The sequence below is a fragment of the Trachurus japonicus genome, chromosome 20 (assembly GCF_045865225.1).
Source record: "Trachurus japonicus isolate A0001 chromosome 20, Traja_1.0".
Lineage (NCBI taxonomy): Eukaryota > Metazoa > Chordata > Actinopteri > Carangiformes > Carangidae > Trachurus > Trachurus japonicus.
The window spans coordinates 13,172,985-13,245,073 of NC_140926.1; the positions used below are offsets into that span (position 1 = coordinate 13,172,985).

General features: G+C 44.1%; 2 protein-coding genes across 3 annotated transcripts in view; one reads left to right on the top strand and one right to left on the bottom strand.

Annotated features, from left to right (window-relative positions):
• The first annotated feature begins 644 nt into the window (after nt 1-644).
• slco5a1 (solute carrier organic anion transporter family member 5A1) lies at nt 645-38,867 on the top strand. The gene is made up of 10 exons (XM_085763664.1): nt 645-766; nt 1,433-2,930; nt 20,776-20,908; nt 21,008-21,225; nt 26,448-26,612; nt 30,603-30,801; nt 34,131-34,290; nt 34,772-35,013; nt 35,154-35,218; nt 36,864-38,867. Exons 2-10 carry the CDS (start codon nt 1,970-1,972, stop codon nt 37,319-37,321), a joined length of 2,601 nt encoding a protein of 866 aa, XP_085619790.1. The 5' UTR covers nt 645-766; nt 1,433-1,969; the 3' UTR covers nt 37,322-38,867.
• Nucleotides 38,868-40,614: 1,747 nt separating this feature from the next.
• sulf1 (sulfatase 1) overlaps nt 40,615-72,089 on the bottom strand; it is a 38,261-nt gene continuing 6,786 nt past the window's right edge. Inside the window, exons 2-19 of one of the 2 annotated variants that reach the window (XM_085763661.1) lie at nt 64,822-65,120; nt 64,169-64,408; nt 62,641-62,792; nt 59,853-60,022; nt 56,674-56,824; nt 56,399-56,574; nt 56,085-56,213; nt 55,421-55,477; nt 52,645-52,771; nt 50,152-50,365; nt 49,329-49,575; nt 49,113-49,209; nt 48,883-48,977; nt 48,658-48,729; nt 47,595-47,767; nt 47,246-47,388; nt 46,882-47,005; nt 40,615-43,118 (exon numbers count right to left, since the gene is read on the bottom strand). In XM_085763661.1, the coding sequence (XP_085619787.1) occupies nt 42,112-43,118; nt 46,882-47,005; nt 47,246-47,388; nt 47,595-47,767; nt 48,658-48,729; nt 48,883-48,977; nt 49,113-49,209; nt 49,329-49,575; nt 50,152-50,365; nt 52,645-52,771; nt 55,421-55,477; nt 56,085-56,213; nt 56,399-56,574; nt 56,674-56,824; nt 59,853-60,022; nt 62,641-62,792; nt 64,169-64,408; nt 64,822-64,996 (3,549 nt within the window). In that variant the 5' untranslated portion in view covers nt 64,997-65,120 and the 3' untranslated portion in view covers nt 40,615-42,111. The remainder of the gene's footprint in view (nt 43,119-46,881; nt 47,006-47,245; nt 47,389-47,594; nt 47,768-48,657; nt 48,730-48,882; nt 48,978-49,112; nt 49,210-49,328; nt 49,576-50,151; nt 50,366-52,644; nt 52,772-55,420; nt 55,478-56,084; nt 56,214-56,398; nt 56,575-56,673; nt 56,825-59,852; nt 60,023-62,640; nt 62,793-64,168; nt 64,409-64,821; nt 65,121-72,089) is intronic. The other variant, XM_085763663.1, reaches the window with a different exon arrangement.

The following is a 72,089-nucleotide window of genomic DNA, read 5'->3' on the forward strand; positions in this document are numbered from 1 at the left end:
TAGATGAAGTCCTGCAGTCATTGTAATGGTAGAATTAGCTGAATGAAGAAACAGGGCAGGTAGGGTTTGCAGAACTGCTCAATGTGCCTCAAGTCTGGTTGAATCGTAGTTACTCAAGCACCGTTTTCCTCATAATTTAACAGGGACGTGAATGCACGCTCGGCTCACGCAAGAAACTACAAGTCCCACTATGGCTGATGAGAAAAACAATTCACCCCCACTATTTGATGCGTTCAAGTTACCTCCTAGAAATATGTTTCACCTCGTAGTCATATAGGCCTATTATAAACAATACTTGTATATTTGGTACTTGTCTGGTAAAGAATAAAATAAAAATAAAAATAAAAAATCAACAAATATGAACAAAAGATTTTTTTCTCTCTTTACAATACACAGCAAATGTTGAAGTTCTTTATCGAGTTGTGGATATAGTAGTAAAAATTAGTGATAGCCTACATGTTCACAGATAGCTAATATCGTCAGAATTGCCGATATTGTCGACAAAATTCATTTGAGTAGGCTAATCACCACTTTTCAATTTTTTTGTCTAATCTCGAGAGATGACGTGATCCAAATAAAACGATTTAATTTATTTTGCCCTTTTCCCACTTTGTTGATGCATTGGACTCTAAATATTACAAAATCCGACCGTCCCTGAATGCACCACTTGCCCACAAGCACCAGCAGCCAGCCATACTCATCCAACAGATTTCATTCAGTGAGTGGCCGCTCCGCGAGAACAACAGGCTACCTCCCTCTGTCCTGTGTGAGTATTACAGCCTCCTACACCTCCAGCCTTTCCTAGAAGTTATGTCAAATAAAATTAGTCGGCATTTTATTCGAGGCCGAGACTTGTTGTTCGCTTAATTTCAGAAATGTCTCGTGTCGAACCGGGGTTTCATGTCTTTTCAAAGTAATAACTGAGACGTTTGTGGACAGCGTGGTCTTTTGTTCTCTTGGTATATTTCTCGTTTTGACAAAGGAAAGCTGCCTGTTATTTCGCCTTAAGCGCTGCGACAGTGTGTCACCCGTACAGTTGTTTTTCATTCAGTCAGTCAGTCTTTATTAGGGAGACGGCTCGCGTGGAGTTATATTGGAAGAAGAAACAAAAATGTAAATCCACATAAAAGCAATTCAAAACAAAAGACATCCCCACAATACTCAGACACTGACACACAGGCTGCAACATCAGTGGTTCCGCAACCAAGACCAGAACCCGACCAGAACCGGACCTAGCTGAGTTCAGGTTTTTTTTTTTGTGTGTTGGTTAGATATTTGTGTCAAGCAATTTAGCGATATGAAGACATCAGTTTAAACCAGAGTGGACATATTTACCACAAAAGTCTGTATGTAGAAATACATATTTATTTGAAATAAACCTCTTTTTTTTTTTTGCTAATGTTTTTTTTTCATGTTTTTGTCTTCTTTGTAGGATGCTGCACAGCTATGGGACAAAGGAAACAAAATACCCCTGTGAATCAAGGTTGCTATCTAACAAAGAGCCATAAAATCAACATGGGATCCTGAATTAAGGTGGACACTGTAAAGACACCTCCTTTTGTTATTAACATTTAGATGTTTTTTTTAACCTTATACACTATTAACTGTAAGCAAATCACTCCATAGCCAGTATTTAAAGTGATAGAGGAGGGTGATGTTCTTCTGTATTCAGACAAGCTACCACTGTCGTTGTTTAGTGGCTTTCAAGGATATTTCAGCCCTGATGTTGTGCTGTGATACAGGCTTTTTGTGACAGAGCAGCGCTGCTGTAAATAGAAATGTGGAATAAAACATGCACATAACTAGAGGGGTTCAGTCCGCCCCGGTCCTCTCTGGCAGGGCAGCGTCTTTACTTCAGCATCCAGCCCTGCAGCAGCTCCGCCGTGTCCTCATGTGGCACTAGTTACCGACCGACTTGTCAGCACAGCCAGGAGCCGACTGAAGCTGAGAGTCCAGCTGCGCCGCCGCCATGACTTCGTCGGACAACGATGAAACGGGGAGTGACCTGTCTGAGTCTCTGGAGATCCGCGAGCTCCAGGACCAGTACATGGACTCAGAGAACTGCTTCAAGTCCAAAAGCTTACCCATCCTGAATGGACCCTGTCAGCCGGACCGTAAGGCCGCGGAGTCCCGGCTGGTCAACACCAACCACACCTGTGTGGCCGTGGATGAGAGCAGCGAGCTCCGGCCTAAAACCCCAGACTCGAGCCAAGCAGAATCCCCCTCCTCCAGGACGGACTTCTCCCCCTCCGTGTCCAGCATGGTGGGGCTCAGCAGCTCTCTGCCCGTGGACGGCCACAGGGGCGCCGGCTCTGGAGGCAAAAAACTCGGTTTCTCCCTCTCCCGCTTTATCCGCATCCCGGCCAGGAAGTACGTGCGGGTCATCCTGAGGGATTCTCGCTGCTTCCTGTTCTGCATGTGCTACCTGACCTTCATCCAGTCCCTGATGGTCTCGGGCTACCTGAGCAGCGTCATCACCACCATCGAGAAGCGCTACAGCCTCCGCAGCTCCGAGTCCGGCCTGCTGGTCAGCTGCTTCGACATCGGCAGCTTGCTGGTGGTGGTCTTCATCTCCTACTTCGGCGGCAGAGGTCAGAGGCCGCGCTGGCTGGCTGTGGGCGGCGTGGTCATCGCCATCGGGGCGGCGTTGTTTTCCCTCCCCCACTTCATCTCACCGCCCTACCAGATCCAGGAGATGAACTCGTCAACGGGTCGCGAAGGCCTCTGTCAGACCGGCAACGGCAGCGGGCGCGACCTGCTGGACGTTTCATCGTGCCCTCGCGACCAAGAGGGCAACGAGCACAACCTGTACGTGGCTCTGTTCATTGTCGCCCAGATCCTCGTGGGCATGGGGTCGACGCCGATCTACACCCTGGGGCCCACCTACCTGGACGACAATGTGAAGAAAGAAAACGCATCTCTCTACCTGGGTAAGCCAACCGGAACGTACCAGTAGCTGAACAGGAGGCTAGATTAAAGCTACGTGTAAGCACTTCAGTCAGAGAGAATACATCACCTCCATCCTGTAATTCATTTCACTTCACATGCTGATGACTGACATTTACATAAAACAAAAAAATACTTTAGAGTACTACTAATAAGGTGTTTTTTTACATAAACCAAACCTGCAGAATTTATTTGAATAAATCCAATTTGCTTTTTAGACTTCAACCCTGCTCTGCAGTGCACTGCAAACTGTTAAGTCTGGTGTGTGGCTGGAAGGACGCAGAGCTGAGTTAAAGAGTCAGTGATCACTAACACAGTTGGTGTGAAGTATCCAACTAGACATTTATCAATGAGCTGATTTTATTTCCGCTATAAATGGACTGTATTTTTGGGGATTTTGATGAATTCAGAGGACAGCTTTCGTCTGGTATGGTGCTGCAGACGTTTACTAGGAAATGAATGTACATGTAGGCTACATGTAAACCCTGCAGGGCTCAACCACACACTCACCCACCCCCAGCCCTCTGTCCTTTTTGATTTAATCTCTCTAGCATGCAACCTCTGCACCACACTGAGGTAAATACAGAGACTGCAAAGTCAACCTTGGGCCATGAGCACATGAGAGAGGAGTGCGGGGCGAGAAGCAGAACTGGGTTGCTTATGATTAATGGTCCAGTATTGTGTGCGTGTGTGTGTGCATGCGCAAGATACTGCTGTGTCCTCAGGCTTGTGTGTGTGGCTAGCAGCAGTAAAGCAACATGCTCTAATCTATAGCCAGAGAAGACAAGGATCTGGTGTGTTTGAATGTTAGCAGATTGTTTTCATCACCGATGTAACGCTGCATTCCTCCTTAAATCATTCGGACAGCTCCTTTAACATTTCAGATATCAGCTAATATATCTGGCTTTACCTGCCTTAATGGCTGAGCTCTGAATTATTAGCTGTATATAAATATCACATACTGTACATAGCTCGCGGAGCAGATCATGACTGCAGAAGTAATCCCTCTCTGTCTGCATGTACACTTTAGATAGGTTATTGGGCCATGGGGCACCCCTCAGTCTGCTGCAGAACCTCACACAGATGGTCCCTGTCCTACTGACCTTAAGTGTAGGGGCCCCACCAAATCTTTATCAATATGATCTATTAAAGATTAATCCATAACATGTCCAATCTGAGACCACAAAAAGTAGTTCATGCCAGAGCCTGGATTTATATTCAGATCAATCCTTTTTGTCTGACAAATAAGGCAAAATCCCCAAATACTCAGTAATTGTCTCATTTAAGATGCTACGCCCATTGAATGTTTGTATTTCTGTTGATAAATGACTTATAGATTATTCATTATCAGTTTTAATAGCCTACTTATTTCATTGTGTACCCATCTGCCAGCCTGTGTGCACCTATGTGAGGAGGAGAGGAGGAATGCTTGCACTCCTTTTATACAGAAAAAACAAAACAACCAAAACAACAACAACAGACGAGATGGTTGCACAGCATTAGGCAGTGCTGACACTAGCCCTTCATCACAACATTGCACAGCCTATGGAGCATATTTGCTGTCGAGTCCTCTCGCTGGCTGCCCCGCTGCCCTCGAGACCCAGTATTGATCAGATCCCTGCGTCACGGGGAGCCAATGCAGCATAGCTATTGAACCAGCCAGGAAAACAAGGAGAAAACAGCCTCAAACAGCAACTCGCTCTGCACCTCACCTCGGCCAGGTACTCCGGGGCAAAATGGGCCGAGGTTTGCGGCGACGGGGCTCACCGAGCCGTCGATACTTCTGCGCGTCCACACGTCCATCATCGATAGCAGCACTTGCTCCAGTGACCTTGATGAGGGTTCACAGAGGGATAATCTGTTTTTGTTCCAGCAAAACATTGTTTGGGCAAACTGAGACATGTTCTGACATGTCAGAGTGAGTAGAACAATTGGTGAGGGAGGGAAAAAAAAAGTCCTTGATTTGAGTTTTTGATATTCGCTGTAAAATAACCATGGTAACTGCGCTCCAGTTTTTATTATTCAGGTGTTCAGGGTACATATCTGACATTCTGGTATGTGAACCTCAGGTGAAGGAGTCCAGGTGCTTGCCATTTGTCTTTTTGCTTTCATGTTAGTTTGAGTGGAAGCCCCAGGCTATGAGAATTAAAAGACACAGGAACTCCTCAGTTCACTCGTTGAAAAAATACACCTGCTCTGTGCCAAGCTTAAGAAATACACCAAAATATTAATGATTTTTTTCCCCTCTCTAACAATCAACCAACAAGAGGGAAGAGAGCCAGACCTGCTATGGCTATTCATCCAAAAGCCCTCAAGTCCATTTGCATGATTTCTCAACATAATTTCTTTTCAGATATAGGCTACCCATATCTTGAGGAGACTTCCCCCGACATTTACCTTAGGGTGGTTTCTCACCCCCCCTCAAACCCATTTATGTAAACCCCATCTCAATTTGCTCTGGCTCAGAGGGGAGGAGTTGCTCTCTTTTTGTAGGACAGTGCAGTCTACACTAAGGGGTACTTCTGGTGCCCTTGGAGAGGGAGGAAGAGTATGTGTATGTATGTGTGTGGGGGGGTGTTTTTTGTATAGGCATGCACTATACACAATAGGACATTCCCTTTGTCCCGTTACACAAATTCTCAGCTCTGGCCCCACATCACTATGGTAATGTAATGAGTGCGGCATCTGAACTGAACTTTACCTCTTGTGCTATAGTTTGTCAGTAAAATTGGTAGATTGCTTGCTTTTGCAGAAGTGGGTTTGGTAACACTTTATAATAAGTACACACTATTAAGCATTAGTTAAGCATTAAATACTGAATTCATCATTTATAACACATGAATACTCATTGTTATTTATATTATATACTATTTATAAACACAGTTAAAAATGTTTTACTCATAATTGATGAGCACTAACCTATTTATAAACTACATAGTATTACTATGAGTATTCATGCATGCATTATAAACAATTCAGTATTTATTAATGCTTAACTAATGCTTAATAGTGTGTACGTATTATGAAGTGTTACTGTGTTTGTTTTTTAGTTGTTTCTGTAAGACATGATCCTCTGGGTAAAAAGCGGTAGCTTCGGTAGTCTCGAAGTAGGAGCAGTGTGCACGTCCGCCTCCTTCCCTCTATTCTCCCTTTCTGCTCTGACAGATTTACAACATACATTTCTTTGCCGTTACTATGGTGAACATTTGCCTGCGCCCCTTTAGGAGAAGCCGCTCTATGTCGTGTGAAGCTGGCTCCTCGCATTAAATGAGATTTCAGTCCCATATGTGGTAAAAGATAAACTGAAGACAAACTTGTGCAAAACTCTCGTCATGATGAAAATCTTTTCATCTCTAACAATCTGTTGCCATCTCCATCTGATTTGGCAACACAATGACCCACAGATCTAAATGATCAATAATCTAGAATCTCTTCATCGATTTGTTGATTCATTCCAAACTTTAGACAGCGGCTGTGACCTCCATTATTTGGTGAGGCTGTTTTTTTTTTCTTCCACCGACCGCCTCTCTGATTTACAAGCTAATGATGCTGAGAAGCAGTTATTGATGTGGAATGAATGGAGCAGTAAGGTTTGATTAGATTGCTGTCTGCGTGTCCACATTACCTATCAGAGGAGGCATATAAACCCAGCTCGCACTGAAAAAAAAACACGCCTGAAATTCCCCCTGTTATCATACGCCTTTGTTTATGCACTGTTGTTCCTTTATAACCTTTTTATTGTCTAGACTTTGAAGGCTCTTTGCATGCAGAGATGCTGCCCTCTCTACATGCAGGATAAGGTTAATTAATTCCTCCCTGGCCAAACGCTGTCTCGCTGCTTCTGCATTAACTACTCTCCAACGCAGATGACTCCGAAACTAACAGACCAGTGTGTGTGTGTGTGTGTGTGTGTGTGTGTATGTTATTGGTGCTTGTGCATTATTAATGATTTATTAGCTCCTCACGAAAACCTGAGGCCTCCTGGTGTAGCCTCTGCTCGGCATGCTGGGACTGTAGAGCAGTTACTGAGGAGGAGGAGGAAAGGTGGTGCCCAGTTAAGGAAGAGCAGAGCTTTAACACCCGCAGGGAGACGGCCTGATCGCTGCTCTTCTCTGACACACACACTTGCACTCACGCTCGCATAAGCACGAGGGGTGTGTTCTCTCCTCCCTCTGACAAATTTAGAAAGAACAGTTGCTCCCGGTCTCTCTCCTGAGGTGTGTTTGCGTGCGTGCGTATTTGCGTAACGTGTGTTCCCCTCAAGATTAGAGAGAAAAATTAGCAGTGTATTTTAGTTTACAGTTGAACCTCAATTTTTTTCATTATTATTACCATTTTTGTAATTCATATCATCAGCCGAGGTCCTGGCACAACCCCTCCTGTGCTCACTCAGTCAATTTCATTAAACAGTGTGTCCTGTTCTGCTCAGCAGCAGCCAAAGCAAATGCAGATTGAGCACACACAGGAGCAAACACACAAGTCCCCAGAGAGCCTGCCCCCCCCACCACCACACACACACACACACACACACACACACACACACACACAACTCGCCCTACTCTCTCCCTCTTTCTCTCTGCCCCCTCACCCCCACCCCCCTCCAGGCTGCACGATCGCATTTCATGGGGTTGGTTAGGGTCCACGTTTGGCCCCGTCAGAGGCTGGCTGGCACTCGTATAGAAAGAGGGCCGGTCCTGTTTCATCACTGTCCCCTTGACTTCTTCTCACAGAGGTTTTAAATATCGCTGCACCCACCCCACCCCCTCCTCCCTCCCTCCACACGGTCCTGTTGGCCACACAGGCCCTCAGGGTTACTCAGCAGCAGACGACCTTTTTAGCTGCAGACTGCAGGGTTGCCAGCTCTGAATACTACAACCACTATGACTCCCCCTGCGAACTTCTCACCCCCCTGTGATGAAGCCTGCGCCGCCGATGACTCTCTTCTGTGCTCTTAACATCTTTCACCGTTCTCTACAGCGACCTATTCCTTACAGATGATAATCTCTTAGATTCGTCTGCAGGAGAGACGAGGTGTGGGAGTGTGTTTCCAGAGGCAGGGGGTCTTAAACCACACTCGATTGTTGTGTAGTCATTGCTCAACCTCTCCGGCCGATGCCTACTAGTGGCTATTATTCAATGTTGTGACCGGGTTGTTTTGACAGTGTGGGAATGTTCCTGGGGAAATGCCTCAAGAGTTTTTTTGTGTGTATGTGTGTGTGTGATGGCAGGAACAACGTGAAACCTTTTGTTTTCAGCTATGCGGGGAAATAAATGGACATTTTTTTCCCTTTGTTCTTGCTGGCTCTTTGCTCCATGCTGTTTCACCAAATCCTGCTTGATCCCTGCCTCTTTTGGGCTCAGGTTGAAATTTAATAATGGGCTCAGGTTGAAATTAAACAATGGCCTAAAAATAGCTTTGAAGGGGTTTATAATTGTGAGTGTTGCTATTTCTCCTACTTTTCATCTTGGAAAATAAACTGTAATTCAGAAATTCAGAGCGATTGATTCTGCAGCTGGGTTGTCTCTGTGTTTAACCAGATGGTACAGTACAGTAACCAGCTAAGAGCTCAGGGCCACAGACACATGAAACCATGAATCCTAATTATTGAACGTCTCCGGATTACATCATCAAAGCTTCTGCCAGCTACAGTGCTTCATTCACAAATGAATTCAATTCACATTTTACTGTGTCATCTTAACTTGCAAATAGCATCTGTTTTTTTCTAACCTTATTTTCTGTCTAGATATGCTAAAATATTGCTTTTATCTCCCTGACCTGCTACCTCCCACCTCCCATTCTTCTTTGAAAAGTCACATGAAAGTGAAGAGAAAAGAAGATCACGCTCTTGAGTTGTCCTTTTACCTTTTTTTTTTAAATTTTTTATCTCTGCTGGCTGAAAGTACTCAAAAACCTGCCGCCCCTCTGTTTACGTTGCTCTGATTAAGTTAATTGGCACAGAAACATCCCCTTCCTTTGCATGTTGTGTCCATTCAGGAAATGAGTTATTCTCAGTAATGAGTCGATGATTATCTGTTGCCAGAGTTGGAGCATGTCCTGTGGTAGATATCAGGGCAGAAAGGGCACTGTTGCTTTCAGGAACTCTATTCCCAAAAAAGACAGAAACTCTGCTTGAGATGCTTCAGGCTTCAATGTTTATGACCTGCGTCAACTCTCAGTGGATCAAATAGTTGCATATACTGGACAGAGACAGCCTGTACATCTACGTCAAGCTGAATTACATTCCCTTCTCTCCCTCTGGGGCTTTTTATCTGCTCTGCTCGGTCTGCCCACCATGTTGATTCAGCCCTGAGGAGTGTTGTTTTGCTTCAAAGATGAAAAAATCCTGGTGTTATGCCCTCGGAGTGCTGGAACGGCCATTGTTCTCCTTGACCCCCCTCTGCGGCAAAGATGGAAAATGAGGCGAGGAAGGGATGCTGGAGGGAGAAGTGTTAATGGCATTTACATAAGTGTTAGAACATGTGGAGTACAGAATAAAAAAGCTGTGGTATTGTTCACAAATATGAGGATAATGTCCGCAAATCTCTTCCCCATATGGGCATCCAAACACATGTGTGAGATTATAGCGGAACGTTACGAGACAGAGTTGTTTTGAGGTAAATTAATGCAAAACTGCTGATACGCGTTCCTGTCAAGGCCAGTTTTTCGGCAAGCAGTCTCTGCATTTAAAACAACTCTGCATTTAAAACAACTCTGTCTCGTAACGTTCCGTTATTATCTCATAGCTTGGTGAATGTGCAGGTCACAACTTGTCCATAAGAGCGTTTTGGAGTTGTTGGATTGTGTATTTGACGAGTTTGATGAGGGAAACCAAGAAATCCCATTAGCCTCCGTAGCGTAGCTCTGAGCAGCTCATGGCTCTGCTCCACCGTTCTAAAAATAGCTTGCAGCGACAAATAAAGGTAACGAACCTACTGGTATGACTATATGGATTACGGCAATGGGCCAATTTGCCAAAATGTTGAACTATCCCTTTACATTTTGAAATACAAAACACTGACTTTTTGTCAAATTGGTATGTGTCCCCTCCTGACCTTCAGCTGTTGTTCTACTGTGCCGGCTGAACATGGCAGACCCATCTGTGTTGAGGGTCCTGAAGGGACAGGAGCCCACTCTGAGGGAGATGGATGGCACTAAACGTTTCCTGACCTCACCCTGTGGGATTGCCGCTGCACGCAAACACACACAAACTCCCAGGCACATGCAGATGTGCCGAAAAATAATGCATTGGGACCAAAAAATGCAGCCTGACAGGCGTACAGAGTGGGGCGAATTTTTGCCATGCACATTCATCTGTCTGTCACAGCGGCTCTGCCAGGCTCTGTTACGCCACTAAATGTAGCATTAAGCTGGTTGCACATTATATAACGCGGGGCTAATAGGCTAACATGTAACTGCGATATAGCTCACTGGAGAGACAGTGTTTTGACAAGAGTCATCCACGGATGTGTGTGTGAATGTTGGCTCATACTGTAGTAGGAAGTTGGGGAGAAAGCGGTGTCTAATAGCTTCTGAAAATACACAGTAGGATTCTTAAAACAGCTGGATGCAGGTGTTTCTCAGTCTCAGTCCTTTCAGGCTTTTGTTCCTGTGCAATTTACATCTTGGGCGCCTAGTTGCTGGTAGAGAGGATCCAGGGTGTGGATGGGGAGAGCAGCTGTTGCAGCTTGCAGGGAGCTTGCTCAAGGGGTGTGTGTGTGCATATATCTGTGTGTGTGTGTGTGTGTGCACCTTGGCAGATGGGGGGTGGGGGAGTCTAGGCTTTTGGGGGTTGTGAGCACAAGTGTTTTACAGGAGGTGGAGCTTTGTGGTGCAGAATGGCACACTTGGTTTTCCTGCAAGCATGCTGTGGTATTTAAACATCTGTGCTTGTGTGTAGAGAATGCAGGGAAGTCTGACCCATCAACGTCAGGCATGACTGGCTTCATACACTCCTGTCACAGTGTGTAGGAGGAAACGCTGCTGCAGAACAGTGCGTCGAGTCCTTAACTTGCCTATTTCTTACCTGCATTAAGACCAAACAGTGAAATGAAAGCAGCACTGCTCCACTCCAACTGCTGCATGTTCAGCCATAGCCTTGTATTAAGGTGAACAGTAATCAGTGATCCACATCACATAATATCTGAAGAATATGTACTCCTTCAGTCAGTACAAGCAAATCCAATTTTCTTATTGATGTTACGGATATGAAATTCACAAAGGTCACTTATTTGCAAATACACATGCAGGCATGAAGAATAGAGGTAAATGTGATTAAAGATGCCTTGTGGTTATGCCCACGCTCCAAATACCTCATTCATGGCCACTAATCAGCTGACAGATCATCTGCCACACTCTCAAATGCCGCAACAATATGTATACATGGACGCATACAGAGTGCTAACAGACTTGTTTGGTGAAACATTTGGAAGCACACCGTGAGTGTATGTGTGTTTTAGAAGGCCATAGAGGTTCAGATTGGCAGGATGATGTGCATGTTCAATCAGAAAAACCATAAAAACTACATAAGATTTAGTCACTTTGTCACCTTTTGTCGGGTAAATGTCCGACCCATACTATTTGACAGAGGTGTTTTGCCACAACAATGTTGTTTTTGACCTAGAATGGCCTGTCTAAACCTTAACTTTGCCTTTAATCACATAAATCTGATGACTAATCCCAACCTAGAATAGCAATTTGTTGACTTCACAGCTCAGCCAGAAAGTGGGAAAAAAAAATCAAGCTTAACAGTGGACTCTCTGTCCCTTCCTGTTTCCCAGCCTGTACAACATGTTCTGCACACACCGACCTACGCTTTACTCTATATTACCTCTGCATTCAAAAGACGGCCCTTTTCAGTCATTCATCACAGGCTGTTAGTCCAGTATCAGATAAAACGGTGTATTTGTTCAAATTATGTAAAAAGAATCGGAGTAAAAGTCACAAAGGAAGATGGATTATGAGGAAAATCCCCCGAAGATGATGGATTGGACAATTCAGTCGGGAGAAAAAGGATTTACTAAATGCGGCAGTGTGTGAAAGACTTCTGAGAGATATTAGAAAGTGAAGTGATATAAAAAGGAGAAAGGAGAGAGATTTCCAGCTGTATAATAAATAACACTAACGATGTCATAGAGCGCCTCGCCTCCTCTGTAACTACCATAAAAATAGGACTGCTATGTGCAAAACAAAAATACCTCTCCCAACGGTGGGGAGAAGGAAATTAAACGTGACAATAAAATCAAGTGACTCATCGATCATTCATACCCACAGCTTCCAGTTGTTCATGTTTATTAAACAACATATCTATGTACAGTTTGCTATATGCTTTATCAGGTGTGCCTCAAAATAGTCTTATTGAAAACAATGAATAGCCTTGGATGAGTATATTACTGTATCAGTCAGTGACAGATGCATGTGGTCTGTGTTACAGTATTGAAGCCAAGTGGGGGGGAAACGGTTGCAATTGCATTTTATTCCTGTGCCAATCTCAACAACATAAAAGTCAGAAGACAAGCAACTGGAAGCAAGAAGATGAAATACAAAGTCAGATCACATAAGTTACCAAAAAAAACACACAATTTTGCTCAATGTAATTCACAGTAGTGTCTACATTAAATATATTTTTGCTGTTGGACTCTCTCATGCAGCCGTACTGTTCCCCAGCCTTTTTTCCCAGCCGCAGCAGATTGCTGTCGGTGCACGTCCAGATACCTTAGGTCTGCAATGGAATCAGCAGAAAATGGTCATTTGGTGTCAGAGTTAGGACCCTTGGCCCTTCTGGTGCACACTTAAAGTTATACTGCAAAAGATGTGGCTGAAAGCACTCACTGGCTTGATCACATCCTGCGGGGGAAAAGCCTTGCTGGAAACTAAAGTGGTAACTGATGAAGGGTCTCTGGCTGAGCTATGTCAGCTCAGAACAGTTAATGATATCCTTCAAATGTATCTTTTATGCTGTGTTGCTTTTGTTATGCTTCATGTCAATGATGGGATAAAAGGCTGACAGAAGAGCCGCCTCAGTGGCTGCATGACTTCTGTACAATAGCCTCCCCCCTGCAGCAGGGGAGCAACTAAAAATAGAGAAACTCCTTCCATTCTCTTTGTGCTCATTTTCTAAATATTTGATTTACCAAAGTGAGCTTGGGGAACCCCTGTGTGGAGAGCCCTGCAGTTTGCATGCAAAATGGATTATAGTGTGCTGTTTGGGGTGACAAATATCAGGGCTTTACTGTCGTGCAGTGAAGGGATTTAAAGTATTTAAGCATCAAAAATGACAGATAGCACAGTTTGTTTTAGTTTTCCCTTCAGAAAGAGCAACAGAGCTGCACAGAAGACGAAGACATGAGGGGCTTGGTGGTGGGAAAGGCAGACCTCGGATGCCGATCGAGCCCTTGTGACTAGTCATGTCTTTTCTTAAGGGGCTTAGAACCCATAGTCCTGTAAGAGCATGGGGGTGGGCAGAGTGTTGTTTTCTAAATCAGAAAGGCTTTGATGTTTCTGATCATTTAGTTCAGATAAAATCTAGATCACTGGCTGTACCAGACTGTACAACCGGATCAAAGCTCTTACTGTACTTAATCTGTTCAAATATTCACCACATCCTACATCTTACTGTACTTGAAGTTCAATACTTAGCCTTGTACCACCCACCACCTGCCTGGGAGATTCCGGCACTTTGAACAAAGTTCCAGACTGCTACTTCCCATAAATGTTACATGAGTGTGAAAGTGTCCTATATATATTGATCGATTAGATTCTCATCTTTTCTGCCAATGGTCATTTGAAGAAATGATGCCCTGTCGTCAGAATAATCTATAGTATGTCCCTACCTTTAGAGCAGTCTGCTGGTCCTGCAGTGAAATAAACGCCTCAAGATTTTATGTCCAAGCCCTCGCAAGGTTTTAGCGATCGAATATAATCAATTTTTATGTCCCGCCACCACAGTGTGCAGGACATTATGTTGAACTTGGTGACTCCTGAGACACATTCTTGAACGCAATAAGAAAGATGCATGGTAGAAACTTAATATCTGCAACACAGGTGATCTGATGATGATCCAGTTAGATTTTAGCATTGCTGCATACATTTGCATAGTGGTCTGTACCAGTATAACCAGTGGCTAATGTGGGTCACCAACATGTTATTGAATGGTTTTGGTAGTATTCTAACAAAGCAGAGCCGCGGAAACCAAGAAATCCCATTAGCCTCCGTAGCGTAGCTCTGAGCAGCTCGCGGCTCTACTCTGCCATTCTAAAAATAGCTTGCCTTGCACTGACAATTAAAGGTAACGAACCTACTGCTATGACTATAGGGATTATGGCAATGGGCCAATTTGCCAAAATGTTGAACTATCCCTTTAATATTTTTATAGAATAGGAAAAGAAAACTGCAATGCACTTTTCACTAAGTAAATCCATGAAGTCATGGGCACTCGTTTCAAAATGCAAAAGCAGTTTTAAATCACATCGCTGATGGTTGAGTCTGTGATCGCAGTGGCATGTTTCCAGAGCTGCTGAGGCCGGGTTGTGTTTGGGTGCCTGAGCAGAATGTAAGCAGCCAACCCACGAGCGCGAGACGCCACCATACTTAATCTGTATTTCATCACACAGTGTCTTCTGTCATTATACATGGCAGAACATGACTTCATGATTTGTTTCCAGCACAGTGGAGCTGTGCAACAGTGTCTGGTTTCCCTCAGTGTTTGTGCTTAGACCGTCTATTTTTGTATAGTGTGCGCTGGTGTGGTTGTTGGAATTGACTTTTATGTGTTTTTTTATGTGCCAGTGGCTTGTCAAAAGGATCTGGATTATAATGCTACATTAGTCCCCCCTAATCTTATCACCCCCAAAACAGGTCACCATACTGTTTGTGTGTCTCCATCTGTGACCAAACTACTTTTAGGGAGTGTAGTGGTTTATTTTATCAGTCTGTTCTCTTTCATCTCCACCACCAGCATTGCCACCTCATCCTTTCTTGATTTCCATCTCATTCTCTAGGAAGAATGTATACATGTACCCATTCCAACCTTTTTTTGTGATGTTCTCCTGATGCTTAGTGCAGGAACGTGTACAATCTTGCAAAAAACAACCCCTGACCTAAGGCTTGAATGAGAATTTGCACTTTTTGTGTACTTTGGAATTTATCTGCTGTAACATGATATCAATTTTGGGACTAACATGATGCACGATGAAAAGAGATCATCAACTCCTAACAAATGGATTTAGAGAAAACAAGCTTTTTCGATGCGCATTGTTGCCTTCTTGTTCTGTCTATGCATGCATATTAATACAGTTTGTCTCACTGTCCTTTCTCTGTGTGTGTCTGTATATGTGTGTGTGTGTGTGAGAGGCCATAGCCTATGTGCATGCCCTCTGGGTAAAACTGTAAGGTTAGGACTTGTAAGAAGACACTGCAGTGTCAGCAAGTTTCCATGACAATGCCGTCGTTCCCTATTTCATTGTCTTTTTCCTTCTCTTGTCTCTCGGAGTGAGTGGGGGGGGGTCACATGACTGAATTGATCCCCCGTAACACAGGGATACATGGAGCCGTGTCCCTCTCTGTTGTCCTCTCTTTAACAGCAGCAGCCACATAGATCACCTGTCACACAGCTGTCACCTGCACTCACACTTCCTCAGTGGCATTATTAGAGTACAGTGCAGCCAATCAGACCTCTGGAGTGTGTGCTGACATTTCATATAAAGAGGATGTTATTAAATAAAGCAGGATTATAGCTCATTTAGATTTTCTCTGTCATACCGCTGGTGGGGAAATCGATTATTATCCCAGGTTAGAGTGAATGGGTAATGTGTGACGCACAATGCAACATAAATCAACATGACACGGCTCTTGAGTGATGCTGAGAAGACGATGTGATCACATCTTTTAGAGATTAGATAGTTCCGGCGTAAGGCAGCGCAGTGAATACAAATCCAAGGTCGTCGCGTTGCTGCCCGCAATCCATTCCCAGACTTGTTTGGAGGCTGAGGGAGCTTTGTGGGCTAATGGCCAGGGAGAGGGCTACACAATTCATTGAAACTTAGTTTTCAGCCACAGAGCGGAGAAGGATTACAGAGCCAGGCTCATACCTCTGCGGAGTTTTATGGGCGACGGTGACAAGAGAGAAACAAATTCCAAAACAAGTGAGATTTACAGCACGATAACATGAGCACACTCGTGCAGAGACACACACTCGCAGATGTGATCAAAGGGCAGACTGACACAGATGAATCCTCTGTTGTGTGAATCGTAGCCTCGACCTTTTGACCCCGCGGTGTTCTGACAAGGCGGCGAAAATCCCGTCCTTTATTTTTTTCTACACGTAATTAAATCAAATCGTTAATCTGCGGTAATTAGTTTGGCCACCGGAGAGCTGCTTCATTAGGTGCAATGTGCTTTCTCATCAGGTCCGGTTGCTCCACCGCGCTCTCCTCCATTCCCCGCTGCTCGGAAAGGAGGGTGAGGGGTGAGGCGAGAACAGAAGGTCAGCGGAGGTTGGGGGGGATGGTGGTGGTGGTGCTGCAGACGCCATTTTATTGTTATGCCTGAAATTCCATTCACAGTCAAGGCAACTGTGGGAACAGCTGGGTGCTGCGTATTCCACAAATTCCTTGCGTTTATTGAGGATTAACAAAAAGAAAGAAAAAACTTGGTGTATCAGTATAAAATATCATCATCCATAATGAATATGGTCGAGAAAAAGCTGAAATGAGCACATTCAATTAAACCAGTCAACAATTAGTGATGATTAATCAACCATTAAAGTCATTTATTGAGCAAAATGTCTTCCAAATTGCTGCATTTCTTTAGTCGATATCTGGAAATAATGAGAAAATAGATCAATTTCATCAAATGAAAAGTCATTAGTGGCGGCCTACGGAGGATGGGCAAGAAACAAAATTATATCTCTTCTCTGAAATCATTAGCAGCCACCTGGGCATTTACCATTTTTATAATCATGCATCTGATTCACTCCCCTCATGTTTTTTTTTTTTTTTTACTGCCATTCTTATTTTTCTGTTTTACTCTGTTCATCTCCTCTGGTTCACCCTCATTCATTCCTGCGAACTCTGAATGAGTCAGTGCAGCTCATGAATACAGAGAGTCAGGAGGAGCAGAGCTTTTACAGAGTGTGGAGGAGGCAGAGTGGAGACAACAGAGCAGCGCCGGTCCCTGAAGGTTAGATATGAGAGGGGATGTTGCTGAGCAAGCTTTATCACTCTGTTACACAGCAGGATCAGTCACCACAGGCTGCAGCCCAACTCCTCTCCCTCTGTTTCTTTATGTTCTGTCACTCCTCACCCTCGCGTCCCCTCTCCGGTGTTATTCTGCTTCTTCCCACCTCATCTGTTTTTCTTTCTCTCTGCTCCCTCTCCACCTCTCTCTCTCTCTATCTCCTCCTTGCCGCTTTCCGCTCAAGTTTATCAGTTTTTATTTCTTTCTCTATCCCACTTTATTGCCTTTCTCTTTCTGGATTATTGTCGAGTAAATCTCTCCTTCTGCTGCTTGACTCTGCTGCGTCCATTCATCTCCAGCACTGGAGCTCAAACATTAAATTGGGGTCAATGAGGCACTATAAAACAGTCACCTTATCCCTGCTTCACTCATACCCTTAGATGCCCTTGTATCTTCTCTGTCACGTTCCCATGTGCTTGCTCCTACCAGTTCATGTGTGCATTTACAATGCAGCGACAGTCTGACCTTGGCTGACGTGAAAGTCACCGAGCTCTTTTCATTTCTTTAACAATAAACATTTTCTCAAACCTCATCAATATCTCCTTGCTGATATTGGATTCTGTTTGTTGCGTGTTAACTCGCACGCTTTGTGACTTTGCCCGCAATTTGTATCTATTCATGCGTGATAATGTGAACTCTAATGTATAGAACAAAGTCAGCACAAAATTACCACAACATATTGGAAGTCAGGCTGAGTGAACATGTAGATGCTTTAGCTGCTGACTTGACATGGAACATGATGAGTGAAAAGCCAATAACTGCAATAGAGAGCACCTCGTCCATTAAAGCCACACGTGTAGAAAGTCATACCAAGCCTATGATGTTTTGTCCTTCACGTGCCGCTGCTGAAGGTCTATTGCGTAATTGAGTAAAGTGAGGCTGTGGCTTCTTCATTGGCATGCACCCCCCCCCCCCCCCCCCCTCTGCGCTCCACTGTCGTCTGCCACCGCAGCGTGTGTGTTTGTGTGTGATGGAGCGCTGCTGCTGTGCCAGCATATTCCTCAATCCGACGGCTCTGCCCCTGGCCGCCCTTCAGCCCGCCCCCCGGCCCTCCAATCCCTTCACATCAACCCAACCGCCCATTCTAAACTATAGCGGCCCGGTGCCAAGCGGGCATGGTAGGGCAACGAGTCAGGTACAGTTTATAACCCACCACCCCCCCCCCCCCACGTCCTCCAATCAGGCAGAACACTGTTAATGTGATGGATGGAGGGGCAAGACAGACGCTTACACAATCACCCAAGGGGGATAAATTATAGCCGTCCCCTCCTGGGTGCCCGATAAAGGGGAGGATGGACATTGGAGGGCAACCAAAAGACCATACTAGGTGCTCAACCTCGGCCGGACGACTGAACGGCTGGATGCACCTGGTGTATCAGGCTCGAGCCACAGAGTGTTTAAATGATCGTGAGTTATATTTGGGGCGCAGGGTCAGCGGTCTGCAGGGTGACAATGATTCATTGATAGGCTCTTCTTCATGTGGCTTCTGCTGCACACATGTCCACTTGAAGTGTTTTTTTTAGACATGCAGACATGTAATCTTGCTGACTTGCACAATTTATTCACATTATATGCTCGAGCTCATTTATATTTCCTTTTATTAAGCAGCTCAAAGCCACAGGATCATCTCTACATTTGTCCTGATTTACATTTGCCATAGAATTCCTGAAGCTCCATAAGGAGGCAGGTGATTGAGATTCATCATAAAAGCTCATTGGTCACAGTCTAGTGGGCATTTATATTGCAGAGCATGTTCTGGGCTTTATAGAATATATTTTGCCGTGTAACACGAAAGTGTGATTCGTTAACTCGGCTTATGTGAGACGTTTTTAATTTCAGGATGGAGATAATAAGATGGGCCCTCTCGCCCGTCCTTGCCAAGTGTAATTAATTGTTTATTGTCTCTTGGTGGTAATATCCTGTTACACTGTGTAACGGTTTGACTGCTGCTGTGAATTGACTCTCCAATGAGCAGGATATGAGAAATAGCAGAGAAAGGAGTTAAAAAGATGGAATGCGATATGCAAGACAAAGAGAGAATAGTGAATAATGTGAAACCGACACCTGTTTATCTCCCTGATTCATTTCGGTCTGTAGGAATGAAACTGCAGAGCCTCAGGCTCATACGCACACAGACATGTTTATGTATGTTTTACATACAGTATGTTTTCAAATGTCTTCTACTCATCCACATGCACTGTGGTGATCAGTAGAGAGAGTTTCTGCACACACAGTGTTTGGGGTCCAGGGAATTGACCAATGCATCTAGTGTTCATGTGTGTACATTTGTGTGAGTGTGTGTCTGCATTAGGCTGATAAGAGGATTTGCTGAAGAGCCTTTTGTTCTTGAAGCAATATTTTCCTCTTTCTCTTTTTCCCAATAGTTCTGTTCGAGAAAGCCATGATTTAATTAAGTCTAGATAAGGAGACAGGCTGGAGGATATTGTTGGAATCTCACTATAGGAGTGAACGTGAACATTTGCGCTCTGTGTCAGGATGAAAATGAGCGTTATATGCAAATGTTGGCGTGGCGGCTGAAACATTTGGCGAAACAGACTGAGATGAAATGGCTTTTGAGCTTCCATTCTGAGAAAAACAAACTTTGTTGATGAAGGAGAAGTGTGTGTGTGTGTGTGTGTACGTGCATTTATTATGTAATCTGGCAGGAGGGAGGTGTTCCTCTGGTCCTGGGGGAGAGATTAGACATTTGAGTGTTGGTTTGGACACACAACACACCTGCTGCCTCGGCTGCTAAACACAGGCTCCGTCATGCACACCAGCACAAACACAATGTGCATATGTGTGCACGCACTGCTGATGGAGCCCATAGTGTCAGCATCCGGGAAAGTAACAATTAAGTCTTAAATGGGAGAACAGGAGCTACTTTGCCGGTGAAATTGAAAATATAACCAAGTCTAGTCGGTGAGAATTTAGCCTTTTTTAAAAGATTTTAATGCAAATGCGTGCACACATAACCATCGTAAAGAGCCAGTCCCTCTCGTCTGTCGCACACTCATGCATGCACACACACCCTCATGGCTCGCGGCAATGTTCCAGGTGTAATTATAGAAAGTTTGCCCCCTGATTACGGCTGGTAAATGGCTTTGACTCACGTCTCTGCTGGATGTCCGCGGGAGGTTTTTCCACTTGTCCAGCTAAAAGGTTATCTAACTTTAATGAGTTTTTTCCCTTCCTGTGGCAAAATGACGGAGTGTGATCGGCTCACCTTAGTGAGAGTCCCCCCCCTCCCTCTATGGGTTAATGCCCCCCCCCCCCTCCTTTGCTCGCTCTAAGGTTTGCCGGTGTGGGAGCGCTGCAGGCGTGCCCTCAGGTCAATGAGAGACCTCTGGAGCTTTCAGGTTGGGTTATTACTGACTCTTTGAAAGATGTGAGAAATGACCTCAGGGCTGGTGGAGAGTTCCCACTGATCTGAGTGCAGGGGCTTTGAGCTGGTGGACAGTTCATCAGGGGTTAGGAACAGCTCCCGCATGTCTGATTTAAACAGTCATAGGCATAGCAGGTCATCAGGATAAGGAAAGTGGGGGGAAATCTTGCAGGTTTTTGATTGAAATTTCTTTCTCTTTTTCTTTTTTTAGCCATCATGTACGTGATGGGAGCCCTGGGACCAGCAGCTGGCTACCTGCTGGGTGGCGTCCTCATCGGCTTCTACGTCGACCCCAAAACTGTAGTGAACATAGACCAGAGCGACCCTCGCTTTGTCGGCAACTGGTAAATATAAATATGTGTGCATCTTGAATGACTGCCTATTCACATCTGTCTCTGGGGATGTTTTCCTCACAACACATCTGTTCCCTCTCTTCCCTTCAGGTGGAGCGGCTTTCTCTTGTGTTCCGTAGCCATGCTGCTGGTCATCTTTCCCATGTTTGCCTTCCCCAAAAAGCTGCCTCCCCGCCACAAAAAGAGGAAGAAGAAAAAGATCAGCTCTCCGGGTGACGCGTCCAGCGATGACGAGATGATGAAGGAAAAGTCCAACGGCAAAGGCCAGAACGTCTCCTCCTCCATGGGCTTTGGGAAAGACATCAAAGGTGAGGAAGAGATAATAATCAACCTTCCACTTCCACCTCAGCACTCCAAGGTGTTACAAATACCATACGTCACGTAACTGTTAGCTATCGATGTAGTAAATGGCTCATAATCCAATCAAAGGCCGGGATTAGCTATTTCATCTAATACTGGAAGCTCCACGGAGATCTCCTTTAAAGATGTTATTGATTGATTATGGAGGAGGTTGTCCACGCAGTTGCCTAATGAAGCAAGTAATTCACTGCAAACATGGGCAGTTTCACCGCACTGTGGGTTCTATTTACTCGAGTAAATGAATAGTAAACACAGGCCAAAGATCACACATGATTGCTGTCAGCTAAAGACTTTGTTAAGCTTTGCAACCTTGATTTTAAATCAATGACACTTTACCTACCAGTATTAACCCTAACGCCCTTCCTGACCATGCATTCTGTAGCTAGAATACAGTCCACAATCATGAAAACTAGACGCAGGCTTTCAGTTTTTCATTCAACTGTTTGCACCTTTGTGCATCAGTGCATCAGTGCATCGTGTCCTCTGAGCCACATTTACCAGGAATCTCCTATTTTTCTGCGGGAAAGCCCCTGGATAAGCTGAATACTGCTCCAGTGTTTCCCAGTTTCCTCTTGTCTCATTTTTTCTCTCAGTCAGACAGTTATCTCTCTCTCTCTCTCTCTCCCCCTCTCCATCTCTCCCTCTCTCTCTTAAATGAGCTCTCAGGGGAACTCAGTCACGTTTCCTCACACAGGAGCAGACAGACTGAGCTGCAGAGCATAATAGTAGCATACGTGTTTGCTCTCACTGTCTTCATCACAGGCAAAATAGCTATCATGAATTCCAACGTGTATTTTACATGGACGCATAATCATAAGTTACTGCTCATGGGCTTAGCTCACAGCGGTCCAGACAGGATTTAGTCTCTCTAACTGATAATATAACGGTTCCTGCATTATAGCTTCTTCAGACCACTGCTATCTCTCCCGCTGTTTGACTGGTCCCAGCAGGACGTTTCGGGCTGTTGTGCAAACTGTGGCCAATTTTGCAGACTCGGGCACTTCAGTGTTTGGATCCGTAATGTATTTTAGTGCTGTACGTGTCCTTCTATTGAGGTGCGTGTGTGTTTATATCACAAATTCAGCACTTTCTGTGAAAGATATGCTGCATTGAAAGTTTTCACCATGGCCTTTTTTTTTTTATTGTCCTTCAGACCGCAAGCAAACACTGAAAAATGCCAACACTGAATATTTTTCGGCAACACACGTCAGATGGCCGCTCTTGTGATTATTGAGCGTTGCAGACCTCGGTCATCTGCGGTGTGAAAGCAGATATTAGCATTTCAAGAACTTTCCATTTCATTCAATTTTAGGGTCCTGTGTAGATGAATACCTGCAGTCATATTCAAACAGCTGATTCCTAACCTGAAGCAGGACAAAGAAGTTTCACAGATTAATTGCAAATAAAATTTGACTGGATTTACATTTGACACAGAACATAGGCTGTAGCTAATGATTTATTTCCCCGAAGTTCATCTAAGGTTGGAATGCACTGACCTGATGCACCAGATCAATATCGGCGCTGGTAGCAGATTGGGTGTCAGGCATGATGTGACGGATCCACATTAAATGCAGGTTTTTCAACAAGCCACTGACTCACCACATCAAACCCTATATGTTGATTCCTGACGATGATTCCAGTGAGTTTTCTGCACAGAATTTAGTCCAGCAGCATTTGACAGCATTTGACATTTGAGAAGTCAGACCCAGATACAGAACTTACACAACTGATTATCAATTGTAATTGTGTATTAGATGACTAATCCTTTTGGCATTAGAAGAGTCAAGTGCAACTACTGCACTGAATCATCAGGCAAAATCTCTAGATTACGGTACTGGCAATTATAAATGAATAGAAACCAAATCCATTCAATATATTCTATCTATTTTCCATTTATTTATTAGTTTATTTGAAAATGGACAATGTACATTAATAAAACATTGTAAAAACAAAATAATGTACCCGAGTTAGCTAAAAGGCAAATTTTCGCCCTTTACAAAAACAATAAAATACCATATAAAAAAGGTAACACATTCTATACACAACATTATATAGTATACACAATTGAAAGATAATAACACACATCCACAATTGCATTTTTATTTATTATTTATTCTTAAAAACTCACTCTGGCTTCATAGGCTGAAACAAAACACAAACCACTTGTATGATCCGCAGAGTATTCACACATATTATAAATCATACGCTATTGTGACCTGTCTCCGCTAACACCGAGACATTCTGAAAAGCAGATGGATGAAACAATTCGACCCAGTCATCAAATAAATTTCACACCAAAACCTATTGCGAGTCAATGGTCTGTCTGATGGAGAGAGCAGCTGCTGTAGACGTCAACAGGACCATGCCATCTGTCCCCCCCCTCCAGACAAGATTAGTACCCAGCTCCCCAGGAATGAAATAATTAGCATCACCATTCAGTCCCTACCTTTTGATCTGGGATAACACTGACAGATGCTAACATTTCCCCACCTACAAAAAGATTAGTTGAATTGGTGCTGAGACGCCAGTCCCCAAGTGAAGGCAGCGTGCCACCCAGTCAAGCTGTCCAGTTTCATAATAACCTCCCCAGTAAAAGGCCATAATAATCCACTTCACATACTTGCTGTCTTTTCTTTTGTTCTTTCTTTGCTTTCTGACATCTGTGTGTGAGGCACATGAGACAGAAGAAGTCCCCATGATGGCCTTATGACTGTAAGCCATAAAGTTTGCCCTCGGCCGTAGGCTTTAAACTGTCCACACGCGAGCAGTACAAATTTAGAGATACCAGCTGTGCTCAGTTGAATTTTCCCCAGCCAAATCTTCTTTTTTTTTTTTACTTTTGTCAGTGGCCAATGAAAGACCAGAGGGATAAAGGGGACTTCAGATAAGGAACAGTTGAAGAATAAGATTATCACGATAAAATATAGAACCTGATTCAAATATTTTAGTTTGAAAGGCTCTGATAAAAGCTGCCTTTGGGTGCTGTCCTCTGTCCTCCACCATGTTTCATCCCACAGATGGTGAAGGTCAAGTTTAGCCAACACAAAGTCTTTCTGACTGGAATCGCCCCCCCAAAGTTCAAACTAATTTGAACAAAAAAGCGTTGTGTGCACATGAGTGACCTCAATTCTCTAAGTTAGTGATAATTAGTTTTGATGGCAAGACCTTTTCTGGCCTTTTTATATTCAGCTGCACAATAAAAGAGAAAATCTAAGAGAAAACCTCTTTGATTTCCTGTCTCTTGGCGTCTCTCTGTTCACACTGAAACATCTGGGAACTGAATATATGACTCTCTTTAGCTCTGGCCTTTTATTCAAAATATATATTTAGACAGTATAAGTAATAGCATTTCAGTCTTATATATTTTTTTGTCATTAGCGTTGTAGTCATGGATGTAATCACAGCAAAAAACAAACAGACCAGATATCCACTTTAACAGCACTTGGCTCCAGTACAAAGCTGGTGTAGAAGACGTCCGTACAGCATGTCCTGGATCTTCCTCAGGACATCCTACAGTAATGAGTTTCCAAGCTACATGAACTTTATTCCTCTTCACGTGGAAAAAAACCAGCGGAGCAGCGGCTTGTGTCTGAAGTCCCTGTGGACTGCAGAGATCCCCATTCTGTCACACTGCTCCTGAAATCATATACCTCAGCCATGTAGAGATGGAGGAGCTCGTATGCACCAGTGACCCGGAGCGAGAACGCTGAAGGACACTGAAGGAAAACTTTTTCTCACGCACAAGGCTGGTCCCTATAAAACATGGAGAAGATCATTCTAATAGCCTGAAAATGACCTGACAACAGGATAGAGAACAATGCCAGCAAAGGGCGTTGTAATTCTGCGGGTAACACACCCCAGCTTGCTATGTTATCACTGCAGCAGGCGTAGTAATGATCTTGGCAAACCCACAGTTTTGATGTAATTGATTACACTGTAATAGATGGAATTTTGTATACATGACCTAGAGCACAACGAAATGTCAATAGTTTATAGATGATTGGATGGTTGGGATTCTGATTTAAAATATGCAGAAATGCATTTTTGGCATAATTTACTGAGAGATCCCATGGAAACAAGGATGAAATGCAAAAGGATGCTTTCAGAATAATAATTCTGAAAGCATTGTTATTGTGGGGTGAAAACGGCTGTATAATTCCTTTTAGCTGCTGGTTAATAGAAAGCAGGGTGATGTCATTCTTTGAGAGATTGAGAGTTCAACCAAGAGGCCCATGTTGGAGTTGCTATGACAGCAAGCATCTGCCCTGCTGATGTGCCTGAGAATAAGCTGGTGAATCCCTCTTAGCCGCATTTCCTCTGATGAAGAGACGCTGACACACGAGCTGTATCTGGGGGATCATTTGCTCATCCAGACGGAGGGAACGGTTTGAATCTGCCTAGTAACAGTAGTGTGCTAACAGTTTGATCACATGACTGTTAAGTGACAGGACGAGAGGGCGTTTTGCGTCAGGCCAAATCATATGGACAACGTCCTCGAGCAGAGATAAAGGGCATGTTTGCCCTTGTTATGATGATGAACCGAGGATGACGGCACTCAGGCTAGATCTGCAGAGCTCGGTTTGTTGTGGGCTCTCAGCACAGACGCACATGATCCACACGCTTGCGTTGCACCGCAAACTTGCTGATAGCTTGATATGACTTTCTTAAAGCTTGATATGATTTCGTGCTATGACAACAGACACAGGCAGATGATTAAAAAGCCACTGATGATGTTTAGTTTGTGTCCATTATAATAACCTGAAAGTGTTCCTCAGAGAAATCACAAAGCTAGTGTGTCTGTTTGTGTTGTTTGCTTCTGCAGTCTTGCATGAAATAAGGATACTTATTCAGATGTAATGAGGCATTGTTGAGTGTGTGTTTAAGTGTGAGTGTGTATTATGTGTGTGTGTTTCAGAGACATTTAGAGGTGGTGTTAACTTAACTCTATTATTACCTAAGGTTATTATTATATAAGGTTTATTTGGGTTACAGATGCAGTCTTTTCTGTCTTCTCTTAATTACAGTTTTCCAGTAATGATTCCTCTTCAGATGATTCCATGGAGTTCAGTTTGTGTGGGAGTGAGTGAGAGCCAAATTAAGAGACTGATTGTGTGTTAATTACAGCACCAGAGTAATGAAGAGATCTGTCTTGTCTTGTATCCCTCCCCAGACCTCCCCAAGGCAGCGCTGAGGATCCTCAGCAACATGACCTTCCTGTTCGTCAGCCTGTCCTACACGGCCGAGTGCGCCATCGTCACCGCCTTCATCACCTTCATCCCCAAATTTATCGAGTCGCAGTTTGGTATCCCCGCCTCCAACGCCAGCATATACACCGGTAAGTTTCTTTGTTCCATCTTTAGGTTTCTAAGCATCACTGCATTATCATGGTCATCAAGACTCGGGCATGAAACTGTACAGTCGGACCTGTTTTGACTTGTGTTGTGAGTCAGTCACTGTCTCCTGTGGGCCACCATCGAGGATGTGTGGGAGCCAGCGATGTGGGATTCTTTACAACATGCTCCAAGCAATAACTATATAAACTTATAGCGATATATAAATCTATGAATACCCTCAAGGTGAAGAAAATGGAAAAATGAAAACAGCTAGAAGTGCAACTAACACATTTCATAAGTGTTTTTTATTATTTTTGGAATTGTTTCATATTTTAAAATATTAAAACATATCCATTATAGTTGCCAAGAGACAAATGTGCTTGTGTTTTCTAACAAACTGTCCAAAAAAAAGCAATGATATTATTCCATTTGCAATCACATAAAAGCAGCAAATTCTCACAATTCAGAAACTGAAACCAGAAAGTGTTTGTCCTAGATAAATGAATTAGCCATCATCCAAATTATTGGTGACTTCTTTTCTGTCTCGGGGCTGTCTATCAATTAACTAATTGTTTCGTCAAATAGGGCTAAGAAAACTGCAGCAATCCATGAAGGTAAAAGTTGATTTATTGGGATCAGAGGAATTAGTTCATCCTTCTATATAAACTATGCCTTGACTTTTTAACCTTGAGGAGGAAATATATTGTGATTTAAAATCAGCAAACACAACAGAGGAAATAGAGTTCAGTTAGTTTTTCATTGGTTAATTGAAGTTTTGGTGAAAAGGTCTGAAGTGTCAAATCAATCAGGCAAAAATGTCCTCAACAAATACCTCATTATAATGGTTATAATTGTGAGATAAATGTGAAGCCTGTGAGGTGCTGTAAAATAAAGCATAATTGTGAACAAAGCACTGAAATTTGGTTCGTTTTAAAGTATTCGCTAATTTCTTCATGTTTATTCAATGTGACCTGATATCCGACAGGCTGACGGATGATGGATCAGCATGTACTATGTGCACCATTAGTCTGTACCAGTTTGAGCTCACATTTGTTCTCACCTTTCCACGTGCGCACAGTGATTCACGGTTGGAGGGCAGCGCTGTGAGTCATGGAGTCTCGCAGACTTTGATTCAGTGATAAGCTTCCATTACATCCCAGAGTGTAACACACAATTCTCTGTTGAGGGCAGGAGACGCCTTCATCGTGATGTGGTTACACACACACGCACACACACATCGTCTCTCTGCTCTGGCTGTAATTTGTGCACCACATATGTAGGGTGTACAAAGAACCAGTCTAATCCTTTAGTCACGTCTGAGCCAGTGGTGCTAATACACAACTAATCTGGTATCAGGATTATTACAGCAAGGAGTGATTGAAAACTCAATTATGGCTTTGAAAACAAAAGTATGCCTGCGTATGCATAGATATGTATGTGTGTGTGTGTGTGTGTGTGTCTTCAAGTATTGTGCTGGCTAACGTATGGCCGTTTCTAGACGCGCACATACATACATAGATAAACACACACCCCCACATACACAATGCCATTGCCTCATCTCGTCTGCCTGTTGCCAGGATACAAGGGTAAGGGCAAAACGGGTGGCGTGGTTGCCACGGTAACCCAAACGATGCCAAGCTGCCGTGATGTGATGATGGTTGGAGATGAAGGAGGAGGAGGAAGAGGAGAGGGCACTCCCCGTTGATAAGCGCACAGTGCTTCCAGATGGACGGACCAAATGTGACATTTCCCTGATGGTTGGGAGGAAGGTTTTTTTTTAAAGAATGACCTGGAGCCTTTGCATGTGTTGCGTGTGGTAACAATTTTTTTAAGTGGTTTGATATAGTCTCCTAAGGTCAAGAGGGTTTGTGTTCATTAAGTTTTTATGATTTTCTTAAAATTTTACCCTTCTACCCATTTTATTTAGGTCACCAGTTCTAAGGCTTCTTCCCTTTTCCAACAGAAACCAGATATTTGCTATTCTAGCTAAATGACCCTGTTGTGTCTCTCTGCAAATAAAAAAAATGAACAAAAATCCAGTAATAGCAGTAAGTCAGCGTTCTTGCATATTTCAGCTCATTGTTTTGGTTTTTCAGTTGTAAAATGTTGTGGTTCACTTGGTCTGCTTTTACCAATTTGTTCTTTTTTAGCTACTGAGCTTTGTAGAAGTTGAAGAGCCACAAATTTTAGTGAAGTGCTGGCTAGTGATTGAGCATTTTTCTTATCTCTACTCTGGCTCATAGCAACTATCAAAAGTGGCATTATGTTGCTTTAACAAATTCTAATTCAAACTGAGCTATTTTATCAATGAAATTATTCAAATCAGGAGCTGAGAGGACATGGCACAACTGCTAATAGACAGACTCCTTCAGTTTCATGTCCTGAAGGGCTTCACACTGAACTACTTCATGTGTCAAATTTGTCTTCACCTAGAAAAGTTTGGTCTGCACAATAAGCGAACCATTTCCTTCATGAGGAAGTGGGCATCTTGAATTAGCTGCAATAGCCACCGAAAGAAGAGCATACTGTAAGAGGAAATACGTGTCACAGCTCGCAAGTGAACCATAAAAACAGTAGAGCAATGTAGCATCAAAGGTGTCGAGGTAAAATAAATAGAAATCTCACAAATTGCCACCTTGTTGAGACAGCGTCATGCCTGGTTAAAGAGCTGCCACTGCTACATGCCCATTAGATGTTGCTACAGAAATAGCACTGTAACATATCACACGCCTCCCTCAGCTGCAGTTTCCCCTCATGCTGCTGTTTAGTCTGACTTTTTTTTGTAACTTTGGTGGCTCTCCTTATCTCAGCCACTATTCCCTCCTTTTGAAAAGACACTCTGCTTTTTTTCTTTCTTCTCTCATTTCTTTGCTTTGCTTTGTTCTGGCTCTGCTACACAAGCTTTAGTTGACAATCGTAAGCTGCACAAAGGTTTGTCATCATGATCGTCGTTGGTGGGTAGGATCTCTCTATAATACATGAACACTGACACACGCTTATCAGATCACTTAAAAAAGCCATTACATTAATGCCAGCGTAGCTATTAATCCAGATAAAATGAGTAAATCATTCATGTGGCAGTTAATAATTTGTGTATGTGTGTGTGTGCGTCTTATGTCACATTGATATGATTTTTTCTCTGGCTGTGTATATGTTTAATCCTGCAGACTGCACATGGTTTTTAGTACAGAAACATGCACTTACAGGATAATATGCTACAGCTGCCTGATGCCTTGCTCTCGCTGAGTGTGTTCAAAGGGACTCTCCATCTCCGTCTCTTTCCCCCTTTCTTTTAATCTGTTCCACACAAACACACAAGCGTACATACAGAGAGAGGGAGAATCCAGATGACATTTCTGTGCACTTGGATCACTTCTCCGTTGATCCTCTGTCTTTGATGACCCTCCATCCCCGCTGACTGACCCCATCTTGCTCGTCTCCCCCCTCCCCTCCCCTCCAGCTCTAAGTGCTCGTGGCCGTGCAGCCTCCCCGGGCCTTAACTCCTGCAGGATGACACTTTACAACCCGGTCCACCCTGCCAGCAGCCAGCTTTGCCTTTCCTCATGCTGTCAATTAGACCGGCTCTAGTGGACTGGGCACGTGCTCTGTGCTGCCACAGCCTGAAATGATTCACTGATGGCCCTCAGCAGAGCCCAGTCGCACTGAAACAGCAGTGGCTTTCCTGGTTCCTTTCTCTTTTCTGTTTGAGGTTATTCATTCCTGGTTTAATGAGGGAAAACACACTGAGATTGTGTTTTTTTTTTTCAAGCATCCATGTCCAATGAGGCACCATCCAGTCATATATGTTATTCATGTTACTATGCAGATTGTAGACCAGATTGTTATCACACTTCAATCATGCTTTACAGTAATTAATTCAGTGTTATCATTATCTTAGCTGTTCTATTTCCGTGCCGTTTGCATCACATTGTCAAGTTTTCCTCCTTCATCTCACTGTCTCTCCTTTCTTCTCCTCCAAACTTTCTTCACAGGTGTAATTATTGTCCCCAGCGCCGGAGTGGGCATCGTGCTGGGGGGCTACATCATCAAGAAGCTGAAGCTGGGTGCCAGAGAGTCGGCCAAGCTGGCCATGATCTGCAGCGGGGTGTCTCTGCTCTGCTTTTCCACGCTCTTCATAGTGGGCTGCGAGAGCATCAACCTGGGCGGCATCAACATACCATACACTACTGGGTAAGGACACATGTACCAACGCACAGATAAGTTTAAAAAACACTCTAAAGGGGGCACGGTCATCCCCTGGTTTCCCTGCTCATTCATATTTTTTCAGTGTCCCCATACGATTCTGCATGAGCGCACAAAATTTGCCACACTTTGCATTAGCATGTGTCTTTTTTTTTCTTTGTAAGCCTCTCCTGTATGACTACCTTCAGTATGAATCATGTTGCCCTCAAGGTGCTTGGGAGCCAGGTAGACGTTTATTTCAAAACTGCTTATGTAAAAAAAAAAGAGGCTACACTGCAATTGAAGTTGTATCTCAAATATATAAGCGCACACACACAGTGGTGGAGGAGGAGGAGGAAGGTGTGTGTCTGGGATACTGTCACCGCTCACCGTCATCCTCATGTGTTGTTACTGTTGTGTTGGGGTGTGAATGATTAATTAGCAACAACGGCATCTGCTCTCGTGGCTCCGGTGAATCACTCCGCCACCTCTATTTCTGAAGCTGCCGCTCCACACCACATCAGCAGACTGGCTGCAGAGTTTAAAAAAAAACAAACAGAAGATAATTGAGTGTTAGCCCTGCGGACAGAAATATGGAGGGGACACACTTTATGCACACGCTCATACTGACACACACATGGAAGCACCATGCGCTGTGTGACCTTGGTGATGCAAAAGATGCAGCAAACTGATGACAAACACTGATCGATTTTAATGGTACCCCCTCGTTTTATTGTGCGTTGTGAACTGAATCAGATTTTTTTTCTAAATTATATGAAATGTGCAAAAGCCAAATTTACTGAGATATGATCACACATATTATAATATAGTTTTTATTCTCCTTTATCCATTGACCATTTTATCTCTTGTTTTTTATTATTCATATTGCACTTATTTATTATTTAAATGATTTGCACTTGCAGTGGACGTGTGAAACACAATTATCTATCTATCTATCTATCTATCTATCTATCTATCTATCTATCTATCTATCTATCTATCTATCTATCTATCTATCTATCTATCTATCTATCTATCTATCTATCTATCTAATCTATCTATCTATCTATCTATCTATCTATCTATCTATCTATCTATCTATCTATCTATCTATCTATCTATCTATCTATCTATCTATCTATCTATCTATCTATCTATCTATCTATCTATCTATCTATCTATCTATCTATCTATCTATCTATCTATCTATCTATCTATCTATCTATCTATCTGCCACAAAGTTAAAAACAAGGTGGAGGAGACAAGACATACTCAAGAAAAACAAAAAGACAAGGTTAAAAATCATATTAGTAACTAGCCATCCATCCATCCTTTTTGCTGTATAGGCAGTGCATCAGCTCAGAAGCTCAGTGAACACCTGAGGGTGAAAGTGCTAAACCTCTGTGAAATTTACTTTTCACATAACCAAGTTAATCAAAGCGATTATTTGCCAAATAGTCAACGTGGCCTTTAAAGTCCCCGTAGCTGACCCATTAATAACTGTGGTCTTTGTTAGAACCGGTGTTTATAGAGGGGTCAACAAGACCATGTGAGCCAGTGGGGCTCCTCATTATGAACAGCACTGGTCACTAGTCACTGCTAGCACCCACATGAGGAATGTTTAGCCCAAGCCCACCCTTTGTGTCACTCGTCTGTACTTTCACTGCAGTCTAGACATGGCACTCCCCCACTGACAGGTCGGAGACAATCTGGGGACGTGACCAACATAAAACCCTTTTAGTGCCACGATCATATGGAGTTATGTAATATTATTGAATATCTGCAAAAAGCGGATATTGATGTAAACCTTCCGTGTCATCTCACAACACACTTGTTTCCTCTGTTACTAAATAAAACCTTTGTCCTTAATAAACCCTCACAACTCAGATTTTTTTCCCCCCACTGTTCAGCGTCTGCAGTGCTAAACCACATTAAGCCTCTCACTCTCTTGGCTCTGTATTTCTATGCAGCGCAGCCTCTGCACACAGTCAAACAACATCTGGAGGGTTCAGCGAGGGCCGAGGTTTAGTCTAGAATAGGACATGTGCAATCAGTGCAGTGAGCCTGCAGTGAACTCAACACGCAAATACTCACAGTCTCCCCCCCCCACACACACACACACACACACAGCGTCTGGAATGTGACACTGTTATGTCAGGACAAGCCCAAATGTGCTTCCCCTGTGACAACCAATATAAAAACGAGGATGAGTATTACTTTACGGCCCTGTGGAAACTGATGGTCCACTAGTTTAAGAGGGAGGAGAGAAGAATTACTGTGTTTCTGTCGGGCTGATTTTTGCTTACGCCGTAATACAGATTTCTTTGAAAACAATTATATAAAGCAAACAATCGCCTGCAAAAACAACATTATTAAATGAGAAACTTTGCCAGAGAAAGATCCCAGAACTGTGGGGGTTTGTGTATGTGTGCGTGTGTGTGTCAATGTCACCCCGGGGTGTTGTGTTGTGTTGTTAGGGCCTGTCCCCGGCTGTTCCGCAGGGCTCAGAGTGAAGCTCTCCCAGAGAAAACCCAGGACTCGCTTCACTGCTCCCGCTACAGACGAAGCCGGAGTTGTGTTTTGCTAAGAGCCAGTGTTCCCACACTGAGCGTGGAGTCGCTGGAGGTGTCACTTCCTCATCCCCTCGTCTCCGTCCTTCTATCATCACACGCAACACAAACTGGTGGTGGGGACTAGATTAAAGCTAATTAAAGGGATTATACGCAAAAGGTTAATAATGAGACGGTAAACAGTGCGGAGAAGATTGGCAGCCTCATTTACCTTCTGTGCTTTTGTTCACTGTTACATTGCATTACTGCACTAAAGGGGAAGCATTTTTACTTTTCAAATGATTTACACAACATTTTTTAATAACTAAGCTGGATAAAGACTAAAATTTTTAGAGTGATGCGATGCAGAGAAGGGTAGGTAGAGACTAGAAGTATTAATATCCTCTTTTCAGCTGGGAGCTTTGAGGTTTTATGGGAAATTTAGTCTAAAATGCAGCACGTAGTACCATAAATTTGTTTTCAATTTTACTGCAATGAGATGATGTGCTGCCTCCCCAGCATGGCCGCTCTTTAAAAGGATGGATAGATAGATGGATGTTTAGAAAATTAATAGATGCTGAATGGCCCATGTCTCCTGCCTCTGGTCCCTGCTGGCTCCGTGAAAATCCATCAAAGTGTAAAGTAAAGCAAAAAAAAAAAATCCTTCTCAAGTCGATATAATCCAATAGTTTTTTGAAAGGGCATGGAAAAAAGAAGAGTTACAAGTTGTAGGATCTTTATGAGTTGTCATGGAGTCTTAAATAAGTCATCGGTGTCTTGTGTGTGCAGGCCGACCCTCACCATGACCCACAGGAACCTGACGGGCAGTTGCAACGTGAACTGCGGCTGCAGGATCCACGAGTACGCTCCGGTCTGCGGCTCCGACGGCATCACCTATTTCAACCCCTGTCTGGCCGGGTGCAGCACTGTGGGCAATGACAGCACTGGGGTGAGTGCACGCACGCGCGCACACACCCATACACACACACCTCCTTCCTCCACTCGCTGTTCCCTTTGTTTTCCTGTCATATAAATAATACACAAACAAAGCTATTTATGCATCTGATACAATGAAAAAATGACTGATGGAAGTGATTTCGGGAATCTTGGCCGAGGGTCGGACACATCATAAAGTAAAACACAAAGACTTGTTCTCTGTACATTCTCCTCCCATAGCTTTCAAAGTACAGGAAGTGTCACACGCCGCAACAATGTTGGACAGGAATTCATAACAACACAAGGGGGGAAGAAAATGTGTAGATTCTTTGTCCAGATCCCTGATTACACCACATTGCTGGTGCCACCCAGTCTGCCTGTGTGTTTGTGTTTGTGTTGAGTCCTTACATTCAACTCCCATTTAACAATATCAGTAATCTGTAAAATGGAATTAGCCGGAGTGAATTTGACCGGTATATTGTTTCTGACCACAGATAAGGAACTACACTGACTGCGGCTGCGTCCAGAGCAGACAGGTCATCACTCCGTCCTCCGGCGGCCAGGTCAACCAGCTCCAGCTCGTCATCGTGAAAACCTACCTGAACGAGAACGGTTACGCCGTGTCGGGGAAGTGCGACCGCACCTGCAACACCCTCATCCCTTTCCTCATCTTCCTATTCATCGTCACGCTCATCACCGCCTGTGCCCAGCCCTCCGCCATCATCGTCACACTCAGGTGAAGAACTGGGTTTTTAATTATCCTCTCCAACTCTTTCTTCCTTAAGGGCTGTCTGTTTCTTGTCTGTGGGATTTCTCTCTTTTTCTCAAGTCTCTGCAGCAGCATTTCTTCATTATGTGCCGTTCCTCTTTCCTCAGGTCTGTTGATGAGCAAGAGAGGCCTTTTGCTCTCGGGATGCAGTTTGTCTTGCTCCGAACTCTTGGTAAGTTCTTGATCTTCTAGACTAATATTAGAGCCACTTACCCTTTGTGTGATGAATTTCCTATAGTTTCTCGTTTGCTGAAGTTACTTTGGTCATGAGGAGTAAATGCTGAGTTGCGAGTTTTTCAGAAAAGGTAAAGGTTTGGAAGTGGAAGTGATGTGTGTGTGTGTACAATAGGCCAGTCAAAGACAGCCTTACACTGGCTGCAGGTTTTGGTACAGTCACGTCCTACATCTTGATTTTTATTGTTTTCTCCAGCTGGAGTAAAATCCACTTTTACTATCTGTTCCCTGCCGCCTCCATTCTCTTGTTAACACCCTTCAATTTTACAGAGGGCAGGAATGCAGCAGTGTAGTGGGCCTCAGTAAAACTTCTCAGTAGATAAGAGCAGAGAAGCTCTTGGGGTCAGTGCGCGCTGCCCTGACATGCCTCTCATCTGCTTGGTATGGCTGTGTGAACATGAAGCTGTCACATCACTTGACAGAAACCATTGTAGAATTTGTACATGGATGACAGGAGGGAGTCTGTATTTGTCAAGTTATATAGTCGACAAAAGCTTCATTCAATTCTGCAGTTTTCTATTATATACACCCACAGAATACAATCTGATGCAATCCTATACAATATCCCTGCAAGACTTTTTACATCACTGAATTACCTCATGGTCTGTTTTTGTGGATTCTGATTAAGAGATGCTGATTCAGCACTTAAGTCATTTAATCAGTGAGGCGGTAGTTTTCGACCGGCTATGTATTGGATTAATTATTTGGAAAGGCGTTTCTAATATTTTGTCCACGGCCTCTGCCACAAAGGAATCAGACCTGTGGTTGAGCTGTGTGAAACTCAATAGTGCCACCCAGTGGTGCTGCTGCAGTATGTTCAAGTTCTGTGTTAGTGCCCCTATGTGCCATTATATGGGCAGATGTGATATGAGATATCAGTGTGAATAGACACTTTTCATATTCATTTAAAAAAAATATGAAATTAGATAGTGGTGGTTTTTGTCCCTCCACATCTTTAGAATATGATTTATTGTCCAGGGCCTCTCTGTTGTAACACAACATTTAAAGTGCTGACAATGCACAGCAGTGTTGTGACACATTTTACCTTTTATCAAAAAAAAGAAAAGAAAAGAAACTGCTGCTCCTGCAATTTGGATTTTGCTCTGTGATTGTACAGTCCTGCTGTATACAATGTGTACCATACAGCATACTGTTATCCATGGAATTGAAACACTCTGCTGTTTTGCTGTGATGTAAAATAATTCATTATGTTCAGTGGGGGGTGTCAGTCAAATTGATTATAACCCAGAAACTTCACAAACTGATTTACAAGGATTTAATTATCTTGTTTAAACTAATTCTACCATTCGCCTGCTGTGAATTTAAAATCCCTCAAACCCAGTTTCAAACCAGATGTATCTCTTGTCCCTCACTCTCTGATTTGTGAGTAAAAAGTTTGACAGAATATATTGTGTCTGTGTGAGAGCCCATTACTTAAAGTAAGTTGACTGAGAGGGTTTGAAGTTTTCCTGTCTGAACATATTATATATTTAAAACTCCTGTTGAATGAAGTCTGGAACTGGGACACACTTGTTCTTCAGAGTGTTAGTTCTTCATCCCTCTTGTCTCTCCGTCTCTTCCAGCCTACATCCCTACGCCTATCTACTTCGGTGCTGTGATCGACACCACCTGCATGCTGTGGCAGCAGGACTGCGGCGTGCACGGCTCCTGCTGGGAGTACGACGTCACCTCGTTCCGCTTCGTCTACTTCGGCCTGGCCGCCAGCCTCAAGTTCGTCGGCTTCGTCTTCATCTTCCTCACCTGGTACTCGATCAAGCACAAGGAGGAGCGGGCTGAGCGCTGGCGCCAGCACCTGCCTCCGCTGGGCACCGTCAGCGAGCTCATCTGCCACGCCGGCGGCCAGAAGAGCCACGCCCGCACCCGGTCCTGCCCGGTCTTCATCCCGCCTCGGCCCGACCCGCCGGCCGCCCTGCTGCTCAACCACGGCCACAGCAGCCTCAGTTGCCCCGGCAACGCCCTCAAAGCAATAACCCCGCCTATCCTTTTGCCACACCACCACAGAGGCTCCGCCCACGTCTGAGAGCACGCCAAGCCTCCCCTTTTTTCTGAGGGGTGTCCACTGAGACATGTGCCTTCCTGTTAGTGTCTCTGCACCCACGCGGCGTCCGCTCCACCGCGCAGGGCTCCCAACGCCGCTGCAGGACCGACCGGCGGAGACGCAAGTCACGCGCCCACCATACTTAAAGGGCTGCTCGTCGTCTATGATCACAGGAACGCGACAGATGTACTTTTTACTCCGAGCATATCATCAGCTGCAGCCACACACAGCATCAAGGCCCGCGCCTCCACGTCAAGGATCGGATGACAAAGACATCACATGGTGCTACTGTTAAAGGGCAGGGCATTAGAATCTCTGTACAGACACACGAGTCATGATCAACACGGCGTCTAAAGCACAACTGACAAACCTGTACTATGCAAGATCCTCTGTACAGCTCCTCCCTCCTCAGTACTGTACAGCTCCTCCTATACTCTACATGTGTACCTCTGTCCGCTCAATTCACATCCCACCATGTCGTCGGCTCATTCAGGATGCCATTCTTCCCTGAACTGTGAACATATCAGCCGTCTCTCTTTGTATTTGAGCCATCCCCCCCTCGTCTGTCTGGTCAACACCTGTCATTTGCATCCTGCAGAACTGACAAGAGCGTTTCGTTTTTTCCTCCTCTTTTCTTTTCTTTTCGTCACAGTGCCTCTCAAGCTGTCTCGGCCAGTCCAGATACACAAAGCTAGCTACCAGGGTAAATGCTGGCTATAGCTCCCGAAAGAAAAGCCAGTCACTGTCCTCTTAGCGGAGCGACCATATTCTGCTTTGTTGCCGTCAGCTGTTTGTGTTTGGGTGGGGTGGGGACAGTGGGGAGTCAACGCAGGTGGTCAAAGTTTCCCACCTTGGCAAAGAAACCATGTAGCTTAAAGCCGACGAGCATCAGTGGTACCGTGTAAAATAACCTTGTCACCGAGCAAGAGATCTATATTTCATTACATGTAACACTACTTTATTATTACAATCTGTCATGACTAACCAAATGGCAAACAGGAGAGAGCAACAAGACCGCTGTTTCATCTCTGACCATGTGCTGAAGCTACTGTATAACGTAAAGACGTGAACGCACAAGAAACTGGAAAGGAGAATTTTAAAAAAACAACAAAAAAAAACAACTGCTGTTTTCTGAACAAATTGGACCTCAATTTAAATGCAACCTTTTGAAGGTAAAAATTGATTTGTAGCCAACTTAATGTAACAAACAGAAAAAAGGATGCATCATTTTTGGCTTTGTGTTGTTATGGCTTCTCCATTCTAATGGTCATCAGATGTACATAGTAGTTATCTAGTAGACTAGGCTTTAAAAAAAAAAAAAAAAAGTAGTGCAGCGAGCATGTGAAACAAGGAACCCCCTCTTTTTATCAGCGAGAGAAATCTGGTATTGATGATTCAGTTCCTGGGCGTTTGTGGCCCTCTAGTGGACAGAGAGATGATTGTGTGAAGGCCAGTGAATGTTGCTGTTGGTCAGACTTACTGTACTATGAACTCCTTGGTTCAAAGGTTAATTATTAAACTTAATCACTGCACTGAAAAAAAGCACTCCAGTTTCCCAAAGATGTAACAGAGCATAAGACGACCTGCTTTCCCTGACACGTTCTCTGCACCGCCGTGCTACCAAATCAAATTTAGTTTGCAGGTGGAGCAGAGGCATGTTAATACTGTTTACATGAGCCAAAAACTTGAACAGAAATTCCTTTAACTGAGGCTCATGTTAGAAAATATCTTATGGATTTGCTTTCCTTTGAACAGGAGAGACAGAGTTAGTAAAGGAACAAAAGAAGTGTTAGTAAGGCCCTTTATTGTGGTAAATTTAATATCATGTGCATATGAAAGCTCAAATCTGAGGCACATGTTTTAAAAAGATAATATTTTTAGGAGTATTTTTTCTTGGTGTGTGAGGGAGGATATAAAATAAGTCTAATAAAAAAGTTACTGTAGTTTATATTGTAGTGTCAGTATGAATTAATTTTAGATGTAAAAAAAGGTTTGCAAAGAAAATGGTGAATCCAACGCAGATGCAGTGAATACATTTTAAAAGTTAACATTGTTGGCCAAGTTTCATGGTAGTCTGCCTGGTAAAGATTTATCACGTGGGTAATGGCAGTGACTAATTTTAGTATTATCGTGACTTAGTACCTCAAATTACATATTCATAAGTGATCATTGTGTAAATATTGACAAAGCAAATGAAGCGTATTATAGAGCTCACACAATAGTTAGACGCATATTTATGAACTAACCCATGACATTGTAGTTAAAAAGAAAAAAATAAGACTTTAAAGCTACAAAAAAACAAAACAAACAAAAAAAAACAGTGGATTTGTCTGATGGTGCCTGATCAGTGTTATTCACATGGGAATGGGTTGAGTTCAGATTATACCAGAGGGGAGTGGGGTGGGGGGAGTTGGGTTATTGCAATGTTTTTGTTGTTTTTCCTGTCGAGAGGTCGACACAACTGAGTGAATTAAAAAGTCGCTGTTCTGCCCCCCCAGAATGTCCTTCCCTGTCTCCGTCTGTAACGATTCTCTGCTCTCCCTCTCGCTGGCTCGCTAAAAAAGCAGCACCAGTGCAGGTTTATTGATCAGACCACCTCCCCTGCTAATGCTAATGGAGAGCCAAAAGTAATCTCTGCTGAGTCATCTTATGATTAAACATTTAAACCATTCACTGAATACTAAGGATGCTAATGAAACTGATTGTAAACACATCTGGTAAAATATCTTATCAATATGATATAATAATGTGCTTTAAAAAATAAAAATGTGTTAATCCCTGACAGAGCAATAAATTGCTGAAGGCTCTGCATTACAGTGATGAAATAACAGAGGAGAGTGGAGAGTCATTCCAGCTGAGACAGGCAGGTCTCTGGACACAGTAAATGAAAGGATGATTTTACTGTACTGTACACACACATACTTAGAATTCAGCGTCCTGCTGTTTTGTTGAACTACTACCGATACAGTCAACTTCAGGTCGACTGTGAAATTTTGCTTTAACACATCCTTCCTTTCGTCAGTGTCCGAACTGAGAGTGGATTTCCCAGACAGAACAGAAGCTGTATTCTGAAAAGTCGAGCTCTTATTGCCTTGTGTTCCTCAGGAGCAGAAGTCTAATTGATGTTTGTGAACACTTGGTTTACAAATGCCTTGAATACTTGATATTTGTCATTAAAAAAAACACAAAAAAAAACCTCACCTTGTCTGATTGAGTTATTGTAAAGGTCTGTTTATGTGGTGGTGGAACAACACTTGAGGCTGAAACATCATTGGGAAGGTTGAAAGGGTTTATTTCTTAACAGCTTCATGGCTTTCCTGAAACCAGAGTTGCTCTAACACATCTACACACACTGTCAAGAAAGAAAAGGAGAGCAGCAGGTTTTTTGAAGAACCTGTTTGATTCATCTTGTTTTCTCCGAGATGAACCAACCGTTTGCTCTCGATGGCCTTGTGGTTCTTAGCTTTATGCGATGCTTGCTGAGTGTTTTTACCAACTATACCGTCCAAAGACAAAAGCTGTGGCACATTGTGCCGTCGTATAACCAGATTGAAGGAACCGTAAAGTTACATTCAAGATGAATTGTCCATGTGCAACACTATTACTCTGGATTATCGAAGCACTACGTCGTACAGCACGAGATTAATTGGTGACATTTCCATAAACAAAGTTACACAGTGAACATTTTCTCACCCCCCGGTGATTGTGTAAGCATTCGCTCTGTGATTAGTAAGGATCATTTGACTTCAAAAGAAAAAGAAAATGCTGTGAATAGTGACAAACGTGCGACTCAGAGCTGGTACAACTAATCAGTAAATAGTGCCCTGGAAAGAAAAATAAACACCAGTTGTGTGCGTTTCTTTCTTGCCTGCTAAGAGAATCAGATGTGTTTGCTTCAGCTGGATAATTCACATGGTAATGATGTGTAAACCTGTCACTTAGAAATGTATCAGCTTCTATACTCACTGGTAAATTGTGCCATGATTGTCTAAAAACTTTGTGATCCTACTTTTGCCATATTAAGAAAAGGCTAAAAAAAAAAAAATTCCCATACAGAAAAGTTTAAAATATTTCAAAATAAAAGCTCTCTGCGAAACAGATGTAACGTTGACAATCCAGCTGTTGTCTTAGCTTTGAAAGTAGTCAGTCAAAATAAAAATGATTCACTACGGACATAAATTTCAGCACCACAGACAGAGGGTGAGTGTCATCGTGTGGAAAAGTTCAAAAGTGCATTTGGGGTCAGTTTTTTTTTTTCTTCTTAATTATCTAATGGGTGAGTGGTTACTGTTGTCGTGCAGTATCCTGTAACAGGGCAGGTTTAAGATAAATAGATTTTTTTTAAAGACTGGAGCGTACCTAAAGCTGACTAATGCTAACCATCCATTCACATGTTGAAATGGTTTCACCACTCACACTTGTTTTTCATAAAAACATTAAAAACATCAATGGTGTTATCTGTCTGGAATTAAACTTTTTACTCCCAACACTTCTGTTTAGCTGCATTAAGGCTTTTTATCTTTTCTAAATATATATTTGAAAAAAAAAAAAAAAAAAAAACACAAAACATAACACTGTTTACTAATAAACGTAGGCACCTGTAAAAAAATAAACAATAATTTTAATACTCATTATACAACTCTGACTGACTTGAGGTGGCATCACTCGCCATACTAGCTCTTGGCGAGCTCATCTCCCAATCACTGCGTCTCTGTGGCGACCGGCAGCCCTGATTCGCCGGCTGGCCAGCGCGTGCGTCTTGTCTGTCTGTTTCAGAGGGTCTGATTGGAGGGTTGAGGCAGAGAGCCGCTGCCCTCGTAGTCCAAGGTGAGGGGCAGCGTGGCCTGAGGCAGTACCTGTAGTACCACCCCGACGCTCTGGGGGGCGCTAGTCTGTGTGGTGGTGGTGGTGGTGGTGGGGGGGGGGCTCCCGCTGGTGCTGGTCTGCACCTTGGGCCTGAGTGTCTGTGGGGAGAAGGGGATGTAGCCCTGGGCCTGGAAAATGTCCTCCTCCTCTTCGGGGTCCAGGCCCAGGCCCAGGCCGAGGCGCTGGGGGCCCGGGGCCTCTCCGTGGCCCAGCCCGGGGTCCAGCTGGTTGTCGTGTCTCGTCTCCAGCTCCGTCAGTCCGTTCCCGCTGAACACGTCCCCCTCGATCTCCTCCAGCTGCCGCGCCCACGCATCACTCTGGAAGATGACCTCGTCTCTCCTCGGATCTAATGATGATGGTGACGATGATGACGCCGCCATCTCTGGTGACGCTGACATGACAGACGGCCCGGGTCTGTCCATGAGCCTCTCAGGAAGGTCGTTGACAATGGGTTCTAGTTTCCCCTCCAGTGTGGGCCTGGGTGTGGGTGGTGGTGTTGGTGGTGGTGGCGGTGGTGGTGGTGCTGATGGCGTTTTGCTGGGGGCGGGGGTGGCGAGGCGAGCTTCTCCGACCCAGCTCGGCCAGACGTCGCCGGCTGGGGCCGACTCGTCTCCGCTGCCCTCTCCGAAGCCTCCACCCCCGGCCCCGGAGCCCAGCTCTGGCAGGGTGGAGTCGTCGTCGTCGTCGAGCTCGTGGGTTCGGTTGAAATTCTTAAAAACGTGTCGCAGTGCAAACATATTATCTACATCCTTCTGGAAGTTGACCCAGTTGTCTGGGCCGGGGCTGTAGTCAGGCCTACATTCATAAAGGCTTTCGTTTATGCTATACAGATCCTCCAGTCCCTGCCAGTTCACCTCCTCGTCTGTCAAGTTGGGGAGCTTAACCCTGTCGTCCGTCCCATATCGGCTGAGTGCTGCCAGAGAGAAGGAGACACAGCGTGAGGATCGGGAGCAGGAAGAACAGAGGGATCTGTATCATGTTCAGCATGCAGCGACTTCCAGTTCCCACAAAAGCAGCCAGCTCCATGGGGTACGAGACCCCAAGCAAAACACACACACACACACACACACACACTCACCACACACACACACTCTCACCACACACACTTGGCCAACATTAGATCAACTAGATAAACACAGCATCCACGTAAAGCTTAAGCCATGAGTAGTGCAAACACATGCTGCCTTAGAAATTCACATTAGAAAGACAAACTGAAAAGAAAAAAAAAATTAAATAACACATCATAACAGACTAACACGATAAGCTGCACAAGAAAAATGGAATGGCACAGTTAATGATAGGCCTGCATTGGATTTAAATGCAAAGTCAGGCAACCTGGAATGAAAAGAACTGAAGAGCAGACAAACAAAAAAAGGTGAACAACAAAACAAGAGGCTCAGTAGCAAAAAAATAAAAAAAATAAATAGGAGATGAGCTTGCTGCTGAATGGTGTATCCCCAGAGAAAATAAGAAAAGTCAAAAAGCATTAGGAAAAGAGAGGCAAATAAAGGAAAATCATAGCGATAAGCTATAAATCAGTGTCTGGCTCAGTTTCATGTCTGCAAGTAAAAAAAATAAAAAAAAAAACGAGGAAAAGAAAATATCATATCAGTGCCACTTTTTGGGTGAGCTTTCCTTGTGCCATCAGCTCTCCTGTTATCTACTGCAGCTAAGCGGATGGAGATGATTTGTCAAGGCTCAGGGACTCACAGGAAGGAGAGGCCTGGTCTCCTCTTTGACCACTTTCGATGCTGCTGCCGCCTGGTTAGCAGGTGCCAAGAAACACAGGTCAAAAGGGCAAAAGGTCAGTGGGAGGACAGAGAGGTCACAGCAACTCAAGTGTCCACTCTACCACTAGCTAATGGCCTGAATGAGGACTACATGTGATGACGACTGACCTATTTGTGGGTATGGCTGACATGGCATGGAGGGGTGATATTGGAACAGTTCAACATTTTGGGCGAGTTGTTCGTCCCGTATCCCAAAATGTTGAACTACTCCTTTCATTTAGAATGTGATGCATGAGCAGGGATGATTCAGTATCATGCATTGTCATTCACATGCACTTGATGCTTGAGTTGGTCTCAAGTAGAAGCGCATATTTAGCTTAGCACCTCCCTTCATGACTCCTGGATTCTTTTTTATTTAGCCATGCTACATTAGGAATAGCTTCTTCATTTCACTGTGGGGGAAAACTACTGGACATGTTGCACTCTCAAGCAAAAGGTGTGAAAATATGCGGCAGAGGAAACTGGTAACGCTGATTTCACGTTCAAATAGCTGCAGGCTGATAATAAAAGGTGAAGGCAGGTTGTGTGCACAGAGGTGACATAAAATGAAGCTGCTTTAATTGAAAAAAAAGAAAAAAAAAAAGAATGACAACTGAAACTTCTGTTATGATTTGTTAGCGTGTCCCCAGCATGCAGCCACAGATCAGATCAAGCGCTGGCACTCCATGGATGGATGGATTAGTGGGAATGAGGCGATTCGGCCCATGCAGGTGTTAAAGAAAAAAAGCCACTGAAGATAAACAAAAATTGGTGGATACCTGTGTGGCTCATAGCTTCCTCCATCTTTACCTCCTGATCGGGGAAAATAGAAGCAATCGATTGTTAATGCTTTTGATTCAAAGGGATGTTGGAGGGAAATAAAAAAAAAAATAGATCATTCACAACCGAAGACTTTCCTCATGCACAGCTGCTACTCCCTATGGAGAAATGCAATTATTGGATGATCAGAGGGAGGAAGGAGGAAGGAGGAGAAGAGAGGTTTGGATTTGACTGGAGGGAAACAAAAAGAAGAGGGGGGAGGGGGTTGGAAGGTCATGTGATCAGTGCTGGATGGATGAAGAGATGAGGAGTGATCAGAACAAAGTGGTTTGTGAGGTGGGGAAGTCAACCGGGGTTTTCCCCTTCAAAGCAAAAAATAAATAAAACACACACACGGTTATCCAGTCAGGTGATAATGATGGTTAAGTCACACACCACAAATAGATGCGAGTAACTGCTAGATCCATTTCACTCTGCTGGTAAATTTTAATAATCTATTTCTCCAACGAAAACATCACTTGATGTAACCACAACAGCCGTTTCATTGGTCCACGGAGCTGGCATCGTACCGGAGCGAGGGCAGCCAGTGCGAGTCAAGAGATTTTCGGCTGCTATGTGACATGTGTTGGCTCCGTTTTGACAAGTCCAGCATGCCAGCACTGAAACACAATCAGTTTTCTCAGAGCAGCTTGGCCGCTCCAGTGCTCCACTCTCCAGCTGGTAATTACAGACATAAAGTTTTTATCCTCAGGACATAAACAAAGCCGCCAGTTCATGCCACACACGAATGCTACAGCTCGGCCTTATGGGCTTAGGTCATCACGACATTACTTATTAACCACCTCCGTCGCTGAGATGTCTGCTCTCCAAGGATGTTTTGGACCATGTGGTGGTAGTAAAAAAAAACAAAAAAAACATAGTGTGGCTGATTATAACAGTGATGCATGACGGGCTCAAATAAAATGACAGCCTCAACTGCCGTGATGACAGCATCCTCCAAATAATATCTCTAACACTCAGTGAGTCATAAAGGGGAAGATGGCCAGGACACACAACTGTAATACAGCCTTCTATACTATAATTCAAAAACACAGTGCAGTGTGTGTGTGTGTGTGTGTGTGTGTGTGTGTGTGTGTGTGTGTGTGTGTGTGAAGGGGGGGAAATCTCCAGCAGAGTGGAAGGTCCTGGGCTCAGAGAGAGGGATCATATGTGCATGAATGTGCGTCATCAAGAAGAACACGTCAAACAAACATCAACACAAAAAAAAAAAACACAAATAAGGTGATTTCCTTGACCTCCACCTGAAATGTCATCTCATATCATTGAGTTCCCAGGCACATGCAGCATGCAGATATGTGCACACACACATACACACACACCACTGAGACGGAAACAGACTCAAAGCACAGCAGAGGATTAGACTGAAATACTGCAAACCTGTTCTACAACCCCTCAGATTACCATCCCAGCATTTACTGTTGTACACTGGAAAAACTCAAATGTCTTACCAAGAATATTTGTCTAATTTCTAGTCAAAATGTAATTTCTAGTCAAAACAAATCTCATTATACTTAAAATAAGACTCATCACATTAAAAAGTAGCTTGTTTTTAGACACTTTTTACTTCTTTCAAGCATATTTTTACTTGAAATAAGTAGAAAAGTCTGATAGTGGAGTAAGTTTTTCTTCCTTATTAGTACAAGCACAAAAAACTTGCTTTCACTGGCAGATTTTTCTACTTATTTCAAGTAAAAATTTGTTTGAAACAAGTGAAAATGATCTAAAAACAAGTTAATTTTTAGGTGATGAGTCTTATTTTAAGTGGAAAGAGATTAGTTTGAACTAGAAATGAGGCATTTTGACAAGAAATAAGACAAATATTCTTGGAAAGATTTTGAGTTTTTGCAGTGTATTAACAAATTGAATCATCCATCCCAGGTTAACTGGTTCATCTTCCAGTCTTTCTCTAATTCCTCTGTGTGCAGAATCTGTTTCCATCTTCGTTGGCATGACAGCTACCACTAGACCCATCATGTATGCATCAGTCCGGAGGTCCAACACACTCATGGTGTATTTCAGGAGAATAAAGTTAAGGAGAAACAAACAGACTGAGAGTGAGAGTTTTACCTGTGTCCAAGCCTTTAGGTCGAGGGTTACACTGCTTGTAGCCTTGACAGCTTCTCATCTCCATGAGCTGAGCGTGGAGCGAGTTCAGCACGTCTCGATCCACGGAATACACCGCGTTGGTCAGCTGCAGATTTAAAAACAATCTTGTTTTAGTGTCGTGATGTGTTATGTTTGGATAAAACAAAGCAACTGAATAAAATCTCATATGGCTGTTCCACACATAAAAACCATGGACATGACTAAAGAGACACTTTTATGGGCTGAGTTTTATAACGCAGGAGCCAATGAAAACGCTTGGAGAGAGAGAGCAGACAGACACAGACGGGAAGCACAGCTGAATGACAGTAGACAGATGTTCACCCACCTGGTAGGGGTCACTGTTGAGGTCAAAGTACTCCAGGAAGCCAGTGGAAAACTCGCAGAACAGCGTGTTGTGAGTCTCGTTGATGGTTCTCAGGCACCAGTAGGTGTTGTTGTTGGAGCTGGTGCACGCGCAGAATCCACCCACTAGACAGTAATGAAGAGTCAGTCGGTTAGTGCAGCTCGTAACGTCTGAACAGACCTCAGAAAACACACTGTTATGACTCTGGCTCTACCCCATCAAAGCACAGTTTGACCTTATTACAATGTTGGTGTTTTCTAGATTAAAGCTGGAACTAATTATATGTACTTCTACTGTATTATGAGCAGCTTGAGGTCAATATACGACGTACGTGTCCAGAAGGGAGCGGTCTGCCAGTGGTCGTTGTTATGAGTGAAGCATGTGAGGCCGGGCAGGCTGCAGTCGTCTCCTTTCCTCTGCCGCTTCTTCTCCTTCCTCTCCTTCTTCCGTCTGCGGATCTCGTTGTACAGCTGGGCCTTCCCGTCTATTTCCTGCGCAGCCTCCCTGTCAGACGGACACGTTGAGGGAATTACAAAACAGTGCGATGTAAAGATTACATCAGCCCTCCCTTTACCCTCCCCTAACCACAGTGGAGCAGGATTCTGGACGGGGACTTCCAGAAGGCATCAACGATGCCAGGGAATGACAGTCTGTTTACTTTCATGTTTAAGCTCTTACTATGTCCAATTTTCTCTGGGATGTCATACTAGCCACTGTCCCCTCATCCTCCCTGCATGAACACACAACAGGCACTGTGTAAAAAAAACCAACAAAAAAAAGAAACAGCTGCTTTGTATTGGCATAATCTGTTCCCAATGTTTCCTGGTGCAAGTTGATCACTGTGTTTGAGGGACTGACTGATTTCCCCTTTGTTGAGTCATTCTATCTTTCCATGCTACTCAATCACTTCCAGACACACACACACAGACACACACAGACACACACAGACACACACAGACACACACAGACACACACACACACACACACACACACACAAATAGATCCCTGGCCATACATCTGCTTTGTCATTTAAACTCCATTCAGGAACCAACCACTTGATGAAGATTTCTAGATGCCATGACTCCCTCGGAAACCCGTGTGTGTGTTTTAGGGGCCACAAATATTGTCAACACACCACAGTATGCACACATACACACACATACACACACACACACACACACACACATGCTGGACTGGTCATCTGGGATCTACAGGGATTTTTTAGTGAGAAGGTCACATTTAAACACGACATGCAAAGACCATGCAAACATTGAGCATAGAAAATACACAATATTCACACACTTGGTTACAGATTTCAGTCAGTATTCATGTGTGAAATGAGGAGTGACACTTAATGAGCCGAAGCCACAATTAAAGGGAAAAAAGAAACTCACTTAAACGGATGGAGCTGATCATTCCTGTTCTTCAATCTCTCTGCCTTGTTTCTCTCTCCTTTGCTAAAATAGCTGGTTTTATAAACAGAGACAGAGACTAAGGATCGTAGAAGAAAACTTTATCTGTGCACTCCAACAGGCTTTGGCCTGAGGCCTGCAACTGTATGGAAATAACATTACAGACTGAACAGAAAGTATTTTTGAGGTGATACGTAAATGACTGACCTCTTCTTTCCACAGTCGCACTCGTCTGGACGTGTCCTCTTGAGGTGTCCTCTTACTTCCCGGAGGTTTTTGATTTTGTCTTGAAGTGCTTCAATCTGGGTGGAAAAAGATATGCAACAAATACAGCGTATGATTGATTTATTTATCATGACAAATCCCTCTGACATCTGGCAAACAGAGTAACCCTGACGATTGCTGTGAAAATCACAACCTAAGCTGTGTTCACTCACCTCCTGGTCCACATAGCTCTTGTGGTCTTTCCAGGCTCTGGAGGACTGGTAGATTTCTCTTTCACAATGGACACTATCATTCATCAAAATATAACACCTGAAACACAAGCAAAAAAGAAAGTACACACCTCTGTTAGGATTTTTATTAAAAATACAAATGAAAACAGAAGTCACATCTTTCATGAATTTAGATTTAAAGGGAGACTAAATTCTTACTTGTGTGTAACTTTGACTGAGTTGGGGTATCCCACAGCATTTGTATCATCTGCCAGCATTTCCTCCGAGCCGTCATCTGTCCCCAGGTCAAACTGTGCGTCCTCTTGGTTGTAATGACGCTTTGAGATGACACGGCGGCGGACAGCTGACTGGTCGTCTGCTTGGAGGTCAATGTCGTATATCTGACCCTCAAACTCCACAGACAGAGACCTGGCAGGCCGAGTATGGACAAAACGTGGCCGAAAACCTATTACAGAAAAATAAAACTGAGTTAAACCATCTTTTCATGCTCACATTTCATCAATTAAGTGTACTTATTTCAGTAACGACAACACTGTTGGTTTCCAGATTAACTAAACCCCTTCAACATACAACTCTGACTCCCTCTCCTATTATAATACTTCTTTGGCCCATTTCTGCAGTGCATCTTTAAAAGGATTATCAGATGTTCACTTTTCTGTTGCACCTTTCCCAAGGTACACTAGAGGGCATCAAACCACAATTCCAGCAGAGATACACAAGGCAACATCCACAGAGCAAATTCCAGGGCTTGTCGCAAGATGTTTGCTATTCCTGTGCATCTGTCTCCCTTTAGAGTATAAATAATCCATTACAGGGAGTCTTAAGCCTTCACAGACTTATTTTTTTCTCCAAATGGTATTTGGACATAGACATCAATACAATGTTAAAAGTTCAAAAATAACTAAACAGTCTTCCCCATGCCAATAGCTCCACCTTTGAACTGAAATAATCGTTTGCATCCAAGCGTGTATCCCTTCAATTTACCGTATATTGTTTTAAAATATGTGATCCGTGTACTTACGCTGACCAGACGAAGAAGAGAACTGTCGGTGGGAGCGGCGTTCGGCTCTGGAGGCTCTGAAGAGAGCGTCCCCGCAGTCACAGCCTCTCTCTTTGTTGTCATAGCTGCTGCGAGGCTTCAGGCTGCGGGCCCTTTTCCTGGAGCCCTCTTTGGAACCGCCTTTACACTTCTGTATCCTCCACTTCCCTGTAATCTCCTCCACACAGTGCCATTTCTGCAAGCAAAACCCAAACAGAGTAAAGAATAGCCCTTCATAAATTATTTTCTCTGCAGATTCCCCCCCAAAAAATTAGAAAAATAAAGAGTGTCCTTGATCCGTATCCTTTTAAGAACCTCCCGTATGTAACTACAGCAATGAACATTTTTTTTGGCATAGCTAAAGGGCTATAGATGTTAACTATATGAAAAATGAAATCTCAGATTTCACGACAAAGCCTTTGGTTTTGTGGCAATTTTAGAAGACTCCTTGGGCAACACATGCTTCTGACAGACATATCAGGCAAATCTCAGCCTGTGGGGAAGAATGGCATCCAAAAGCAGCAGGAAAGATAAACCAAAATGACCACATGAGATGAATTGGGTCTGTCTGGTGTCTAGAAAACAAAGTGGAAACTCCTATCACTCTCACACCGAGTTTGCCCGTGCCAAGTGCGTCACCGGCAAAATTGTGTAAATACATATCCACGCACTCGCCTACATCCTCTGTCTCTCTAAACACCCATTCCCACTCGGAGAAGAAAGTTGAGGCTGATTGCCGTGAGTGGTGCTGCTGGTTAGGTCTCGGATAAATGGAGGAGACACATCTGCAGAGCGCAGCACACATGATCAGTGGTGTGTGTGTGTGTGTGTGTGGGAATGAGGGTCTAAAGGGCCATAAGGCAAATCTGGTTTCTTTAGGAAGATTTGACAAAGAGCGTATGGACCCAATAGAGCTGCATTATCAGAATAGACATGTTGAAGAGGAGCAAGAGAGAGATATGTTGTCACTTAGGGATGAAAACAATCTTTGTCTTTCTTTCTCCTTCCTCTCTCCTCCCCCCTTGCTTGTGCTTTTATGGCACCACAGTACCAGAGCAGCAGCGAGAAAGAATAGATGGATGGGAAAGCGAGGAGGAGGAGGAGGAGAGGAGTGGTTGGTTAGGAGCAGACATAGATGACCATACAAGCATGAAACATGAGTGGTAAGTAGAAGATTCAAAGAACCACAAGTCACTCACATTGTCATATACCGCTGAAAACATCCAGTAATAGAGGTTCATCCATATCCCTGGTGACTAGATGCGGTTCACCCACAACAAACCCATACTGTTATCGTATTATCGATTCCGAAGGACGGCAACGAGTTTGTAACAAAAGCACAACAGAGACTGAGCTCTACAACAGTCTGGTCCGTCTGATTCCAGAGACCATGTGGTCATATTCAAAACAAATAAACAAAACATTTCGCAATCCAGAGTTAAATCAGGTTCAAGACGAAGGAGGTTCGGTGTTCTTGTTCAAGATCCCTTTAACTACTGCGATACAGCGCTTCGGTGTGAGCCAAAGGTTTTCATCCGTCACAGGGATGTGAGTCGACATGATGCTATAAAAATATACAATAGATAACATGTTGATTGACATCTTCCATTTAGTTTTTATGTATGTTTGTCAGAAACAGAGGAAGAGTTTGAATAAGAACCAGTACACTATGATGAAGATATCAAGCACTTGTTTCCTGTGTTTATTCATCCTTTTCCACTGTAACTGTGTATGAAACACTCCACCGACTTTCAGGCTGCTCTCTGGGAGGCCGTGCTAAATCATGCCAGACGGGCCATTTATGACCAAATCTCATCCCTCATGCTACGCGGCAACATATCATCATGTGCACTGCGAATGATTACAGCTACAAGACGAGGAAACGCTGTACCCACGCTCTCACATGCATGCACACAAAATGGCACACACACACACAACTGGAATTACTCGATCGCTGTCTTTAATAACCGATTGTTACAAACACACATTTATGCGACCATAAAATGGATCTGGGTTGCATTAGTGAACCAACGCCCCCACCCCCCCCTCCCCTCTCAGAAACTCTGTCTGTCATTTCACGCTACCTGAAACTTGTAACAATTTGTATTGTTCTGGTCGGTCTGTTCCAAGGCTGTACTGCACCGTACCGCCTGGATGTTGGTCTGCCAGAAAATTAATGGGCTCAGATGAAAGGAAGTACCAACAAATGAACGCACCGCAGAACAGTGCAAAAGGGTTCAATTACAGACCAAATGATGTACTGTAAATGAGTATTTCACTTGGGGCTCTGCAGAACAGTTCAACAGGCAGAGCGGAGGTCATTTCCAGTGTGGTACTCATTACAGTTTGGGAAAGAAAAGGATCGGCGGGATCCTCGGCGGATGCGTCGTGGGAACTCGTATCTGTTCACAAAATATTTGCAGAAATAAGTTCTTCTGTGCTGTGTCTGTGTGCACGTGGGTGTGTTGGTTTTACCTGTCCAGGCTGTTCGCAGGGCGTTTGGAACTCGGCCTGCTGGCAAGTCTCTTTGACCTTCTTGTACTTGGGCAGGCTGTTGGTGTGCTGAGTGCTCACTGAGTCATCCTTCTTCCTCAGGATCTTCCTGCACGACACACAACGAGGAGGAAATTAACAACAAACACACCTATTCAGAGAGTCAATGCATTTAAAAGTATTACTGAACTAAAGCAAACTAAATTCAAGTTTAATCCCCTTAAAGAGTCCTTCATTTTTCTTTTTTTTTGGACTTTCTGTCGCAGGCCAGTGTGCTTCTCATGGATAAGTTATGTATTTGCGTCCGCCAGAGGGATTTGGTCACGAAGCTCAGCTCAGCCTCACACCAGCGCTCAGCTCTGAGCTGTTTGACCTCAGCTTGGCATCACGTTCCACTGCCCCTGCCTCCTCCTCTCCTCTGTCACCACCACAAGGACCGGCTGAGTCTCTGCGGATAAAAGCCAAGGCCAACCCCCCCACCCCCCCATCCCCATCCCCTTTATCCCTCTGCTGTACCCCCAACTCCCCCTGCCAACATGGCCTGGCTGGCTGCTCACGACCCACAGACAGAATGACGGCGACAACGGAGCAAAGGACAACCTGTCCCCTCCAAGAGTTGGGCCGTTGTCTTGTCCGGTTTCTGGTCTGCCACACTGTTCCAGGGGCAGAGCAGCCAACGTTCACACACTGGGCCACTGGGCCTGGCTGTAGTCTCTCAGCCTTTAGCCATGGCTGATTAAAGAGCTAGCAGTCGCTGTCGATGTCAGTCCCTGATGGCTGCGTTACGAAAATGATTAGATTCTGAAAAAAACATCTGGTCTAGTGCAACTGTGTGAGGCTTTAAACTTTTATTTTTTCCTTTTTTGATATGTATTACTTTTGTTTTCTTTGTTTTTGTTTTGTTTTATTGTACTTGCGTGTGTTTATTCTTCATTAAGTCAGTATTCTGTCCCTCTTAGTGTAATTCTTTGTATTGGTCTTCTATGTATTTCTAATGTGTCTTTTTTTTACTATTACAACAACCTGCCTGGGGACATGTGTACAATGTCTATTAATATGCGCCGTCCCCAATTTAAATAAATAAATAAAATTAAATGAACATAGTAAGCCCCAGCTGTCAGTCAGCGTTTCCAGGCTCCGAGGTACAGTACCGTGAGGTCATGGGAGGATATTAAATCATAGAGGATGTCACGTGAGTCTGTGCAAAAAAAAAGGCATTAGCTACTGTGGGGAGTGCCGCCCACATCTGTGTCTGAGTAACAGGGTGAAAGGCCTGCGGAGGCTAATCTCAGCATTTAGACACAGGCGCACAAGCAGACAGCCCCTATAAACAGTGTAGATTAATGGTGGAACGGATTAAAAGAGCTAAAGCCCCCGAACAGGTCAAAGATCACACTCCTCATTTCATACGGAGCGCGGTCCGCGGACCGGCTCGTTCTTCTGTCACACAAACATGCACCAGTTGGGAGAGTGATCTGCATGTGTGGCAGCAGAGCTCACTGGCTCCTTTCTTCTGTGTCTGCAGATGTTGACGCAGTTGCTGGCAAATGGGAAAATAAGTGGAAAGGAGATGGGGAGGGCCAAGTCAGCGATTTGGAAGAAAATAGGAATTGTGAGGAAATGATAGTGTGGAGGGGGGGGGAGCAGCTGTATGGCAGAACGTGACATACTGTAATATACAGTATCATTATCCAGCACGATCTGCTCTGAGCCTTTGTTACCGTTCCCTCCTCTTTCATCTTCATACCATGACCTCCATGTCTTTTTTGCTTTCTTATTTATTTCACTGCAACCTTTTTTTTTTTCATCGCCACGGGCACCTGTGTCATGGAAAGACAAGCTGGATGGGATTATTCCTCTCCAAGTTGTCAGGTTTCTGTCAGTACACCTCTGGCATTAGTGCAGCTTAACATGTTTAAGTGAACAAAAGCAGCCTGTCAGATTGGAGGTATCATTTTCTGCAACATATATCTGGCGACAGAGGAGAAGTTAAATAAAGATCTGACAGGCTTTGTGAGGGAGCATTCACTGTATGCGATTGCGTGCACTGCGCACAAAAAACAGTCTTGGTGGGGGGTGGGATGGGGGCGGGTGGGGTGGGGGTGGGGGGGGGCGGAAACAGTCAAGTGTTGGCTGTAGTGTGGCTGCTGCATTCCACGCTGGGAGGCCTGGTGACATGTCCTGTGAGTGAATCGAGTGTGAGCCTTCCAGCCATTCCTCAGGTAACATCATCCTGAGCCTGGCTAGCCTTTGTTTATTTTGCATGTGTCTAGCTCTACCATGTTAGTGAAATGTATCTTCCGCCTGTCTCCGCCTGTGCACGAACTGCAGGCTATGTCAGGTTTAAAGCCACGCTTGTGTGTTCAATATATGCAAGCCCCCCCTCCCCTCTTCAAAGGACAAAGACTCTGCTTATTTTTCTTGCAAATGAGCAAAAGACTTGGTTTCATACGTTGTCAGCGCCTCGTGCGTGAACTGTCATAATTTGCCAGGCCGCTTATAGCTCTACCAAACAACTTAGAATATTTCAACCTCTTCCACCGTCGCTGCCGTCCAAACTGGCTGTGGTCAGGAAATGTCTGTCAGATAACGAATAAGTGGGAAAAGCGGCTGTGGTGCTGGAAGAGGTACGTGCAGCGGGGGCTTTGCACATTTTGGGTTCATTGAAATGTTTTGTCAGGTTTGTGTGACACACAATGCTCTGCAACGACATGGATGTGCCTGTGGTGTGGAAAGGGAATAAAGAACTCAAGTTTACCCTCGCTCCACCAGGAATGTGTCCCTCCAGACTTTGGGTTTCCGGTTGGGTTTGAATCTGGGAAAACAAAACGTAGAAAGTTTAGAGAATTCATACGGCCCATCATGCACTCACCATCAGCTACAGTGTGTCGGGGAACGCAGCTAGCCAACATTGTGGAAGTTGATCACGGCAAGTTTACTGTAAGACCTTGTGGGTTTTAAGAGAATGGTGTAAATGGCCTATGAGCATTAAATGGTTTGTCCTGGTTCTTTTTGTTTCCCTTGAAATGTTTCCGATGACCTGATTTTTTTTTCTCTTTTGTTCAGATAAATAACAGCCAGTCCCTTTTTAAATGCCCACAGTCAAGAATAATGATCCTGCACGCACACTGGACAGTTTGTACAGTAGAAGCAAATGATTCAACTTGCAAACAAAATCTACAGGAAACTTCATGAGATGAACCTCAGTGACTCCCAGCCAGAGTCCCTGGGCCAAGGAAAATCCGCCAAATTGCCCTGAACCCACTTTGTGCGCAGCTGGAGTGAAAGCAATCATTTCGGCTGTGGAAATTTGCATTTGCTCAAAAATTGCCAATGAACAGAACTGTTGCACATATCATGCACACTGTGCAATTACTGTGCATAACATCCATTACAGCATGGCATGACAGATCCATACAGACCTATTGCCAGTCCTGTCCTGTTCCAGCAGCTTGAGGATGGACTTTCCATCCATGTCGGGAGGGGTGTCCAGCCCAGCGATGTGGAGAATAGTGGGAGCTAGGTCAATGTTCAGCACCAGATGAGGGTTTCTGAGGAAGTACATGCAACATTAGTTCACTTAATCCTCTGAAATACATAAAAAAAACCTAAGTAAGCAGAGCAAATAAAGATTCGATTTCAAGGAATGAGAACATACAGATACATGCAGTCCAGAACTTTCTTGACTTTTACAATGTGGACGCTTTGAATGATTTTAGTTGTTATTTGTACTTACACTGCTCCAGCCTCCACGTTGGGTCCTCTTAGGAAGAACGGCACACGGATGTCAAAGTCATAAGGCATTGACTTCCCCTTGACCAAACCAAACTGACCGATGTGGTAGCCATGGTCTGCTGTGTAGATAATGTACGTGTTGTCCAGCTCTCCAGTTTCCTCCAGCATTTCAAAAACCTGGGTAAAGAAGTGACAATGAGACAATGAAATATTCCCTACATGCCATAAAGCAGCAGATAAGGAAATCCTAAATAAGTAATCGCTCAAAGAACTTACCTTCTGCACTGAGTCATCTACAGACATGAGAGTCTGGAGCCTTTTCCGGTGGAGAAAGTTGGTGAACTCCATGTGAATGGGCCTCATGGGGCCCGTGTACTGCATGATCCAGTGTTTGTCCATATTTGGGGCATAGTTGTAGCTGGGGGTGCTAAAGGAGCACAAAGGAGGGAGAGAAAGAAACAGACTTGTTAAAAAATCATGTTTGATAGAACATACATGCTATAATGTTTCTGTATGGACATCTGTTTACCTGCGAGTTAACAAAGCACGTAGCAGCTCCGAAGAGCTCATTTACGATGCCAAAAAACACCTGTCTGATACTTTTCACAAACTCCTGCTCAGTAACAGGTGCCACAGTTGTCCACTGAATCTGACACGCATCAATAGCCGCTCTATTTGTTGAAGGAAATGTCTTAATAGTCAGCAGCCAGCACCTTCGCTGTTTTTCCACACCTCTCTCCGACCATCTCTCCTCTCACACAGAGACGAGAGTCTCCGTGCTCCACTGCACACTTGGCACAGACAAGTCATTTGTGGGTTGGCACATGCTTAAGAAAATAATAGGCCCCAAAGTCAAGTTTGCAACAACTTCTGGACCCAAAACTCAATAAGTCATGGACATTTAAAATGTGGGAATAACAAGAGAGGATAAACAGCAAAAGGAGGAGGGAGAAGCTGTGTTGTTTGTGGAGTTACAGCTGAGAGAAGCTGCTCACCTGTCTGTGGTCAAGGTTGTAAAGGAGGGAGGTATACCATAGACTACTGTATGAAGGTGATTTCTGCAGCCAGCATATTTTTTGTGGGTGGTTCAAAGCAAAACAGTACATAATATAGTGTAAGTACTCATGTTAAAAGCTTGGGAATCTGAGTCAGCTTTGTGTTCGGTCATGGTGGGAAAGTTATGTAGCAATAAGAGATAATTTCCCTCCAGCTATATGTGATTCACCCTTACATCAGACTATAAAGGAACAGGTTCTAACCCTGAATCATCAACTGCTAGACAAATTATCAAGACTTTAATGAAGACCTGCTATGGGAGCTGCTTTGCTCTGATTGAGTGAGCTGCCTTTTGCCCTCGTTTCCTCAGGCTTGCTTTGTGAGAAGGGTGAACTCTTCACCCACCTAGCCAGGCGGTCTAATAAGCCCCACAAAGGGACCTGTCTCTGGGCAATGGGCCACCAAGGTATGGGGCCCTGGGCACAAGGGAACCAGGAATGCAGAGGTCAGTGGAATGAAGCCAGTCCATAGGAGAGGTCACACCTGCCACCTGTCACATATGGGTCATTGTTTTGTGGTATTAGCCCTGTATTACACAAGCTCTTGACTCCAGAATGCCTACTGACCTTACAAAACTTAACATAGACACATCCTACACAAGGATTAGTGACATTCCCCCCACGGCAACTTGTTGAGCTACAACTGGAATAACTTCCATTCACACATCCTCCTATAGAGAGACACGCCAGTGAGAAACCGCACCGCATCTATGGTGTTTAAAATAAGGCAGGAGGTTCGGTTGGCTTCCATCTCAGAGACACAGTAAAAACACCTACAGTGAGGAATGTTAATGGCATTAACATCAAACCCTCCCCTGCTATTGTTGCTGTCAAAAGTACAGACGCTCATTTGATTTATGAGGCGGCTCCTCCTTCACTGCCACGCAGTCTCTTCCCCAAGTCTGTGTCTTACACATTAGCTGCATGTGGCATCTGCTGCAAAGATAAAAGTGTCAGACTAAATAAAGCTGCAGTCGTATCTTTCCATTAGTGGAAGCAATTCAAACTCAATCTCAATATGGAATGATGTCAAAAAAACATGATTTTTATTTTTTATTTTTATTTACTTATGTAGTATTTGTATTACAGTATTATTCTATTGTGTATTTAAGTTCCTTTCTTTCGTTAGTGATTTTTTGTTGTTATGTCTTGATTGTGATTTGAAGACCTGTGTTCTGCATGGTTTGGGGCAGACGTTTGGAGTCCCAGTGGTTATATGTGCGTGTTATTATGTCTGGAAATAAGTAAAGATATTGTTGGAAAAAAACCCAAACATGATTTGTATAAAAAGAATCTGCTTCCCAACATCCACCTGTGGGAAATTGTCACCACAGCTGTGTGTTGTTAACAAACACCCAAACAAACACACAACCCGTGCCAACCACCTGCGCTCCCTGCAGTAACCATGGCACATTTTCCACACACGTTGCTGCACCTACGCACGATCACTGGGGCAACCCCAGCGCCGGGGCCCCTGCTCCACCCCATTCACCAAGGGAGGCTCGGGCTAAAAATAAATTAATAATGTCACAAAGGGTGTTCCGAAGCACACAATGCATTCTTCTCGTCTCAGGAGCCGCGGGGAAAAAACTACTGATTGATATGGACAGGGTCAGGAAGTCCGCCGCGAATTACGGGGAAGGAAGGGGGCTGGGGGGCAGAGTGAGCAAGAATGAGAAAGAGAAGACACCGCGAGACACAGAGGGAGAGATAAAGAGACAGACAGAAACAGAGATATACAGATAGTGACAGAGAGGTAGTGCAAACAGACACAGAGGAATGTTTAGTGGGACAGAAAGTGAGTGGAAGTAAGGGAACACACGGCGCACTGGGAAAGAAGCCTTGAAAACACCACCACCCCCCACCACGCAATGGTAGTAGTGCACCCTGGGAGCCAGTTGGAGCGCCTATACCAATAGACGGCAGGGCACGTTGCCATGGAACGACCCAGCGTATTGCAATGCTGCCTCAAATCAGCGTCGGGAGTTGTGGGAGGCCAATGTGGGCTTGGCATGAGCGCAGCGCACCATAAAAAAAGAAAAGAAGAGAAGTCATCCCTGATCTTCTCCATGGTATGTGCCCCAGCTATTCTTGGATGATAAATCATTTTGATTTCACACTCGCAGAGTCGTCTCAGCAGCCTGTCATCACTGGGGATTGAGGGGTTGGCGTACTGTAATAACGTTAGGTACACCATATCGTAAAAACTCAAATTGGATGTTAAAAAGCGAAATCCCATACAGCAGCAGATGAAAGCTCCCAGAATATCTTCCTATATCATTTGTAAATATGGACACTAAATCTTCTTTTTAATGTCCTATTTAGAAACCTTGGGGTGTGTGTGTGTGTGTGTGTGTGCGTTTGAGTGGGTGCAATAATACGAGCCTGAATGTAACTTACATGTGCTGAGAGGCATTTGGGAAGTGCTCAGCGTACTGAGGTGCTGAGTCCTCTGGGCCGTGAGGGGCAGCGTGACTGATGACCATCATCACGGGACGGTGAGGATATACTTTCTTGGACATGCGGAAAAAGTTGATGCTGTCGTTGGTGATCAGATCTGTGAAATAGTCCTGGAAAGAAGAAACAAAACAAAACAAGAGCATTAATGAAGAGCTGCAGGGGCAGAAATCACAGCGAAGTGAAGGCTGAAAGTGAAGGTGGGACTGGGGGGAAAAATGCAAAACAACACGAGCTTTGATAAAAACTCATTCGTAGTCCAATCACCATGACATGTTGCTTTCCCTCGTCCAGTCATTTTCAAATACATGGAGAGGGGCCAGTGGGGATATGAACTGGGGCCATTGAGTACACTACAGTACCAATCTGTCGAGTCAACAGCTGGCAGCCTGCCGGTGTGTGCGTAAATGCGAGTGTGTGCGTGCTGGAGCCTGTGTGTGTGTGTATACAGTACATGGGCTGTTGCCTCATCAATGAATCTCTGCACTATTGAATGTGACACCACTTGATGGTGAGAGGAGCCTGGCGCTCTCAAATGGTATGTTGTTATGACAGCTCCTACCCCTCCGCTCCTCTCCGGGCTATTCATTCTCTTTCTCATGTTTAGCCTCATTTTCATTTCGTCCCTTTTCTCTTACCGTTGTCTTCTTTGCTTTTCCTTCTCAAAAAGATAGAAAAGACACAAGGACCCCGAGAACCTGAGTGTCTTGTTTTTCGAATTTCAAAAAGGCAGGAGCAAGGAGCGGCCGAGTGAATGAAAGGAACTACGTATAAGTCAAAGTAAGGAGCTTAGACTCAGGAAATGTAAGATTGTCACATCAAACAATCCGTTGGTGCGACATTTTATCAAAACCTTTATTCCAGGCGTGGTGGAGTCTTGGTTTTGTTTTTGAAATGAACGGTGGATCACACCCTGAGCTAAAATCACAATAGCATTTGCCAAGTTTCCAACAGTAGATTAACCATTCTACCTGCAGTTTTGGTATGCCGCCGTTGTTGCCTAGCATGCTACATACAGAAGGGAGTGCCAGGTTGAGAATGAAAGGGTAAAGGGTGATTTCCCTGAAATGTCAGAAGTGGGTTTGGCTGATTCATCCTGTCTCTATTAATAGGCTTTATAGCCAGGCCAGCTTTAATGGCCTGGCAGCTGCACATGCCCATGGAGGCTGGTGATTGCGTGCGCGAGGAAAAGCATTGCCATACTTGTTTTCTTGGAGTTGCCAGCTCTCCAAAATGTGAGCCACTGCTGCTAAGGGCTCTGGCAGGTCAGAAGGAAGTGACAGTGTCATGGGGAATGCCTGGCCAGCAGCTATAAAATGGTCAGGGAGGTGAAGAGTATCACTTTTCCCGTAACCATTTGGAGATGATTAGTACTAAGTGGCAGTCACATAATTCAAGCTCATTCACACATGGTTTAATTTCCCAGTGACATTCATCCATTTAAATTGAGATTCTGAAATCTGAAGTTTTATTACAACCCATAGGGTTTTTGACTGTCAACTCTACGGGGGTTTGTGGCTTTGACTTTACAAGATTCATTTCAAGGTGCTTGATCTCTGATCACTAGAAACATATTACACCTGGCTTGCGATGCAGGCTGCTTTGTGTTCATGACAGTTGCCTTGTCACGGAATTTGAAGTGTGTGGATCATATTCTCAAACTAAACCTTGCACAAAAGGGTTTTTAACAAAGGCCTTAACCTCAGTGAACTCATCCTCCTGCAATGGAAAATCACACAGGGTCTAATTGTGATTAGATGAGGCACCAGATGCAGTGATTTCATCCAATGACTAGATGCGCCAGCAGTAGTCCGTGTGGAATACCATGACCCTCTCACCCTGTGTGAATCTAAAAAGAGGAATTGTGGTTGACCTGGCGGTAGCAGGTTGATGGGTTTTGGCAAAAAATAGCAAATAATGTGTCCATTTGGTTTGAAACCACAATCTGCTGACCAAGCCCATGTCATGTAAACACCTTGGCCTCAGCTTGTGGGTAACTTTACACCTCAGTCCAAGTTGGCTGAGGAATAGCAGTCCAAACATTTGTTTGCCCATCTCTCAGGCAGGCCATCTTGAAAACTTGTCATGCATCCAAACTATAAACCCTCCTCACAGATTCCTCATGTCCCCAGGTCGACGCTACCTGGGATGATACTGGCACGGAGCTGCAAAAACAAGCTGACAGCTCTTATAAAAACATCTGGGGAAGATTGATGACCGGTGCCAAGCAGAGCCACAAAAAGACAGTACAACCACAGTGTTCATCTCCAGGTTCTGACAGTGGTAAAAGTGAATTTTCCCCTCATTTTTTATTGTGGTGTTATGGCACTAAATTATTCTGCTACACAAAATGAAGAAGAAATAGCCAGACAGACAGGGAGACAAAAACAAGTGCAGGGTGGCATTTATCACAGGCAACATTGGCTTCTCATAAAGATGCTTCAATTTTACAGGGTCTAAATGCTGAGGCAAGGTGCGTCATAATAAAGGGATGCTGCAGAGAGAGGAGACGCCACGTCAAGTCAGGTCAACTCACTCCCTCTAATTCGCGAATGAGAATTCCTGCCAGCCTGGATCACAACACGGTGATAAGTGAAGTGTTTCACTGTCTGTGTTTATGAGTGAGTGGAACCTGCAATTTGTCAGGAGAAGTCTTTATATTGGGCCATAAAGGGGAAACAAATGAATGATTGAGTTAATGATCCCTTTAAGAAATTATGGGAACACATACCTTTGCATACTCGGCACCATGTTTTTCCTTGTAACCGTTCCGACAGACAGTGTAATTATAGAAGCGGGAATTTTTGATCAATCCGACCCATTCGCGCCACCCAGGTGGGATGTAGCTGCCATTGTACTCGTTGAGGTACTTGCCGAAGAAGCCTGCAAAAAAGGAGGAGAAAGGAGGATATCAACATCAGTACTTGTTTTTCTTTGTTTTCTTTTTCCTTTGAAGACCTCAATCCTGTGCGTCTTTGTGATTTTATCTGAATGCATGTATGTGACGCACAACTTTTTTTTTTTTGCTCGTCTCTTTTTCCCCTGGCTCCACTGCACTGCATTCTCGGATAGGCTGGGCAGGAAGCCAGCCTGTCCCAGAGAGGGCTAATTGCAGACTAACGCATCAGCTTGAAAACCGCAGGCCATGCTGCAGCCCACAGGACCCCACTGAGCTGCCCAGTCCAACGCCTGCCCATCACTCACAGAGATACTGTCTGAGGAGACACTACAGCGACCTGGCACGCACACTGTGTTTGCATTTCTCACAGCAGACAGGCAGGCAGGGTGGTGGAGTCTAGCTTACTAATGTGAATATAGAATGGCCAGGAGGAGATCTGAGCTGGTGCTGACTGACAGTTTCTTGGCCCTGAGTAAAATGGTACCCAATGCAGGTGAATTACCTGAAAAAAATAATTTTTCCATAAAAAAAAGACAAAGATACACCATTAGCACTATATCAAAATGTTTTGGTAGCACTTTATTTGACACCTATCTCTACAACACATTATAACCGTACTTATGAGTTATAATGCAGTTATAGCACTGTATAACTATAGCTATAAACACATTAATAATCATAATGCTTTTTAACAATAATCATAACACACTATAAAGCATTTTATCATGACTTATAGGGTCAGGTATTATAATACGTTATAATTGTTAGTAACTCACTGACAATGCCCACATCGATAATGCATTATAAATATAGTTATGTGTTATAATTGGCTCATACACGAGTATAACTATCATCATAAACACTCATGCTTATTGTTATAAAGCCTTATGATAACACATCATAGAGCATTTTATAATGGCTTATAAGGTCAAGTATAATAATAGAGTTATAATGCTCTATAATGCTCTTTATTGGCTTATACACGTGTATAAACCAATTATAACACATTATAACTATGCACTAATGCATTATCGATGTGGGCGTTGTCAGCGACTTACTAACAATTATAACGTATTATAATACCTGACCTTATAAGTCATGATAAAATGCTTTGTAGTGTGTTATGATTATTGTTATAAAGCATTATGATCATTTATGAGTGTTTATAACTATAGTTATACAGTGCTATAACTGCATTATAACTCATTAGTATGGTTTTAATGCGTTATAGAGATAGGCGTCAAATAAAGTGTTACCAAAGTGTTGAAACATACAACAAGCTTTTAACTCTGGTTATTGATTTTAAGTTTCTATGTGTGTGTGTGTGTGTGTGTGTGTCCATGTCTTCATCTTCACCAACCTGTCCTGTAGCCGGTGTTGTTGAGGTAGACAGCGAATGAGCGTGGCTCGTGCTGGGCTTGCCAGGAGGGGGAGGAGCAGTTCTCGTTGTTGGTGTAGGTGTTGTGGTTGTGGACGTACTTGCCCGTCAACATTGAGGACCGTGACGGGCAGCACATGGGTGTGCTGACGAAGGCGTTGGTGAAGGTCGTGCCACCATCCTCCATGAGTTTTCGGGTTTTATTCATCACCTGCAGAGAACCTGGTGGGCGAGGTACGAAGAGCGGTGCTGAGTGATGCAGGTACACCGCCTTATCTGCATTTATGTACTTGATTAAAACAAAATTCAGTCCATGCAAATGATCTAAGCTTTTCCTACTGGACTCTCTGAGGGGTAAAATAATTGTAATTCATCAGTTAATAGGCCAGATGGCCATTCAGCTCTGGCTTATGGCCTCTGTTTAATATTTCATGTGTGGAGAAAGACCACATACATCCTGATGTACATCCCCACAAAGACAAAGAAATTAATTAAGGCAGTGAAGAGAGAAAAATAGGAGCAAAATATCACAGAAATGTTTTGTAACCGAGACTTGTTTGAGGAAGAAAAACCCATGAAAGGTTAAAAAAAGGCCCATATTATTCCAGGAAGACCAGGACGTGCGCCAGGCTTACCCAACTCAACATCCTGGTCGTCAGTCATGATGAGGATGATGTTAGGCCGGATGTTTCTGCGGTCTCTCTGGATGCGACCCCTCAGGCCCTGAGCCCTGGTGGTGGTGAAGGCCCAGCTGCCCGGAGCCCAGTCCAGAGACAGCAAGGCCAACCAGGCCAGCCACTGAATCAGCATGGTGTCCGAGACGACAGGAGACGGGATGGGTAGATGGGAGGATTAGCGGAGGGATGAGGGGAGGGAGGAGAGGTCCAGCCAGGCCACTCACTCAAACCCGGGCAGCTCTCGCAGCCGTGGTCGACTGTGAGGAGACAGAAGGAGAAAACACATGTAGCCATTGCAACAAAAAAAGGAACATGAGGAAAAAGAAATAAAGTTGGCAATTTTTAAAGTAGAAAAAGAGAGAACTGAGTTTTGCTCTCTCACAGAGAAAAGCTAAGTTTCATTCTAGGAAAATTTAAGCATATTTACTTCAGATTAATTGTGTGCATCTGGTCACAAATCATGCTCAAACAGTTTATCCATAAACAGAGAAGCCAGAAAAGATTCTTTCACGCTTTAGCCCTCGAGTGTACCAAGGACAATTTACCCAACAGTTCCAACACATGTTGCATGCTGACTGAAATTGTACCAGTCCTCTCTGCTAAAAAACAAATTCCCTCAACATCACCTCTCCTGACCAGAACCACCGCAACCTACGAAAACATTCAAAAAACAAAAACAGCAGTGAAAGATCTAGAAAACACACGTCTCACCTCAGAGAATCCCATGAGTCTTAGTTTTTATTTGGTCTTTTCTCACAATATCCTTGTTCTTTTTCTTGTGTTTTTCACTCTCTCCTCCTGTGTCAGATAACACTCTCACGCACGGAAAAACTCTCCATCTCCACTGGAGAGCTGTTGTTCAGCTAAGTGTGCCGAGACCGCGCCATTGGCTGCCTGCGCTCAAACACCCACGGCCGCTCTCCTGTGCGAGCCAATCGCGATCCACCTTCCACCTGTCACTCAAAAGTCACCCCCCGGTGAGTCAAGCGTGACAGAGGGCCGGTGGGGAGGATGGGACCACACTAGGGGGGAGGGGGTTAGGGAGTTAGGGGGCACGGGAGGCGGAGAGAGGGTTCCGCTACATTAACCCCAGTGCCACTGTCGCCAATCACAGATTACCACTGAGTCATCACAGCACTTTGGAGCCTCTTGCTCACTTACAATGTCATGGCTGACTATTAAAAGTCTTTTTTGCATAAATGCCAGTGACCAATAGAAAATAAATATCACTTCAGCCTACACTCACCCACTTCAGAGAAACAGATGTTTGGTCAACATGCTGTTACCAAGAGACACCCCGCTTAAAACACATTCCCAATATAAATCCATAAATCCACATCACAAGACAGAGTTCACAGGTATATACATGACATAAATTAGCAGGTAATGTTCTGCAATAATAATATATGTGGTTTTATGGCTTGTGGCTATGAGATGAACCATGACGCTGTAATAATGAGCACTCCATCATTGCCTGTGAAAAAGGGCCTTATGGACAGCAGTCCCACTGAGTGGCACCATACTGCTTCCTATTCTGAGTTAATGGCCTGTAGGCAAATGGCAGGTCCGTAACACCTGAGCCTGGTCAAACCCCACTGAGCAGCCCCCGCCCCCACCCCACCCACACACACACACACACACACACACACACACACACATACCCTCATTTCCACAAAGAGCCAGTCCAAGCTGGCAAAGGCTACAAACTATAAACTCAAATAATTGATCACTTATGGTGTCTGACACATAATGGAAGACAGTCTGGACCAGTGTGGAAAAAATCTCAAGGCTGAAATGCAAATCATTTTTGTTATTACAGCAACTCTGTTGATCATGAATACAAATCTTCCAATTAAGAATTTGTGTCAAGATGCGAGGAGAGTCGTGTTGCACATTTCTGTATCTGCTCTTTTCTCCGGGGCAGATGCTGGCCTGTGATAAGCAGCAGAGCTTCAGACGGAGCTTTAAGAGCACTTTGGTCTGGTCCTGCATTTCAGACGAGCAGTGTCCGGGCCCAGCCAGCCCAGTCATCGTGACAGCCCTGTGCAAACATTGGCGCCGTTTGGACAAACACCCCTCCAGCGCAGGGTGGCAGAGTGCACAGAACCTCACAGTGAATTACACACACAACACAAACTACTGTGCAAACATATGGTAACACGCAAAAAGTCATAAGACACTGACATACACACACACACACACACACACACATTCGTCTCTCTCCCACAAAAACACATTCTCCTGCTGAGAGGTTCCACGTCCTCCTACATAAATGGGAACTCTTCCCAGAAACAATAGACAGAGCCCGTATCTAGAAGAAGAAAAAACTCAAGTCTCTATTTCTGTCAAGCTGTGGAAGACCTGAAATCAACTGTAAGCCAGTCAGCCAGATAGTGTAATGTTAGCGCCCAGTGCAAATTCAATTTTACATGCCAATGGTTCCCAGCAATAGCCTCTTCATGCGACTCGGAGAAGTGAGAAAATAGCCAATTCATTGTGGAATCTGATACAAATGTTGTGGCGCTGATGTGGTTAGCTATTGTGGTATCAATGGCGACACTGTCTGAAGTGACTGAGATGGCCGGGCTAATAAAGTGCCACACATAGCAGCCAATGAAGACGCAGACAGACCCGAACCTACGCAAGTGAGGCGACACAGCTGCTGGAGAGGAATAAGAGCGAGACGTCCCCTTGTCCTTTGAGTTACCTCTCGTCCTAACTTAATTTCACCTGATCCACTTCCCTCAATAGGTCATCTGAAGTTCATTTATTAAGGAGAGCGTTTCTAGTAGCGGCGGCCCTGCCAGAGGTATCCTCGTCTTTGACAGCCTCGCGTCTCAAAGTGACCGCTCATCAAAAGAAACGGCACACTTTATTTATATAGCATCCATAAGACCCTGGACTGTTAATATGACATATGGGACATGAAGCGGCTAAAGGAAATACCAAGCTAACTGACAAGACCGGTGTGTAGGATAAAGCAGCTGCTGTTTGCAGAGCAGAGATGAAGTGATGGCAGTTGGTTGGCTGTATTAAGGCCTGTAACACGTGTCGCAAGTTTCCCCGTTGACCTTTGAGCATGACTTTACATATAACCAAAATTGCAGTGATGAATATTTAGCATTTTGTGAATACTTTGAAGTAAAACACAGTTAAGCTGTGAAAACAATCTCATGTGAGTGTGCCTCTATCAGAATAAGCCTTTCTATAAATTCAACATTTAATGTAATGAGCTAAACATAATGTCGTCTATGGCCTGTACTGATCTGAAGCACCTGCATTGAGCATGGATGCAAATGATCTTAAAATACATATAAAAATGAATAACATAACCTTTCTTCAACAGAAGGAGAAACATTAAATATATTCTATTGATCTGTAAATTGAAAACTATCCGTTCCAGATTTAAAATTTCTAAAGTAGCTAAGTAGCTGAGATTGGACAGTCTATTACCAGGACTAACTGAATAAGATCAACTGAATTAGATCTGTGTGTTCAAACACGGTCACTTCTAAGCGCTCTGTTTTGTACACACACTTAACAAAGTGTTATCTGGAGTTCTTGCCCTCAGGCACACTCAAGGATGAGAGGCAGCGATGCAGATGCCCAGTCAGTACATTCAGCTCTAAACACGACTGGATCTGTTCACAACTAAACAACTAAAATACACTGTAAGTACACAAAACACTGCGCGTTGATATGTTGAGATCTGAAAGTTATTACATCTTTGGCTTCTGGAGATCTCTCCTGTTACTGCCACCGCTTCTCACTCGCCTCCAAGATCTGAGTTGAAATAAATGTTGCCAGTTTCAAGAACACCGTGAGAACCCTGTGTGAGAATAATGTCTCATGTCATTTTCATAAACACTTCATTTTGAACGAGTCATTTATTGACGTCATCTAGCGTGATATAAGTAAAACAGGTCTACTCTATACATCTGTGCAGCAGACAAGAGGTCTTTATTCCTGGACGGAGTCGGAGGACTAGGGAGCGCATTGTTTCTCCTTCCTCATTGTTTTGGGGGATTAGCACTAATGACCCTTTAAATGAGCCTTTACTGTACTCATCATGGTTAAGCCGGGTGGAGGAATATTGGGGATGGATCGGAGGAACGTGAAAATGCCCAGGGGTTCAAAGGACGAGAACAAAAAGACTACTATGGAGTTTTCAGTCACGCAGCTGCCAGATACATAAAAGATGTGCAATTTTCAGATTAATGGCCATCAACACCAGGGACTTTTAGCGCACCTCAACACCCCGCTAATCTTTTACTTTCATGATAGTAAAGGTTTTTTCCTACTTTACTTGCAGAAAACAGCTCTTTCACTTACTCTCCTTTGGCACAAGCAGCATTGCTCAGTGATTCGGTATGGCTACACAGACAGCTGTGCTTTGTGCAACGAGTAAAGCTGAACATAATAGATTTGCTGCTTGTGTAACCATCCAGGGCAGTACTATTCGGCTGGCTGGCAGTTGTGCCCTCCAGTTAGGGCCTCAAACCACACACCCTGCTGCACCCTGACCCTCCTCTGACCCGAGTGGTAATATGGCTTTGATGGTGGCTTGTTTAACCTAACCTCAGCAACCTGAGGCTACCCACACACAGGGGTTAAGAGGGGAAACTCTGGAGGAAGAAAACACTGAGCGGAGGGGGTTCGGTACGGAGGTATGAAGGTAACAAAAGTCTTGTAAAAGCCTGGTTGTGATCAGCCTGCACGTTCGCTTTAACAATGGGAAACAGGCTGCATCTTTCTTCATTTCTGTTCAGCGGTGGCAGGCTGCATGTTTATCAGCTGTCAGAGCAAAAACAGCAGACACACTAGAGAAGTCGTCTATAAAAAATAAAAATAAATAAAAAAACACACATCACTGAATCAATGCATGCCTTAAAGCAACAAATTTGTCCACTACCGTGCGTCTGCCCACCTCCTTTGGTTCTTGTTCAAGTTAACATGGTGTGTCTGGAGGTGAGGGGGTTCATTTTCCCAAAACAAGATGCAAGTCAAACCCAAACCAGATGCCATGCCCCACTAAAGTAAATCACTCATTCATAAAAGGACCCTGCTATTAAGGACAATGGCCATTTCAAAGTACCTTAAATCCCCTCTTATTCCTGCCCATTCTCCCTTCCCTCTCTCTCACTCCCTCTCCATTTGCCCAGTCCATCTCTCCGGCGGCCAAGTCACAGAGGAATAATTGCTAAGAGTGGGGGGAATTAAAGTCTGATGGCATACTTTGGATTCTGTATAGGCTGTTCTGTGACCATAGACTGCATAACTGGCAATAACGGTGAAAAGCTTCTCAGTAAAAGTGTGCAGTCATATGTCAAACGTCCACCGCGAGGGCACTGCGGAAAGCAGGGAATGAAAGTTATGACAGAGTGCGTGTTAAGTTGCAAACTGACCTGGGAAACAATTCAGAAGAGATAAAGACGGCACACAGCGTGAATCTTTCGCTTCAGATCGGTGACAATTTTCAGTATATGCTGACTGCGCTGCATTTCAGAAGGGAAAAAATGATTATGGCGAGGTCTTAGATTAATACTGAGGTTTGTCCAAATATTTCTATAATCCGAGGGAATTCGGCTGGTCTGCTGCCATGAGGACTGACGAGGGCCTTTTACACTGTGGAGGGCCTGTGTCAGGGCCCGCTGTCCCCGGCAGGCCAAGGGCAGCACATTGTACCCGCCGAGACCCACCCGTCAGCCACGCTGGGCTGACTGAAGGAGAGCTCTGTCCCAGTGCACTCACTTGGCTGTGGCTACGCACTGGGAACGGGCTCAAACCTTGGTGTTTTCAGACTCTTAACTCCACTGATTTGTTTGACCGAAATGCCCAAATTGGTGTAGGTTCTATGACAAAATTCCAGTGAGAAAACCAAGTGCAACGTCGTGAGGAGAGATCACTGGCTCTTTGTTCCGACATGTTTACGACTGCGCCGCTTTCTACCTGGACGGGCGCACGCAGGATCTTTTTCGTTTCGTCCACGTCGCGACTATAAAACGTCAGATGTTACAGCTAGAAATTATTCCCATCCATCGGTATGCGGTGTGTTTAGGGAACAACGCAGGCCACTTTAATGAGGAAGAATGGCCTCAATTCAGTGAAATGTGAACCTGGAGTGGGTGCATTCACGGCTATTAGTCAAACCCCTCATGTTTCTCTCGGACCTGGTAAGAGTCCCTTTGTAGTGCCAAGGCTGCCGGGCCATCCCATCAATATTATGGATGCATCTTAATGTATAATTAAATGAATCCTGGTCCAATAAACTTCAAAGTGGGAATGGTTGCGGGCCACCAGGTGGTCTGCTGGAAATCATGAGGGGGTTCCGAGCACCCCAAGAAGGAAGTGATTAAAACGCTCAAGGTCATTTGAGAAACGGGCCTGTATTTATTTGTATATGGGTGTGTGCATGTGCGTTCCTGTCCTGAAGGTGCTGTGTATTTAAATGTTCATATCCTGAACTGTGAGCGCCCTTTGTTGAGCTCTGTATTTTTTGAGAAAAAAAAATCTAATGTGACAGATGGGATTGTCAGTCAACATGACTGGTGTGATATATGTGTACTCGTTCGATGTATATATTTATGGCCCTGATATACATCGAATTACCTCGGCGTAATGTTTTTCTACTTTTTTCCCCCGCTGATCCAAGAGACTTGCCTTTCAAGTAAGGTTCGATTTTACAAGTGGAAAAGCAGATTCAAGAGGGTGAGGAAAAGGGTGAGAGAGTGCGGGAGGGGGGGTTTAAACAAGGGGGAAAACTCCTCTGATTTAGAGTGCGATATGAAAACATGGAATCACAATCAGAGGATCTGCAGCCAAAGTTATATGATAGGAGCCTATAGCGACTGCACTTTCTTGTTAAATCTATTCTGAGGCATGAATGGAAACCATTAGCGACAGGCGACCTTCGATGAATAAAATGCAGCACATTCATATTCCTGCAGCCACTTTGTTGTCAAAACCCACACTCTCATCAGAAACACTCTATCAGGCTGCGAGAGCTGCACAGAAAGTCGGAGCGAGAGGGAGCAGAATGTATTGCTCACTCACGGGTGGCTTTCGTGTCTCTTTGACGCGTCAAATATACCCCAGATAAATTATTCCTTTTACCACAAAAGAGAGCTATGGCAAATTGCTTCAATGGGTTTCCACTGAGGTAATTGTCAAGAATAAAGAGATTGACTTCTTTTCCATGAAATCATCAGCATGGTGGCACAGAAGAA

Coding starts and splice junctions, on each gene's coding strand:
- slco5a1 (XM_085763664.1), top strand. CDS start 1,970: ATGACTTCGTCGGACAACGATGAAACGGGGAGTGACCTGTCTGAGTCT. Junction 26,613..30,602: donor CAACGCCAGCATATACACCG/GTAAGTTTCTTT, acceptor CTTTCTTCACAG/GTGTAATTATTGTCCCCAGC. Junction 35,219..36,863: donor TGTCTTGCTCCGAACTCTTG/GTAAGTTCTTGA, acceptor CGTCTCTTCCAG/CCTACATCCCTACGCCTATC.